We start from the raw sequence: 72089 nt of genomic DNA, 5'->3' as shown, positions 1-72089 counted from the left end.
CAAATGTTCTCTTTCCATTAATATTCTTTTTTGTTGTCTTCTTTGGGGATGATGCAAATCATTGAGATTTTTTTATTCTATTTCATGTTGACCCAAAAAGACATTTTTTATTCATCTAATGTGCTCTTCTTCTAGATTTTACTTGTAGTTCCACTACCTGTGGGGCATGAGGTCAATTCATATCAATCGTTATTGATATATATGATTTATATCATGAACATAATAACCCAAATAGTAGATCCCTTATGTTCTCTTTCATGTCTTATGACCATCACGTTCGATTTGTCAATGTTTGGGGAAATTTCATGGTGGTGACACACTTGTCTTTTGGATGCATATTTGCTACCTTGAAGCAATTTCTCCTGGTAAGGCATAAATAATTTGTTTAATGTGGAGGCATACACTCTAACATATGTTACACTTTTGTTAACAGACCATAAGTTTGGTTTGTACACTTTGACCACACACCTTAATATGCTCAATGCACATTGCAACACCCAATTCGTAATTGCATTTTTGGATTACCTAACGAATAGATATTTTATTTTTTAATCCTTCTGTTTTGTGAATGTCGCAACACCCATATCATTGTTTTTTTTCCTTTCATTACTATAAAATGGAGATTTTTCTTTGTAATCTTTTGCAAGAATCAGCTAGCATAACCCACCTCGCTAGACCTATTTGAATCTCTTCTCTTATGGCTCCTACTAAACATCTCTTACTATACCTAGATGTCATACCCTTTTTTTTTCTTTCATGCTCCATGTGTATGTGTAACCCATATTGATCCTATTGCTCCTTTTATCTTTATATTTTAGATAAATAAGATACTAATTCATGGGGTCTTGGTATTATCTTTTCTCATTGAAATTATTTTTATGCTATCCTATACTTTACAAGAGTATGAGTGTAAGGTCACACTCCCACTAAAGTAGGGGCTAAATGAAGTATCATATATTGTATCCCCATACAATTTCACACTCATTTTGGGCTCACTTTGTTTGTTGTCTCTCAAGCCCCTAAATTCTAACTGATTGTCCTCATTCCATTGCCAAATTTGGATGCCTAGCATAATGTTAAGCTCTTTGACCTCAATATGGGCTCAAAACTATAGGACTATGGAGCCTAGCACCTTATTCCTCTTAGACTGTGGTGCCTAGCACACTATTCCTATTAGACTGTGGTTCCTAGCACCTTATTCCAACCTTTTTGGGACCCAATTTGAACCTCTAATAGTTTACAAAATTAAGAGTGATAAATTTCTCCCCAATGTTATCCTTCTTTGAAATTTAAATATGAACATGTAAATTTATTTATAAATACAACTATGCCCCACCCCACCCCCCAAATTTATACAACCACGTCTCCTAATTTCAATTCACACTCCAATTGAGTACTTTCAATCTGGCATCTTGAAAGCAATAGGTAGGAGGTCTAAAGTCAACCATTTAAGCATTCAAGTTTAGTACTCTGAGCAATTTTGTGTGTTACTCCTTGAATGAAGGCATGCATTAACTCCTATCAAACAACATCAACCTTTTTATGAGGCTTCAAAGAAAAATATCAGAACAAAGGTATCATTTTTCAATTCATTATTTCATTTAAGGTTGTAAACCTCTTCACTACCAAGGGTAAGCTCTCTTTTCTAATAATCATTGTTGTAGTCGAGAGTAACTCCTACTATGGTTTGACATAAGCAAGCCCCTATACAACACAATAGTTTTCTCTCTTTTCTATGTGTAGTTTACAAATCTAACTACTAAAAGTTATAGTGTAGACTAAGACCTATATATATAGATCTTAGATAGGCACAAACTCATGTAATTTATATCAATTAGCACGCCTATTTGACACTTTTTGGTTGAATTTTAGAGAGCATGATCTACGAAGCATTTTGGTCAAGGATCCAAAGTATTAGGCTGCAGGTAACCTATTAGGACTAAGATGCCTATTACACTAGTCCACCACTTCTAGGCCCAAATTGTAGTGATCGGTTCCTTTTTATGTTTTTTTTCCAAATCTGCCCTTATGTGATGAATTTTAGTTATGTTGTTTTTTGTTTATGCTGAATATTATTAATTTCCTAGCAATTTACCTAGTTCCCACATCATTTCTTATCTTTATCATATCAAATCAAAATAAGAATAATCAACCAAGTTGTTGAGCTCTCCTAAGGGGTTAAATTTGGGAATGTTGTTTGTTCTCTAATGAATTTTAGGTAGGAAATGATTCCTAGTTTAAATTTTTAAATTAGCGAAACTCATTTTCCCAATAGATCACAACCATAAGAAAATTTTGATTCATAAGCTATCTAAAACTATATAATTTTAGTTACACTATTTCATTGAGTTTATTTTTTACATCATTTTCACGGCATGATTACAATCTTATACTCATCACCTAAAACTTGATTACTATAAAGATAAATATAGGCTTCTCCTCTCATCTTGAAGCTAGCCTTTGTATATTTTAAGCACAAACAAGTTGTTAGAAGAAAATTCAAGAACTAGTCGATTGAGTTTAGGAGTATGAAACCATAACTAATGAGGCCACACCATGTAGACTATTTTCTATTTTTTACCACTTGTCACAATGTACTAGAAAGTTGCCAAAAATTAAAGCTTCTACCTCATTAAAAAGTTTATAAACTCCTAAGAACTTCTTAATTACTTAGTTAATTGGGTCTTGTATGAATGCCTTATTAGTCCATCATTTTTATTGTTTATCATTTAAATTAGAGCTAAATCACATTTTTATGGAACTATTTAATTTTCATACATAAATTGTTCGATGTTGATATTACTTACACCACTTAGAAATTTTCCCTAGTGGTCTATAATTTATTTGATTTGTACGTAGAAAATTAATATAGTTACAACTACCATACAAATGTGAATTTCTCAACTAATAACTTTAAAAAAAAAATTGTTTGTTGTTGAAAAAAAAAGTAAATAACTTTAAGAAACAATAGATTATATTTATCACAAAAGTATAAGATAGGGAAAAACTAATTGGTAGAGGTAATTAATCAGTTATTAGATTGTTATTTCTTAAGACAAAAGACATAGAGATATCAAGTTCTTACTTTATTTTTTAGCTATAATTATTCTCCTTTCTAGTTGCATCATGGTACAACCAATATTTAAGGGCTTCTAACTCACATTTGCATGATTAATTCTAGAACATATCAAAATTCTACTTTCAAAGTATTTTCTAAATTATTCCTATTTTCCACATCTTTGTGATGTACATTTTTTAAGCGTTTCAATAGAGAATTTACTCATAATTATTTTTTAAAGTTTCTTATGAGGATACTCATGGGCTAACCTCTAGGTAACTTAAGATAGGTCTCTTGAAAACATTTCTAATATATTCAAGTGGCTAAATTTGTTTCAACTAGTTAGGATTTATGACCCTACCAAGGTAGGATTTCAACATTTGATACATTTTAGAGCTTTTAATAATTTTATAGTTAATTTTAATTACTTCCAATAGTTTATATCCCTTTTTGGGGATTATCATTTCTTAACATTTGTCACAAAAATGGGAGAATTAATAAATTTGTAGATTTCTTGAGTCAACCTTCAATTGTAGCCATAGCAATAGTATTAAGTGAGTCATGCAAACAATAGAGAATATATTGGCCTTAATTCTATGAAACTAATCTTGAATTTGTTGATACTGCTTGATATTTGTTTTCCTTGATTTTATTGTTATCATATTTAATTTTTTTACTATGCAGCATGGGTTGCATATGTTACTTTGAGTGTTACTTTGAGTGTTTATCAATGCTTTAGCTCCACTTATTTTATTGATAGTCATTTTGTTAATTGTCAATTATGCATTGGTTGACATATTTTATAAATGAGTTATTGTATGTATTTTATGGGTTATGTTTGATCAATCATAAGGTCAAAAATATTTTATCACTCCTCTATATGTTGATTCTTGGTTTGTTGTTTGCATTGAGGTATGCCTATGAAAGTGTGATAAGATTCTTGTGAGGACTTCAATATTTTATTATAAGTTGTTTATTGCATTGAAAAGTGAGAACTCCCATGCACAAATGTCATGCTTGGTATTAGGATCATATTGTATATTTGAGATACATATTTATATGTTTTTTATGACTAGCTTATCATAGTGTCAAGCAACCCATTACCATCTATTTAGTTATTTGGATTATTCATGTAATTATTTTAATGATTTCAACATCTTACATTTTACCTCTATATATACATGTTTACATAGATGGACATTTGTATCACTATTTGCATTCTATATAATTATTGCTTATCACATTTTCATGATTGGATGATTGTCCATTCTTTTGGATATTATGTATGGTGTAGGTATGCTTGATGTGTGACCTAAGAATGCAGGTACAAGGTTATTTCCCTAATTGATTTCCCCAATAATGGATATATCATAAATTTCACCTTGTGTTAGTGTTTTTCATAATCTCTACCACAATCAATTCAAGTGTGAAATGAGTCATGATGATCTCATTTGATTTTAAATCTAGATCAATGATGATTCAAGAATCCATGTGTTGTGAGAAACTCATAATTTTGTAATTTATATGATGATCAATCATTTCGATGTCTACATTTGAGACATATATCAATGGATAAATCCTTACATTATAAGCATATCTGACATTTGTAGGAAATCAAGAAATTGAGAAAGAAATAAAAAGATTTCTATTTAATTGTATTGGAAATTATATTCAAATTATTTTAAATAATATGATTTCCCTAAAAAATAATTCATCACTCAAAAAATCTAAATTTAAATATCTACTATTTTTAGAAATGAAAAAATTAATTGAACATCTTTAAGTTAATTTCCAAATAGTATTTAGTAAAAGAAAAAAATAAGAAAAAAAAAAAACATTGTGTCTTTATAATTTGTTTTTCCCAAAATGAAAACTTCTCAAACCCTCTCTTCAAAGAAATTCAAAATGAAAGAAATCCTTTTTTTTTTAAAGATTAATTTGCTTGAGAATTGTTTTGAAAAGGAGTGCACGGTTCCTATGATTAGATTGCATATTTATTGCCTCACCAAATTTAATGAACACGATTTATTGCACCATTTTGGGATTGTTTAAGTTTCAACAAGATTAATGAAATTGAAGTAGAAAAGTCTGAGGCGCCAAAATGGACCAGCATTGAGAATACAGATATTTTGTCCTCTAACAATCTGAGAAGACTTAAAAGGACCCAGTTTTCTTTATCAATTAGTCAACCAATGGTGAGTATTACTTTATGGGTGAGGTCCACACAGACCATGCGTGCAAGCATAAACGTTGACAGCAGTCTCTGTGTATAACATTAGTCAACAATGGAAAATAATACACTATTTCACTCCTCTCCTTATAAATAGGCAACGTTCAATTCCTTCCCAGTTCAAACGAGAATTCCCAATTCATAGGGCACAAAAAAAGAAGTGGGAAGGAATGGATTTTTCTAAGGAAGAGAGAAGTAGTCTCAAGAGAAAAGCCCAGTAGAATGAATCTATGCAAGTGAAAAAAAGTGGTAAAAATGATATACCATCTTCATCTTCTCTAGGTTATGGTTCTTATGAAGATGAACCAGAATCATTCATGGCTGCTCCATATTCAGAACCCATGAATTCTGCTCAAGAAGTGAGTCTGTACAATGAGAATGGCTCGGGAGAGAACTTCGTTTTGCATGGAGTTATAAAGAATTCAGCAATTGAAAGGTGTCGTGAGCCCATCAATGGTAAAGCTGAGATTTGGAGTGTGAGTAAGAAGAAAACACGAGTGCAAGGAGAGAAACATGACAGAGGATTAAGGAGAAGGCCATGGGGGAAATATGCAGCTGAAATCAGAGATCCAAGAAGAGGAGGAATGGGGATGTGGGTTGGAACATTTGACTGTGCAGAGGACGCAGCCATGGCTTATGACAGGGCTGCCCTCAGCATTAGAGGACCCAGAGCCATTCTCAACTTTCCCATATTCACTTCCTGTTTCAGTGAAGAGAACGAATCTATTAATGGGGGAAGTCATATTACAGAAGAAGAAAAAGAAGAAAGTACATGTGCAAACAATGAGAGAAATGTGATAGAATTGGAGGATATGGGTGTAGATTATTTGGAAGAGCTGATTCTCACTAGTGAGAGAATAACTGTTTCCTGGTTTTCTGGTTCTTTACAAGAGCGGCTAATTTCTTAGTCTTACAGTGTGTTTTATAATCACTGTTGATTCTGAACCAAACTTTCCAGTTTTACAACCATAAGACCTAAGTGTTTCGTAAATACCTGTCAGAATATAAAAGCTGTATGCATAATATTATTCTAATCTCTAAAGTCATTGGTCACTTTGTGAGAGTATTGGTATAGTTTAATGAAATCTGTTATTCAGCTCTTTGTTTCTATGTATCAATCTTGTTTCACTGTCATCTGAAAGTCTTTCAAATGTGGGATATCTTTTACGCGCTGAAAACATTTTATAGTAAACTATTCTTTGGGCTCAGCTTCATTCTGATGGGTGATGAAATATCAATGAAATATGAGCTAAAATAATGTAAAAATTACACAATCATATTTAGAAGATGTCAAACAATTTATATGAGAAATTTGATTTAATTTAATGAAATTAATTATTCAACTCTTTGTTTCTCAATGTAATTTCAGTGTTATCTGAAAGTTTTCTAGTGACAGAAGTTGTTTTTTAAGACCTCAATTCCTTTAACCACTGATATATTTCATTTGAAAATATCAATTTTAAAAAATTTGTAGTAATTTATTCTTTTTCTTTAGACCACTTCATTTTGATGAAGGATTATAGAATTGATCTAAAATGCTGATCAAAAAATGTTTATATATTCATATTCAAAAGTTCTCAAGAAATTCTTGTAAGAAATTTTGTTTATTTTAATGAAATTAGTTATTCAACTCTTTGTTTCTCTGTGTTAATCTAGTTTTATTTCAGGGAAAGTCTTGCAAAGGTGAGCTATTTTTTAAGGCCTTCAATTCCTTTGACCACTAATATAGTTCACTTAAAAACATCAATTTTTAATAATTTGTAGTAAATTATTTTCATCTTTGACTTACTTCATTCTGATGATGGATCATAAAATATGATCTGAAATGTTGATGGAAATATGTTTATACAATCATGTGCATAAGCTTTCAAAAAATTTATGTGAGAAAATTGGTTTAGTTAATGGTTTAGTTATTCAAGCCTTTGTTTCTCTGCATTAATCTAGTTTCTTTTTTATCCAAAAATCTTTCAAATATGAGTTGTTTTTAAAGGTCTTCAATGTCTTTGATCATTGATAAACTTTGCTTGAAGAGATCAGATTCTAAATAATTTATTGTAAATTATTGTCTTCTTTGACATCCTTCATTTGGATGATAGATCATAAAAATATGATAAAAATGTTGTAAAAATGTTAATATGATCACATATACAACAATCTTTCAAAAATTTAAAACAAAAAACTATAAACTATAAAAATCAAATATTGTAATATTAATTTTTATTTTGAAATAAAATGAATGTAATAGAAACATTGATTAAAGATTAAAAGAAAACTACAAAATTGTACTAAATAAAATGAATCTAAAATATTGTAGGACAAATCATTTAGTGAGACTGATAAGAGAAAAATATACTAGGTTGTGGTATTGCTTTTTAAAGCTTAATAGCGGAAACTTGATCAATTAATCAAAATTATTTAGATTTGACAGCATTAATATAATTAATTACAAGTATTTTTCTTGTACTTTGCAACATGCTGCATGTCCTCCCTTTCAATTTTGTTTCATCTATTTTCTTTCATATGCAACATTTATGTTTCATTCTACCACCTCTGGATTGCCTTATAACTTCGTGAATCAACCATCTATGAACACATTTAAAAAAAAGATAAGTTGGAAAGAATCTCTAACGTGGGAACAATTTAAGCCCAGCTTCTACCCTCTAGCGCACCAAGGACTCATTCTGTTGATTTATGAACATATTAAGGATAAGGCTAGGGCTACCAAGGATGATCCTTTGATCATCAATGCTCAGATATCTGAGAAATGCATAGACTCTGATTCGACTGGGGAGCCCAGCACCCCTACCCATAAAAAAAGGAAGGTTGAAACCAAGGAGGATGAAAAGGATGTGCATTTTGATGAAGAAGAGGGAAAGGATAAGGAAATTGATTCTGAAATGGAGCTTAAAAAGGAGGAGAACTATGGGGAAGGAGAGGAAGGGGGAAATTCTAAGAATCATCACCCCAACCCTAAGGGCTCAGAAAGTGAGAAAGAGGCTCTGAAGCCTAAGGAGGGTGAAAACCCTAATGCGGAGGAGACTGAATAGAGCAAGGACTCTGCGGATACCATTCTGGACACCGCCCACAACTGCACCCTTGAATTCTTCAATTTTCAGAAGCGGGTGGTTGAAAACATCACTAGCATGCAAGGTAAACAAAGGGACCTGGAAGTTAAGATCAACAAGCTGATTAAGATGTCTGACTCTGGGAAACAGAATGAGGAGACAGAAAATAGTGAAGCGGAGGAGGAAATGGAAATGGAAGACTGGCAGGAGAATGATAAAAGGCGACCTGAAACATTTGGAGGATGTCATTAAAATCATGAAGGAATAGGTGGAGGAGGACAAGGACAATGTCAACGCCCGGATTGCCCGAAACGAGAAAGCCTTGAAAAGCCTTATGAACCACAGCCTCCAGGTTCTTAAAGTCTCCTCCCAGAATATGAATGTGTTGGTGAATCATCTGGAAAAGAAAAACCAAGAGAAGAACCCGGTAATTATTGAAGATGCTCCTACTTCCAGCCTAACCCACTAGACCCCTAGGTGCAGAACCAGGCAGACTATGGCTGAGAAGGACACAAAAATGAAAGAGAGTCAGATTGCTTAGGAAAACACCGACTTGAGGGAAGCGGCCAAGGCAATGATGCTCTTGGTACAGAATGCAGAAGAAACCATGAAGATTTTTTAAATTTCTTGTTATGTTGGGCTTGGGGTCAATTTCTTGCTGGCCTCTTGCTATCCTTTTCTCTATTGTTGGTTTTCTTGATGGTCTTTTGCAGCTGTTGTGTTTTGTTTCTTTCCTGAATATCTTTCAAATGTAAATGGGTTTCAGGTCCCTTAAAACCTGTTTTTACTTAATCAAAAACATTATCATTAAGATAATATGAATGACCTGCAAAGAAATTATTGAGAAGATTGTCATGTTGACTGACTACAAAAATATCTTATGTAGCATATTGTGTGGACTTGGAATGAACTTATGTAAATCGTAAATAGTAAAAACTGTTTACTCCAACACCTCCCCTTAAGTGAAACTTATGGAGTAAAGAATTCAATATGAGATGCCTTATGGCTCCAAGAAACAAAGCCATATTAGGCACCTGTTGACATGTTTTTTATGACAGAGCCTAACATAGAATAAAGTTGTGTAACATTCACTTCACTCTCTCTTGATCAAAGTACGATTGTTTGCTAAGATTGCAGTGAGTTTAGATAATCAACTCCAAGATTCCTATGTGCAATAGATGTGACTCAATTGGCTTGATGTGATATGCTAGTAATCCAAGGGGACTTATGTTTGAATCATTCTTTCACTTCTTTATTGTGGTAGGAACTTTATCATTAGATATAGCATTCTATGATGTTCTACTTCGAAGGAACTGAACTGGATTGAACTGAAATTAAAGGAGAAAGGGTTAGAAGGATCTAAACCTACTCCTAAGGGTAGTGATACCAATAGATAATGCTCTAATGGACGAATTCCAGTTAAACCAAGTTTTGTTTCTCCAATATTAACTACAACTCCACAAGAACTGGTGCAATCTTCTATATTAACTACAACTCCACAAGAACTGGTGCAATCTTCTAAGGATGTTGAAATTTGAATACCCAAAACAACACAATCCAAATGACTATCCATGATCGAATTTAGCACAAATTTAGTGGCTCGGGCTAACTTGACACTGCAGCTTATAATCAACAAGATGTAAAAAGTATGAACCATGGAAATTCATCAAACACCATTACATTCTCCATTGAAATCAAAGCACCACTCTACTTCTACTCTAACTGAGGAATGTGAAACCATGCAAGTTTTGAAAAATAACTTAAGTGGACACCATCAGAGAACAATGTTTCACTGTTATTATTTCAAAAACTTATCGCAACAATTTCATAAAAATCCCCCTTCTTACAACTGAAGGGGTCACCCCCTTATATAGGCCTCAAGCCATGACTACATGAAAAATCCTAATTAGTTTTTACCTTAAAACATTCCCACACATGATTCAACAAGGTGGAATTCAACAATAAATTCCCATTATGCCTATATACAATTAATTCCAGCCCATTACAATTGGTATCCAAAAGCCATTAAATGCACCACTCTTCACTAAATTCACCCAACATGCATTGAATATTTCTCCATGTAAAAATCCCCCCATTGTGTCATAAATGCACCATCATCTCCGCATGTGACAACAACATGCAAGAGTCTGCCATGATGCCATAAATATGATGGCTACATGCAAAAAGATGCTCCATTAATTCAACATGCACTGACTCAACTGCCACTTGACGAGAAATCCTTGGAGAAAGAAAATTCATGGAGAGAAAATGTGTAGAGAGAAAATTTAATCCAGGAAGAATTTTTTTTAAATTTTGAATTTGCCTTGTTCCAGGGAAGCTGCTTCATCAATTTTGCACATTACCTATTTTTTAGGAACTTTTTCAAATTAGGGTTCCAGGGTCTAGGAGAGAGAAAATTCTCTCACAAAGACAAATCTATCATCATTTTTAAATCTGGATGATTTTTTGAATTTTATTTTTCAATCTATCATTGACTTTGTATTTTTATGTTGGAATGACCCCGTGGAGGAATTTTCTTTGGAAGGAAAATTCCATGGCGCCCTCCATTTGGCAGCCTCAACACCTGACGAGCGAAATTTTCATAGCATGGAATTGTGCCTAGGATGAAATTTCATCAACTTCTCTATTTGGCACCCTAAACTGGGTTTGGGTCCTAGAATGGCCTAGTGAAGGAAAACATTAGTGTGGAGGAAAATTCCTCCACACCCCAACTTGAGCACTCACGTTAACTCTTGGGCACTAAAAAACCCTTGTCAAAGAAAATCGGGGCATGAGGAAATTCCTCCACTACCCAATTTTGGTGCCCACTTCCATGCTTGGGAGCTATTGCCACAAGATGGAGGAGAACTGGTCATGGAGGAAATTCTGCCATGACCATGATCTGGTGCCTACCTCTTTGTGTCTTGCATTTTAATGCCTTTGGAGATTTTCAATCTAACTTGTGCCCATTTTTCAATCGTTTCGGGATTATCATGTCATTTCTAGAATTGAAGAGATTTTCTTGCCTTAGGAATTTTTTCAATGCTTTCCACTTCTAGAATGGGAATCCGCACTTAGCCATTTTTTCGCTCAAATGCCAGCTTTGTCAAAATTTTGGGATTTTCAGCAATGCTCGGTTTTCATTGTCGAGGCCCTTTCTTGTTGATGAACCTACTAAGAATAGACTTATTATAAATCGTAAGTATTTCAAAATGTTAGAATTAAGGAAAAATAGGACACAGAGACAGTAAAAATAGTAAGTTTGATTTTTAGAAAAATAAAGACAATCTGGGAGGTAGTGAAATTCTCTAAAAAATAGGAACTTTCTAAGAATTAGCTCAAATTTTACTGGTAGCTTCCTTGAAGGGTCCTAATTCCAATGCAATGTTTAGTTTTTTCAAAACCCTAAGGAAAAGATCTCAAATTTAAGTCGGAAGGGTGAAACCCTAAACTAGACAAAACAAGTTCTAGACTTAGCCAAATTCACTCAAATGACTTGCAGACTTGATCAAAATCCACCAAAACATTTACAGACTAGAGAGGCCGAAGGGATTGTTGCGAAAAGACCTAAATAACTAAAAACAAAAAACCAAGATGACCTAAAATGTAGGGGGTCCCCATTTACAATGTGGTGATGTATGAAAATCTCGCAATAGTACCCATGTACAACTATAATACAAATCATTCTCTTACAAATGGAGAAAAGGAGAAAAACCCTATGGGAGAAAACTCATTTCCAAAAAGAGAATATTGAAGGACTAAGAAACATCCAAAATAATAATGCCTCAAAACAAGAACATGAAGAACATCATTAAAGCACAAACAAGTTGTGGAAAACTATCGAAGACTGATATGGTGTTGTAACTAAATATCCTCCTCTAAAAAATATGATGATCATGATCATCAAGACAATAATTTGCATGAGTGTCTCAAACAATAGTACTTGAACAATGATAAAATAGAAACAATGGCATAACACCTATTATTCAAAAATACAGATAGCAAATGAATTTGCATGAGTGACCTTAACATCACTACACAACTGATGAAGTTGTCTTAGTGATACCATCATCACTACTCATCCAATGAAGTTGAAAATATAGGTGCAATAGTCTGAAGAACTATTATCAAGGAGGTTGCCTCCACTAAATAGGAAGGTAAGAGTATGTCGACTCTCTTCAAGTGAAACCAGGGAAGCACTAACATGAATAGTATGATACTCCCCAACCCCCATAATGCTAACTAGGGTGAAGCATGACAATTCACTGAAGTGACCAAGATAGTACCAACAACTGAACAAAGGGTGTGAACCAAACTACACACATGCATATGGCATGAATCCCATTGATTCATCTATTATCATGGATTTACACTCATTATTTTTGAGGTTCCTTAGTCCTTCAATATTCTTTTTTTGAAGAGGATTTTTCTCCTACAAGGTTTTTCTCCTTTTCTCCATTTGTAAGAGAATGGTTTGCATTATAGTTGTACATGGGTGTACCTAATATGGCTTTGTTTCTAGGACACATAAGGCATCTAAAATTTCATAATTTACACCCTAAGTTTCACTTAAGGGGAGGTGGTGGAGTAAATAGTTTCTACTATTTACTCAAACATATATATCTAGCAATTTTGTGTCTTAATTGTAAATAATCCACAACAACATAAAAATCATGTTTTCTAACAAATGTTAGCAATCTAAATATTATGTCATTCATATTAAATTATATAAACTCAAGAAATCATTCTTTGTCAAAGGTTAAATTGGTCATTCTAAATTATAAGTTTGATATGAACCGCAAACCATCTTTACAAAGTGGGGTAATAGCATCTTCAAATAGTCATTTTTATGGTTTCTAGTAATTTGAAAAAAAACAATTCAAAAGATAGGTACCATGTTGTTTATAGTAATGTGGTCATTACAAATTCAACATACCACATGGAGCTTGATTTTTTCTATTGTTAGGCCTCTAGACACACAAAAATTTAAAGAAAGAATTCATTTATAATAACAAGGATCTCATAGATTCACCCTTAGTTGAAGACTAAAAGAATATCAATAGAAAGAAACAAAAGATATTTTTTACATTAAAATAAGTTATAAAAGGAGTATAACAATAGCTATCAATGTGGGTCGGTCGGGTGTGGGGAATGGCTAGGAATCACTCTGGTCTGCTGGTTTCCATGTCGGTGCTCCCCTGGGCACCCAGACTAACCATAACATGGAAGCCAGTGCTACCCACATTGGGCTACACATGGCAAAAAGAGAGGAGTTTACTAAAGTGTGGCTAGAGTCTAACTCGCTAAACACTATCAACTACCTGAGTGGTCACAAGAATCCTAGCTAGACGATTGCCAGCCTGACCAAGGACTGTCAAAATATAATTAATGAACTGACAGATTTCAAAATTTGGCACATACACTGGGAAGGCAATAAGGCGGTGGATCTACTGGCCAATCTGGTAGTGGGATACGTGGCAACCAACTGGTGGAGTAGCAGGGATGCTTTCCCCAAAAATCTGTGCGATCTGGCATGTAACGATTACTGTGTTAATCAATGATCCCTCATCATCACATGACTGATTTGATAGGGAAATGACTCTTTCTTCCTTTCCCTAATCAAAAATCTAGAAACCTCATCGGTGACTGGATTTCCTATCTCATTGCGTGGTTTTTTTGCTGCTCTTTGGATATCCTTTGGACGTGGCCCTTTTTCTGTGACTGGTTGGCAATAGTGAGCCCCTTCTCCTATTATTTGGGGACTAGGAGCATAATGGGAGGGGATAAGAACAGACAAGAGCCCTCTACTTGCAAGAAGTGGAAAAAGAATAAAGATGTGTGGTAGGAAGTCATTGATGGTGCTCTCATCCCCTACCTAAACCAGCTTCATGGCCCCTCTCCTCAAATTATGGAGGCCTTTGTTAACAGATGGAAAAATAGAGTCGTAGGGCTTATGGTGTCGATTATCAAATTGATAAAACTTTGGTGGTGACGGTCACTGGTCTGGCTATGACTGGAAGAAGGTTTTACAAGAATAGAAAAGTCAGGGAGGAGAACTTGTTGAGTTTCTTTGACAAAGACAAGGAGCACTCCAGAGTCACCAAGATGGCCGATGGCAGCTATAATAGAAAAGACCTCATGGCCCTTTGGACTAACATGACAGATTTTATAATTGGGCGATGCTCTTTGTCCTAGGTTAACTTGACTTGAAAAAATGGCGAAGGACGAAGGGTTGAGAGATTCTATTCTAATCTTAAGAATGTAGGAAGTTGAGTGAATGATTAGATGGAATCCTACTGAGCGAGGTCTCGCCATCAAAACGAACAATTTGACACAAGCTCAGTGCAGTCTTCTAAGGACGTTTCAAATATTTTCAAACCATTACCACCAAACATTGATCACCATTCAAGTTAATGCATAAACAATGAGTGTAGGATGATTCGATGTTAGGCTCATATCAATCCAATTGACCACACAAGGCATGCTCACAATCAATAAGAGGCTAGTGGTATGGACTAAAGGATTCCACACTAGTACATTCAACAATTTTCCCCATTCAATTTAATTATCTACCATCTAATATGAATATCTAACAAGAAACCAAGCGTATTGCAAGAAACGACACATTTCACCATAACCTCAATGAAAAATGAAGTTTATTTACAATTTTAGGCAACAATCTCTTGCCTTCTCTTCCTACTCTACTCTAATTGCTATCTAAGCTTCTATTCTTCTATCCTATTCACAAACTATTCACTATTAACCTTTTACAAATGAATAGCCAGAGCTTTATATAGAGAGCTCTTTACAATTCAATGGCTCTGATTAATTTACAATCAATGGCTAGGATTTCAAGTTGAAAACCCTAGTTAGGGTTTGTTACAACAAAACCTTTTAGCCAATGAGAAAATTACATTCAATGAAGAGAAACAATAGGAAATAGGGGTAGGTACATCATATTTTGTTCCTTCATGCATGAGCCCATTTCACCGAATCTGGACATGCCGATGTGGACCTTCCCGATTGGAGGAATAGTGACTAGGATGCCACCTTGTCTAGTACTTGCCTTGGTCGATCCTTCATCATCCTTGATGTGCTTGAGGAATGATGTACCTTTCCTTGGATTCCTTGTGTTTTCCTATAAGATCCTCTTGAAGAGGTCTTCCTTTGACCTTGATGTGAAATATTCTTCTTGAGATCCTCATTCCAATCTCCCTCCAACCTAGTCTTTCTGATTTCATTCTTTTCTTGCTGCAAAACAACAAATGAATATCAAACACATGATATATAGGTTATACAATTTCTTAATTTGATATAATCTCTGATTTTATGTGATTTGCAGGTCTGATAGGTGCAGGTTTTGGAGAGATTGTCCTTTGCTTGAGAAAATTTGCTCTTACTTTGATGAATTCAGTCCTTCCTTTGTTGAATTTTGTTGTTGTTAGGATGTACTCTACGCCTTAAAGTGGCTGATCTCTATAAGACCTGAAATTTTCCTCCTCAATCACCAATCTGTCTAATGAAATCTTCTCCTCAAATTCACTCTTATTGAATTCAGTTGCTCCTCAAATTCGCTCTTGCTAAATTCAGCTTGTGAAGATTGTTGACAAATATGGAATTTTCTTCTTAGCTGCTGAAGGATTTCGCTTTTTGAAGAAGAAGATTTGAAATGAATGATGAATAATTAAAGAATCAACCTCCCTTATATAGGCACCTTTATGGGAGAATGCACTTCTTTGATGAAAGCTAACTTTGTTTGGATGAATAAATCAATTGTATTTCCCTTTAGCTGGCCAACTTCTATTTAAAAATTCGAATTTGCTTTTGCTGCCAAAGTGAGATTGGTTTATTAATGCATCAAATATTTCTAGGTTGACTTGCACTTAGCCTTCTCTTGATCTTTTCGGTTTTTTATCATAATGCAATTGCCTTTAATAGAATTTCGCCCTGGTACCTTAGAGAGGTACATGAACGAGCTAGGATATAAGTCAAATTTTCATCAATATTTGATGAAGCCAAGCTTAGTTTTCACAATTTGCATGAAGTTTAGGATGCTTGAACACTTGAAACCACCATGAAGAAGACTTACAACACACCATGATTAGCATATTACTCATCCTCAATGCATTTTGCTCCTCTACCTTTGGAAGGAACCTGAGCGAACTAAGGGTTGATCTTAGTTTTTTCACTCACATACTCAATTTTCATTATCATTAGAAGGTTCATGCTACAACAAAGGCTTAAATTACCTTCAAGAAGGCTTGTCTTGATATCTTGATTAACAAAACACTCTTCTTCAAGATATTTCGCTCTTGTACCTTTGGAAGGTACATGAATGAATTTCTTCCTCTTGACTCAATTCACGCTTCATTCCTATCACTTTGCCTTAGACTTGATTTTCCAAATTCTCTTCTCATCGTGCTCAAGTCAATCTCCTCCCAAATTTGATTCAAACAAGATCTTCTTAGTTTTTTAGGTGAGATAAGAGGACCTTCCAACAGGTTTTGCTTGTGTACCTTAGAGAGGTACGAGACCCTTAGGAAAATTCACTCTTGTACCTTTGGAAGGGTCAGGAGCGAAATTTGCTTGATAGCTCAAATCCTTAACCTTTTGTCATTCAACTTCATTTCAATGTACTTCAAAGGCATAAAAGAAACATCTCCCCTTCAATCAAGGCCTAAAACCAATAATTTGATCCAAATGAGAAAGAAGAGGGGAGGTCTAGTAAAATTGACTCCTGTACCTTTGGAAGGGTCAGGAGCGAATTTTATGCTTGTGCTCAAATTCTTAACTTCTTCTCCAAATTTCTAAGTTCAAGCTTGTTTAAATTCGTCCTCAGAGGTAAGTTCAATCAAAACTCTAAAGTGAGATTTCCATCCAAATTAGAAGCACAAACAGAGCCTAAAAAGAATTTTGCTCCTGTATCTTTGAAAGGGTCAAGAGCGAATTTGATGCTCTAGCTCAAATTCTCATCTCTTTCTTCAAATCTTCACGTCTAAACCTCATGACCTTGCTCCTCAAAGGGAAATGATGGGATTTTGTATCAAACAAAGCCTTAAAGTGAAGTCTTTGATCCAAATAGGGGGGCAAAGGGAGCCTAAAGAGAATTCGCTCCTATACCCTTGGAAGGGACATGAGTGAAATTTGATAATCTAGCCCAGGGTCTCTAATTTTCTCCAATTTTACATGCTCAAGCCTCGGGAAAACTGGTGATTTGTCCTCATTTGCACAAGAAATTGTGGTTAATGAAATTATCCTAGATTGTGTTGAATTCACTTCTCCCTTGTAAAATTCAGGATTCCTTTTCCCATAAATCCGTCACTTTCAGATTGATGAAATCCAACCCGAATCTAATATGGACTAGGTCTATAGAAATACCCCCAATCTGCTCTTCTTTATTCAAATTAAGATCCTTCTGCCTCAACCTTGAATTAAGCACAGAATTAGGCTTCAAACAAGTTGCTTTTGCTTCATCTCAAGCAGAAATTGACCTCAAATCAGGTCTGATTGTAAATTTAGTGTTGGATGATAATGATGGCTTGCATCTAATTAGGTCTGTTCCTTTTGAATCCTGCTTCCTGAATTCATTTAGGTCTGATCTGCTCTGATTTTCCTGAGTCTTTTATTTTTTCACTTGAAAGTGTAAAAAAAGACAATTTCTATTAAGAAGAATCAAACAAAACTTAACAACATTATTAGCTTTATCAATCTCGAAATGAATTATCTCTCGGTATTACTATCTTGAAATCTAATATTCTTCACCTTCCATCAAATTGGACTCTGAAAGATGACACTTGGTGAAATTCACATCAAAATGATTGAGATTACCTTCAAAATAAGCCTGATTCACCTTTCTCCCATGCTGGAAGTTAACTACCTTTATCTCTCCCTTGTTCAAATTGAGAGTTTTATGCTCTTCTTCTGTAGATCATATTCGGGCCTGCCTTGCTCTTCTTGTGATTTGATTTTGAGTTTACCCCCCCCCCCACAATGTTTTGTTTATGTGACACATCTTCCACTTCAGAGGCCAGCTTGTTTATATCCTAAGTGCCCCACCTTACATTGTGTTTCATCATGGCATGTGTTGGGGATATTAGGAGCCAAATAAAATGATGAGGTGGTTTCTTTCCTTATAAACAAATAAAAATAAAAAATGTCATAAAAACATTTTCCTTCACCTTAGAGTTTGGTGGGGCCCAATAAAGGCTACGGTGGTAAAGGAAGTCAAAGGAAATACTATGCCTTAAAACAAGCTTTTAAAATCTCCATTTCAGATTTTGTGGGGCCCAAGCAATATGTGGCATCGTAATTAAAAACACTTAAAATCCTCAGGTTAAAGCTCAGTGGGTCCCAGCAAGGAAGGTCTTAAAAAATCATATTTGATTCTCCATTTTTGAGTGTGTGGGGCCCAAAAGGATGACATGATACGGCAGAGAGAAATATGAGGGGGGAGTAGTAGGAAATGTTAAGGGTAGCTGCTACGTGGAGAAAGAGTGGGGAATGGGATGTTGGAGGAAAGGGGGACATAAGGGATATAAATGATGGAAGTAGGAGATACGTGGGGGAATGAGGTTTAGGATGTGGAAGGTAAAAGGGGTTGGAGTTAGGATATGTTGGGGGAAATAGTGGAGTGGGAGGTATAAGGGGGTCATGAAAGGGTAAAGGGTATGTAGGTTATAATGGGAGTTATAAGGGGCTAAGGAAAAAGGGTAAGGGGGTAGGGTGGTAGATAGGATAGGGATAGGATATGGGTAGGTTAGGATGGGGGTAGGTGATAAGATGGTAAGGGTAGGGTAATAGGTGTGGGGTAGAGGTAAGCTTAGGGAAATAAAGGAAGTAAGACTTATGGGATGTGGGTTAGAATAGGTGATTATAGGGGAATAAAGGGGTAGGTAGTGTGGATGGCAGGTTAAAGGGAGTGTGAGATAGAAGGTATGAGGTGAAGGGAGATGTTAGGATAGAATAGGGGTAGGGGTAAGGTGGAAAGGAAGTTAGTGGAGGGAGGTGAGGGTGTAAGATGGAAGGGTAGGTTTAAGTTAAGATGTGAAGGAGGTTAAGGCATGGGGTATGAAAGGTGGATGGAGGATGGAGGATAGAGGATAGGAAGGTAGGTGAGTTAGAAGGTATGGTAAATGGAAGTGAAGAGTGTTAGGGGAGGTGGTGTAGACACTTATTTTAATTATTTTTAAATTCCTAACATAATTAATTTATTAATTATACCAAGTTTTAATTCTCCTCAATATTAATTAATTATAATTAATATTGTCATTATAGTCTATGATTGATTTATTTAATAAATCAATCCCCTTTTATTCTTCTAAAAATCCTCAATATTAAATCTTCTCAAATTCCTCCTTTTAACTAATTAATTTCAATTAATTAGTTAACCTAAGTGATTCCTACAAATCACCTTTTCCTAATCCATCATTAACCTAATAAATTCTTCTAGAAACTCCCTAAGCTCACTTAGCATTATTCTTCTAATTTTTAATTCCCTCCACTCATTCTCTCTCCTAGTCAAATCCTCCTACAAATCTTATCCACCCTAATCCCACCTAATCTTTCCTCTAACCTCTCTCCCAATGATTTGATAGTGATTAGCCACAAAGTCAACTCCTTGTCCCTTCCATCCAACCACTCTCCTTAAATGCCCTTTTCCTCAAAATCTCACATTCCTCTAGGCATCTCATCTTCCAAGGAATTTTTAATTCCTCCTTATTCCTCCAATCCCCATGAGCATCCCTTTTGAAGAATTCTTAATTCTTCCTTTCCATCCCTCAAGAAATGTCCCATCCCTTGCTCTTCTCAAGGTACATTGGGAAGTCTTCCCAATGTACCTTGAGGAGTGTGGAGACAAGAAATACCTTTAAGACATATCTCTTGGTCTCCACACCTCCTCTTGGGCCTTGTGTGGGCTCACAAAGAATCCTAACCCTCCATCTTGGGTCAATCCTAGCCCTTCATTTCTCCTCCTCTCTCCCTATAAATTGAGGACTCCATCCCCTCACATTTAATCTCCAATTTTAGCAAGTTCATGCTACTAGTTTGTGCCTAAGAAACCATCTTTGCACCCTCATCATCCCAAAGCTATCTTTCATCCATACTTAGCCATATTATTCATCTCATCCTTCAAATCCATCACATCCATTTGTGCACAATGTTGGAGAGCCAACCACATCAAGCAATCTAGGAGAAAATCGACATCACGTTGAAGGCATTTGGGTGCACTTCGACTTCATCCAAACTCCATCCGAGGGAGAAGGTAAAAAGCATTTGTCTTCATGTTTTTATATGTTTTAGTGTTTTGATTTGTATGCTAGCCATTAAATCCACCTTCCTTCTTTTTCCCGTCTTAATTCTCGCATGCCCGATGGGACCCACGTCCCTAAAAACTAATATTTTTAGCTACATAGCTAAGAATTTGGATAATTTTTTATTTAGAAAAGATGTTTCCTAAATCCCTTTCACATTAAAATATTTAATTCTACCAATATCTAGGTTAGACCACTACCCGATATAGTTAGAACTCTTTGGTGATAAGAAACCCTTAAATTGTCCATTTAAGTTTGAAAAAATGTGGATGAGGGATCAAATTTTTTTTCAATTGGTCAAAAAATGGTGGAAAGAAGCAAGGTTTGAAGGATCCAAACTATTTTTTTTCATGTCTAAATTAAAGATCAAACAAAATCTCCTTATATGGAATAGAGAGCAATTTCTAAACATTTTTCAAGTCAAAATAAGAGTGGAAAACGGAATGGAGATACTAAACAAAGAGGTTATAGATCATGGGATGGATCAAAATAGTTTTTATTAAGGAGAAGGAGCTTCTCTAGGCCTATGAAGAAATTTTAGTGAATGAGGAAACCTTTTGGAGACAAAAATCTAGGGATGTTTGGCTCTCTGAGGGAGATACAAATTCAAATTTTTTCCATAATAGTACTAAACAAAGAAAAGAAATAAATAAAATCTCGAGGATTAAAAATGAGCAAGGAAATATGGTTGAAGATCTTTATGCTATCTTAGAAAAATGAGACATCCTTCTTTGCAGAAATCTTAAACAATTGGGATGGGTCAGATTTGGGTTCTCAAAATAAACTATTAATGAATATTCCAAGCATAATTTTGTGTAGATGATAATTTAATGCTCAATAATAAATTTTCTAAACAAGCAGTAGAAATTGCTCTCAATCAACTTCATCTAGACAAATCTCCAAGGCCACATGGATTCCCAACCCGTTTTTTTCAAAAATGTTGGCAAATCTTAGGGATTGAGTTAACTGAGGCCTTAGAGGCAACAAGTAACTCAGGAAATGTTATGAAAGAGTTCAATAAAATCTTCATTGTCTCAATTCCTAATAGAGAAATATCTTTTAAATTGGATCAATTTAGGCCCATTTCCTTTTGTAATATAGTTTATAAGATCTTTTCAAAAGTCTTAACTAATATATTGAAGTGAATTCTTCCATCTATAATCTTATAAAAAAAAACAAGATTTGTTCTGAGAAGATCCATATTGGATGGAGTGATCATTGCTCAAGAAGTCATTCATTCTATTCAAAACAATAAGAATCCAAGTATGCTCATCAAATTGGATATCAGTAAGGCATATGATAAAGTTGACTGGAGGTTTTTATGTAAATGTTTAGAGGCTTTTGGTTTCTCCAAAATGTGGATCAATTTTATTTTTTATTATATGTCAATTCCATGTTTTTCAGTTTTAATTAATAGATCTCCTCAAGGCTTATTTGATTCTTCTAGAGGTCTTCGATAGGGAGATCCTATTTATCCCTTCCTTTTCATCATCATGGTAGAATCTTTGGGCTGAACTTTCTATAAATATCAATAGGATGGCCTAATTAGAGGCATAAATATCAATAATTCAGTTGACTTTGTTACTCATCAACAATTTGCAAATGATACTATGTTATTTGGTCAAGTTGATAGAAGAGAAGCAACTAACTCAAGAAAATACTTAGAATATATGCTAAAGCTTTAGGTCAACAGGTAAACCAAGATAAATAAGAACTTTTCTTTTTTAATGTGAAGATGGGGATAGAGAATCAAATCTTAGATCAGTTGAGATTCAAGGAAGGGAAACTTCCATGTCCATATCTAGGTTTGCCCTTAGATAAGGATTTGAGAGCAACCAAAGCTTGGGATCTGATGGGAGAAGGGATGGATAAAAATGGATTCCTAGAAAACAAAATGGCTTTCTTGGGCAAGTAGAATTATAATTCTCATTTGCCTTATGTCTTGCCTATATCTTTTAATCAAAGAAAACACAAATTTAGTTAAGAAAATGAGATCTTTATTTTGGCAAGAAATGGCCAAAAAAAAAGAAAAAAGGTTTTGATATCTTGGGAAAAGATTTGCAAACCAAAATATTTGGGGTATGTTGGATTGAGGAATCAATTATGGAAAAAAAAAGCTCTAGGAGAAAAATTAATTTTGAAAATCTGTAAGGATTCCAATTGGAAATGTGTTAGAATTCTTAAAGGGAAATACTTGGAAGATATGAGTTTTGAAGGTATTTTTGGAGTCCAAAACCCTGCAAAAGGCTCTAGGGCGTGGAATTTCATTCTTAACTGTAGAAATCTCATCACAGATCATATCTCATGGAATGTGAAGGATGGAGGAAAAGATCTTTTCTGGTAAGATTCATAGGGTGGTTATTCGACTATAGAAAAATTGATGGGTTAGAATTATCTTAAGGCTATCATAGAAAGAAGGTGGGGCATTTTGTGAAAGACTACATTGAATTCGTAGATGTGAACCTCTTGATGGGTTGGAAATGGAAAAGCTTTGAGGATTTACTAGTTGATAGAATAGAAATTAAAACTCTAATGGACATACTACAGAATAGATCTTTAGTAATAAATGAAGGATCTGACTTGATCATTTGGACAAGGGCAAATTCAGGATGTTATATAACTCAAGGGATGGCTATAAATCAATAGTTGAGAGAACTGAACTTCTTGTTTCTCTTTGTTGGGATAAAACTTTGAGAGAACCGGACTTCTTGTTTCTCTTTGTTGGGATAAAAAGTGTCTTCCTAAAGCAGGCTATTTTCCTTGGGCTACATTATAGGGTAGAATATTAACTACAAGATGGTTTAAGAATATTAGCTATTCAGGCCCATCAATGTGTGTTCTATGTGAGAATGAAGAAGGATAAATAAATTACATTTTACTATCATGTCCCTTTGCTTCTGAATGTTGGCAATGGTTATGAACAAAAGTAGGTTGGATGTCAACTTTGTCAAATGACATCTTGAGCTTATTCAAAATTTGGCCTAATCCTTATTCATTAAGTCTCTTTAATTCATTATGGATTTCTTCTCCATTAGTTTTAATTTGGGAGATTTGGAAGGAAAGAAATAGAAGAATTTTTCAAGGGGAAAACTTTTCTTGGGAGACTTTTATGAATAAACTTGAAGCGGCCATTGTGGAAGTAGTTAATAGTAGACTCTCAACCTAGAAGCCAAAAAGATCTCAATTTTCTAGCTGGGATAGAAAAATGAAGGGACTTTAATTTAGCTTGAAAAATCCTCCCTTTGCTGGGATAGGGGTGAAGAATCATTAAAACAATCTTGAGATTTGTCAACTTGCATTCCATCAAAAGAAGGATGGTATAAAAAGAATTTTGATGGGGCTTCCCAAGGAAATCCTAGAGCCTCTAGAGATGAATGTATAATTCATTCTTCAAATGGAGTGATTGAAGCCAAAAAAGCCAAAGTTTTAGCAGATGATACTAATAATGCTGCATTTTTTCAAGATGCTATTGAAGGTCTAGCTATCTGTAGGGAACTTGGTCTTAAGAAAGTGAAAATTGAGGGAGACTCGGCTATAATTATCAATGCTACAAGGACATGAAAAAACACAAATTTGAGACTCAACTCCTTTTTAAGCAAAGCCATTGATTTTCTCATAAATTTTGAAGCTTTTACCATTAATCATATTTTTAGATAAGATAATGGTATGATAGATCATTTAGTAAATAGGGGAGTAGATGGATTCAATGAGAAAAACATTATAGTTCCATGACCTTTGGAGATTTTAGATTCAGGAGTACAGTGATTCAACTTACTTTTTTTTCCAAAATTTTGAATTTTTGGCTCAACGAATTGATTTAGAAGTAGTTGTTTAGTTTAGATTAATTTCTTAGGAATGAAGAATTAAACATTGGAGAGAATTATTTTCAATTTTCTGAGTTCTATTTGATGTGAAGTTAAGTATTGCAGATCCCAACAGTTGAATTTTTTGGGTGATGGGACAGATGCTTGGAAAATCTAAGGCCTCAATTTCAAAAATGATTGTCACCCTCTTGGGTTGGGGTATTTAATGAAAAATTGGTCAAGTGGATTAAGTTAGAAAATATTTCTTTTATCTTTGATAGCAGTTTATTAGTGGTGGATCGATCTTCAAGAAATGGAAATTTTTTTTTGGGGATGGAGATTTAAATGATTTTTGTCAAAGGATGGATCTAGACAATATTTACCTATGTAATAGTCATTGATCCTTGCTAGTTTTGTGGGGGTGGCTTAAGACTTAAATACCTTTTTCATAGAAGGTCTCTAAAAATGGAAAACAAAATTTGGTGGTTGAGTTTAAAAAGAGCTTATTAAGTTAGGCACTTCCATTAAGTTTGGCAATTACATGCATGGAATGAGAATTTATTAGAAAGGATGCAACTAATCCATTTGCATCAGGTGCTATCATTCTTTGTGGATTTTGCTAAGTTTGAGCGTCATTTTGTTTCTCCATCAAGCTTCCACCATTTTCATTCTTCTTCTTTGTCCTTCCGAATTCAAAGATAGATTTTTTTCTCCTAAAGCTTCTATTGTAGTAGGATTGGGTTTATGTTGTAGAGATCATGGACTCCGCCATCAAATTAATTTCATCCAAGAGACAAATGCCATTATTTGGCAAAATAAAAGATAAATGTTTGAAGGAGGTACTAGATGAGTATCATTATGTCATTCTTAGGGAAATTAAATACATCTTGGGTGAAGATTTCTTTGAGATGACCACAAGTATGGGGTGAATATGGAGATTCCAATATATGTTTATAGCAATCCTTCTGCATTTTGGACTTCCAAAAACCAAAGCTGAAGCATTTTGTAGGAGCGTTTTTAAATTGGTTTTAGTGGGAGATTTGAGCAATGTTTTGAGAAATGTAGATGAAAATATCACTATCCCTTTTCCACGAGGGATTCACTTAGTGAACCTAGGTTATAGCACGTACGTTCATGTAGCATACTAAAGAATCCCCCTATTTAAAAAAATATTGCCCTAAGCTCCTTTTTTGTCACCCCCTCCCAATACATAGGCTGGATTAAAAGTCCCCTTATTTTTGCCAAATATTGCACTTTTTCATAGCCTGAATTAAAAAACCCCCTATTTTCCCTGATAGGCAATATATTGTACCCTAATTTTTAGGATATTAAACCCTCCCAATATGAATGCATGTTCGATAATATTATCTAGCTAGTGAAGCCCCGCATGCCCTCTGCCTAAGGTTTATATGGTCACGATCAAAGGCGAAAAACCTCCTCGTAGATTTGACATTTTGTATATTGAAGACAAGAAGCCTTCCAGTGTTAGGAAATTTGATATCAGGGAGATTGTCTTACCATATGCTTTCTATCAAACTTTTTGGTTGTCTGATTAAACTGTGTACTTTTTAGGACTATCATTTTCAACCTAGATGGTTGTTTTGGCTTGTTTGGACATGGTTTAGATGGCTTTTGGCTTTCTATGTCATGGTTTATATTTTGAATGGTCAATTATCAGACATGTTTAAACCATATTATTATTTATATGGTACTTTTATTTAATATATTTGACTTCAACCGTTGGTTGATAAAAAAAAAATTGCATTAGATGTATCTTATGCAATTTAGAACTAACCCTATCATTTTTATATTTTTTTTTTTAATAAAAATTGTTATAACTATCTAGTTAATGAGTACTAGCTCTCCTTAATCAATCTAAGTTAATTTATACTTTGATTCATTTCATTTACGTAAAAATTCTAACTTAACCATTTTATTAAATATTATTTTTCTTTAGAAGAATACATAATCAAATTATGAATTCTTAGGCTCAATAAATTATCAATATATGTATTGTTGATGTTGTAGCTATGGTCGGATCCTTATAGGGACCAACATAGCTTACATAATTGTCTAATTGGCCTAATCGGTCTTGGACAATTATAGGTCCAAGATATGGATCCTTATATTTACCTATGTAATAAGTTGCTTTTGTAAGTTTCAAATCTCATATAGGGTCGACCATATATGTCTGCCCCCTTTGAGGAATATCATATTATTATTATTGTCTTCTTTAGTGAGCCGACTCATGATATGAGGTTGGCTAAGGCATATATATACAAGGTTCATTCATTCATCATTCACTTAATGAAGCATTTAGCGAACTATTTCTTTTAGCAGAGCATAATTAGTTCAATGAATAATATCTCCTCATCAGTGAATCATAACATGATCAGAGAATCACCTCATTGAGAAATGAAATCCACATTCAGCACTACGAATTTATTCACAACATATTGAAGACATATTCCAGCATGTGTGAATCAGTTTTAGGATTGGTTGATGCCCTATTACAACTCAGCTTCATGAACAATAGTTCATATTGCTTCAAGAGGTGAAGCAAACTTGTAAAGTCATACTTATTCTGATCTAATATAATATGAGATTGTTTGCTAGGTTTTTCACCTTCAGGAGGAAGGTTTTCCCATGGTATTCTTGTGTTCTCTATGTTCATTATGTTCATTTGTTTAATTTCTATCATCAGCGGGGAAGGTTGACTGGAACGTGTATCAGGAGCAACTTTACATACATTAAAATTGTTGATTATTCAAACTAATATAAAGAGATAAGTAGTCCATGTTTGATTAATGTTCATAAATTTCATATGTAGTTATTAATTCATGCAATTACATTATGCATTTTATTTGTGAAACAACATTGTCTGCAGATGTCCACATACGACAAGCTGCATTTGAATGTCTTGCTTCAATTTCTTCAACTTACTATGAGATATTTTCCATGCTTTGGATGAATAGGTTCTTCCTTATTGTGATGGTATTATGACACAACTTTGGGATGACCTATCATTCATGTTTTGGAGATATTGCTCTTTCTATTCATGCTCATCTAGGCAGTCTTTCAATATAAAGAGATTTCATTCAAGGGAGAAAGAGCCTACTGCTTGCAGTTATAAAAGTGAGTTGATGATTGAAAGCATTTCTCATATTTTCTCTACGATGTATACCTTCAAGGAAGGAGGAAATAACATTTCATCTTCAAAGGGAGCCTAACATTTCAGCTTCAGAGGGAGCTTGAAATTTCAGCTTTAGAGGGAGCCTAACATATTTGGATGAGGAGGTCAGTAGGTTTATATCAAGTTTAGAGGGAGCCACATCATCATGAATATTTGGTTAATGCATTCTTCTCTGTGAGAGAAGTTTGAGGTGCAAGCCCTTGTTAATGCATTCTTCTCTGTGAGAGAATTTTGAGGTGCAAGCCCTTGTTAATGCATTCTTATTTGTGAGAGAATTTTGAGGTACAAACTCTTGTTAGTGCATTCTTTTTTGCAAGAGAAGTTTGAGGTACAAACTCTTGTTAGTGCATTCTTTTCTGTGAGAGAAGTTTCAGTTGAAAGCCCTTGTTCCACCCTCTGGGAGTAGCCATGGTGGATCCACCCTCTAGGAGTAGCTATGGTGGATTTCATGTGAGAGACTCCATGAATTAGTACTTGCGCTCATTCACCCTCTGGGAGTAGCCATGGTGAACGTCATGATGAGATGACGAAATCATGTTGAGGATTTTATGATGGGCACTTGTGTTCATTTGCATTTCCATACATAGGAGTAGCCATGATGGACCCACCCTCTGGGAGTATCCATGGTGGATTTCACTATGTAACTCAGAAGGATTCCTACCTAGCTAAGAGGGAGTGTTGATGTTGTAGCTATGGTCACATCCTTCTAGTGGGCAACATAGCTTACATAATTGTCTAATTTTCCTAATCGGCCTTAGACAATTATAGGTCTAAGATGTGGACCCTTATATTTACCTATGTAATAAGTTTCTTTTATAAATTGCAAATCTCATATAGGGTCGACCCTATATGTTTGCTCCCTTTGAGGAATATCGTATTATTATTATTGTCTTCTCTAGTGAGTTGACTCATGATATGAGTTTGGCTAAGGCATATATATGCAAGGTTCATTCATTCAACATTCACTCAATGAAGCATTCAAAAAACTATTTCTTTCAGTAGAGCATAATCAGATCAACGAATGATATCTCCTCGTCAGCGAATCATAACATGATCAACAAATTACTTCCTAGGGTAGTGAATTACCTCATTGAGTAGCGAATTCCACATTCAACACTGTGAATCCATTCACAGCATATTGAAGACATATTCTAGCATGTGCGAATCAATTTGAGGATTGGTTGATGTCCTATTACAACTCGGGTTCATGAACAACAGTTCATATTGCTTCAAGAGTTGAAGCAAACTTGTAAAGTCATACTTATTCTGATCTAATATAATATGAGATTGTTTGCTGGTTTTTTCACCTTCAGGAGGAAGGTTTTCCTAGGGTATTCTTGTGTTCTTTGTGTTCATTCTATTCATTTGTTTAATTGATATCTTTCTAATCTAAAACTAACATTTATAACAAAAAGGCTTAGACTATTTTGATTTAAAATTTAAAATATTTAACAAAAAAAATTCTAATTAACTCAATTTGAAAAGTTAAACATTTAAGTATTAAAATCCCTTTCCATACAAAATATTATCTGACATTCAAAATACACATTTGACCCTATTTATTAATTAATTGAAATTCAAAGTATAACATAATTTTAAATTTTGATTTTGATTTAAAATTTGAAATATTTAACAAAAAAAATTCTAATTAACTCAATTTCAAAAGTTAAACATTTAAAATCCCTTTCCATACAAAATATTATCTGACATTCAAAATACACATTTGACCCTATTTATTAATTAATTTAAATTCAAAGTATAACATAATTTTAAATTTCAAGTCAAAGATACAATATAAACACTACCCCATGCCACCTCATCAAATCTCAAAATCACATAGAAAATATATCTCATCAAATTTAAAACTAACACCATCTCTTTTTATACCTTTTAAAAAATAATTTTTATAACTATCTAATTTATGAGTCCTAACTCTCATAAATTAATCTAGATTAATTTATACTTTCATTAAAATATGTAAAATGTTCTAATTTCAAATTGAACTATTGATATCAACATTTTTTCTAATTGACTAGATTCTCAAACTTAAATATTAAATGTTAAAATCTCTTTTAATATCAATTATTGTCAATCTAACACTCAAAATACATATTTGACCTTATTTATTAATTAGTTAATTAAATTTTAACATGACATTTTTTTATGGAGGTCATCCACAAATGTTTTTTCTATCCAATAAAAAAGCACAAGAACCTCTTTGACTTAGAACCAAGGACTTAAAGATATCCATTCCCCTAAATTCACAATTTTAATTTTCAAGTCAAATACATATTTAATTCTATTTATTAATCAATTGATATCCAAAATATAACACAATTTTAAATTTTTGAATCAAATACATATTTAATTTTATTTATTAATTAATTGAAATCCAAAATATAACATAAATTTAAATTTTCTCAAATGTAGAATGCCCCATGCCACCTCATCAAATCTAGAATGCCCCATGCCACCTCATCAAATCTAAAGATTGTAAGAGTCAAATCAACTATTGGCAATGACCTCACGTAATATTACTTACTTCACGAGTACTTCTAAAAATCGTCAAAACGAAAACGACCGTTGGGCCACCCATGTGCAATAAACTTTGAAATCTGAACTAACCTCCAAAACCCTAAGGTGCCAAAGTGGACCAACATGGGAGATGTGACGACATTATACTGTCTTCCATATGTTTTTTATCATTATTTCCTAAAGAATATTCAAAGCACACGACATTTTTGTCATTTTTTTAATTTGTCCAACTCTAGACCAATCCCTAATTTAACAAAGAAAATTTTGCAATCGGGTCTTTCGGCCGGCAAAAGTTGACGAGGCCTCTCCTTAACACACGAGTCAAACGTTTTTTAATTCACTGGTTTGTGTATAAAAGGAAAAATTCTAATGCTCAACCAATTCAATTGGGAATCCTCATCTGCCAATCAAAGGAAAAGCAATGACCACCTCCAAGGTACAGATCAAGAGAGGAGGAGAATACAATGGACCCATTCTTATCAAGAAAGTTAGAGTAAATGAAATACCACTAAGTTCTCGTGGAGATAGAGATGAGATCGGGCATGAAAGGAAGCAAGTTGGGGGAGAAAAGCATTACAGAGGTGTGAGAAAAAGGCCATGGGGGAAATATGCTGCTGAGATTAGAGACTCAAACAGAAAAGGGATTAGAATATGGCTTGGGACATTCAATAATGCAGAGGAAGCAGCCATGGCTTATGACAGAGCTGCCATCAGCATTAGAGGCCCAAGAGCTATCATCAACTTTCCTATAATAAACTCTCATTTGATGAGTCCACAAGCATTCAAGGAGGAGAAAGAGAGTCTTCACAGTGGAGATCATATTATAAAAGAAGAAAAAGAAGAAGAAACAACAGGTGAGGGCAGTCAAAGATCTGTGATAGAGTTGGAAGATATGGGTGTGGACTATTTGGAAGACCTTCTTCTCACTAGTGAAATAATAACTGCTTCGTGGTGCTCTGCTTCATTACAGGACAGGCAAATTTCTTAGTCCCACGGTGTGTTTTATAATCACTGTTGATTCTGAACCAAACTTGCTAATTTTATATAAAACTTCAAAACTATATTATACCCAATATTTTCCTAATCATTGGGCATTCTGTGAGACATTTAGTTTAGTTTAACTGGCTTTTTCCAGGTTCATAGTTGATCTGCTTGTTTGTTATTTACACTTGTTTAAACTGTCTTGTCTCTTTATTATCTAATTTTCGCGATGGATTGTGCAGTATGATCTGAAATGTCAATTTTTGTAAATAACTTAATACAGTTTTATCTTAAAAACTATTTAAAATCATTATGAACTATAGAAACATCATTATTCTAAATAGTGAAATTAGTTATTCAACTCTGAAATGTCAATTTTTGTAAATAACTTAATACAGTTTTATCTTAAAAACTATTTAAAATCATTATGAACTATAGAAACATCATTATTCTAAATAGTGAAATTAGTTATTCAACTCTTTGTTTATCTGCGTCAATCTAGTTTCACTTTCATTCAAAAGTCTCCCAAATGTGAGTTGTTGTTTTAGCCCTTCAATTCCTTTGATCAGTGATATAGTTCAGTTGAAAACATCAATTTTAAATTATTTGATGTAAATTATTATCTTCTTTGGCTCATGTTATTTTGATGATAGATCATGGAATATGATCTGAAATATTGATGGGAAAATATTTGCACAATCATATCCAGAAGCTTTCAAGATAATTGTGTGAGAAAGTTGATTTAGTTTATTAGAATTAGCTATTGAACTCTTTGTTTCTGTGCATCAATCTAGTTTCATCGTCATTTGAAAGTCCTCCAAACATGAGCTCAGTTTTTTAAGGCCTTTAATTCCTTTGACCACAGATATAATTCACTTAGAAACATCAATTCTAAATAATTTGTAGTAAACTATTCTCTTTTTTGGCTTGCTCCATTCTCATTATGGATCATGGAATATGATTTGAAATGTTGATGGAAAAAAATTTACACAATCATATCCAGAAGATTTCAAGAAATTTCTATGAGAAGTTTGGTTTAGTTTAATAGAATTAGCTATTCAACTCTTCGTTTCTGTGTGTCAGCTTAGTTTCACTTTTAGAAAATATCAAATTCTAAATAATTTGTAGTAAATTATTCTCTTCTTTGATTCACTTAATTTTGATAATAGATCATAGAAATATTATATGAAATGTTAATGAAAAATGTTTTAAACAATCATATTTAGAAGCTTCCAAGAAATTTAATATTAAAAATAAAAAAATTAAATTTTATCAATAATTATAATTATTTAATTTATAAAGAAAACTGTAAGATAGAATTAAATAAAACGGATGCATTACAAAACATTCAGTGAAAGACTGATCTGAAACAAATCTACAAGATTGTGGTATTATTTTTTTGAGCTTAATAGTGTACATAAGATCAAACTAATTATAACTAAAATATCGATACTTGTTCATTAAAATTGACAAGTTAGATTCAACATGAATGTAATAGGACTTTTTATCTAATATATAGGAAGCATTGACTTGCAACATGGTGAATGACCTCCCTTCCAGTTATGTTTCATCTATTTACTTTCCTATTTATCATTTCTATCAATAAGACATAATCATCTAAGAAGCTCCAGGAAAAGGTAAATGCAATCCATCTTGCCAACTCTGGTTACTGATGGTGGACTACCTTTTGATTTCATGAAACTGCTATCTATGACTACATTTTTAAAGAAACGGGTTTGAAAGAATCTATCAAGTGGGAACCATTTGACATTATCATAAACATAACATAAATGCCCTGGAAACAAATCTTTTGAGAACATTGTCATATTGAGTGACTATCAAAACATCTTGTGTAGCAGAATGTTGATTTAGAATGCCATCAAGAGGATATTAGTGAGGGATGGATAATAACTTCAGCCTGCAAGGTGAAGTTCATAAACTTTTCTCATTCTTAATTGTATTTCAATAGTTTTTTGTTTTGATTGTATCTTATTTATGGTTCTTCTCAACACACAAGTCAAACGTTTTTTAATTCACTGGTTTGTGTATAAAAGTGAACATTCTAAAGCTCAAATGCTCATCAAAGGAAAAGCAATGAACACCTTCAAGGTAGAAAAGAGAGGAGGAGAGCACAGTGAACCCATTCTAGTGAACCCATTCTTATCAAGAAAGTTAGAGTAAATGATATGCCATCAAATTCTCATGGAGATAGAGATAAGATTGGGCATGAAAGGAAGAAGAAATCAGAAGTGGGTGGAGAAAAGCATTACAGAGGGGTGAGGAAAAGGCCATGGGGGAAATATGCTACTGGGATTAGAGACTCAAACAGAAAGGGGATTAGAATATGGCTTGGGACATTCAATAGTGCAGAGGAAGCGGCCATGGCTTACGGCAGTTCTGCCCTAAGCATTAGAGGCCCAAGAGCTATCCTCAACTTTCCTATAATAAACTCTCATTTCATGAGTTCACAAGCATTCAAGGAGGAGGAGAGTCTTGGAAGTGGAGATCATATTGCAAAAGAAGAAGAAGAAGAAGAAGGAGGGAAGAACATGTGAGGCAGTGAGAGATCTGTGATGGAGTTGGAGGATATGGGTGTGGATTATTTGGAAGAGCTTCTTCTCACTAGTGAAATAATAACTGCTTCGTGGTGCTCTTCTCTCTACAGGACACGCTAATTTCTTAGTCCCACAGTGAGTTTTACATTCGTTGTTGATTCTGGACCAAACTTTCCAATTTTATACAAAACTTCAAAACTATATAATACACAATATTTTCCTAATCTAAATTGTCATTGGGCTTTCTGTGAGACATTTGCTTTACTATAGTTGGCTTTTTATCGTTGGTCTGCTTGTTTGGTGAAGTCTAGTGTCTTTCTAATATTATGATTTAATTTTGATAAAGGAATGTGTTGTATGATCTGAAATGTCATTTTGTTTAATAACTTCACAGAGTTTTATCTTACTGAATAATGCAATTAGTTATTCAACTCGTTGTTTATCTGCATCAATCTAATTTCACTATCATTCAGAAGTCTTCCAAATGTAAGCTATTGTTTTAGTCTTCCAAATGTAAGCTTGCAAAGAAGAACAATAGTGCATAACACACAGATTTACGTGAAAAAATCTGTTAAAAATATACAAGTAAAAAACCACGGGAAAATTTGTCTTTCGTATTGATTCGCAGGAATTACAAAGTCACAACAATCTCAAAGCCTTTTAGATCTTTGGCTCTTAAAGGAAGAAGAGCTACTCTATATATACACAAATTTGAGAAAGAAAATGCAATAATTAAGTTTTCAAATTTGCCACCTCTAACTCTTAGAATGCCACAACTATAGTCATATTATTGAATAAGCCTATATGTGGCACTCAATCATCTACAAGGTTGACACATATAGAGTCCAACACGATTATACTATGAATCACTTAATAATTTATCAAGTCAATACAACCGAGTTGTAGAGTCCTAGTTGGAGACAACTTACTAAATATAGTAAGTACTACTCACACAATTACATGTATGACACATACGGACCAGAGTCCTAATTGATGACAATTTGTATGACACATACGGAAGACGAGTCCTAATTGATGACAATTTGTATGACACATACGGAAGACGAGTCCTAATTGACTTCACATTCCAACATTCTCCCACTTGAAGTCAAATTTTAAAGTCTTGAATAATTCCTCTACAGAAAGACCATTGCCAATGTTGTCTATCATCACATAATCTGTAAACCAAGAGAAGTTCTACACCAAATGACCATGTACCTATTGACAACTCCCACTGTTTGTGCAATGTCTGGTCTGGTGCACACCATGGTCAACATAAGACTTCCTACTATTGATGAGTATGGTACATGAGACATTTGTTTCTTCTATGCTTTTGTGCTAGGGCACTATTCAGAAGACAATTTAATATGAACAGGAAATGGAGTACTAACTGGTTGTGTTTTCTGCATATTGAAGCAATGTAGAACCTTCTCCACATAATTTTTCTATGACAACCATAATTTCTTGTTGTTTCTCTCTATGTATCCTCATTCCAAGAGTCTAATTTGCACTGCCTAAGTCCTTCATCTCAAACTCCCTAGCAAGCTGAGTTTTCAAATGGTTGATTTTATACATGTTGGGACCTGCTACCAACATGTCATCAACATACAGTAGTAGAATAATAAAAATACTATCATCATACCTTTGAAAATAGGCACAATTATTAGCCTCACATCTACTAAAACCCAAACTCAACATGAAGGAATCAAACCACTTGTACCAACACCTTGGCAGCTATTTCAAACCATACAGCGATTTTCTCAACCTACAAACAGGATTCTCATTGCCTCTTTCCTCAAAACCTTCTGGTTGTTACATATAAATCTCCTCAGAGAGATAACCATGCAGGAAGGTTGTTTTTACATCTAACTATTCTAACTCCAAATCAAGATTAGCAACAAGAGCTAAACCAACTCTAATAGTACTTACCGTACAATAGGTGAAAAAAATTCATCAAAATCAATACTAGATTTCTGTGCATACCCCTTGGCCACCAACCAATATTTATATCTCTCCAAATTATCATTTAAATCTCTCTTAATCTTGAAGACCCACTTGTTCCCAATAGCTTTTCTCCCCTTAGGCAATGGCACAAACTCCCATGTTTTGTTCTTATGCAGAGCTTTCATCTCCTCTTCTATAGCAAATGTCCATTTGCTTGTACATTCAACTTCACAAGCCTCCTAATATGAACTAGGTTCACCAACATCAGTAAGTAATGCATAAGAAGAATTACAAGTAGGAGAAACCTTACAAGTGGTTTGATTACTCTACTGGATCTTCTTAAAATAGATGATAATCCACCCCATGGCTCAACTAGTTGTTGTTCTTTTGGTTGATCTTCATCTAGTTGCTTTGCATCTGGTTGTTCTTCATCAAGCACATCTAGATGAACATCACATCTTTTAACCTCTACTGGAATAACTTACATACCTTGTTGTTATTTACCTCTTTGCATTGAATTTTTATTAAAATACACATCTCAACTAATAATAATCTTGTGGGCAACAGTATCCCACAATCTATACCCCTTTGTACCTTCTACATAGACAATAAAAATACATTTTGTGTTTTTGTCTAGCTTAATTCTATTCTCTTTAGGAATGTGTACATAAGCATTGCAACCAAAAATACAAAGGAATGAGTAATCAACTGGTTTACCTTTCCATATTTCTTCTGGAATTCTTTTATCAAGAGCAGTAGTGGGAGATCTATTGATCAGGAAACAAGTTTTATTTAAAGTCTCGCCCCTAAATTTATGCTCCAAACCAGCAGTATTCAACATGCATCTGGCTTGCTCCATGATTGTACGGTTCGTGCGTTCAACAACACCATTTTATTGTGGTGTCCTAGCAACTATCAACTGCCTTGCAATTCCATGCTCATTCCAAAATTGATTAAATTCTCGTGAACAAAACTCACCTCCATTATCAGTTCTAAAACATTTTATTGTCTTACCTTTCTGATTCTCTACCAAAGCTCTAAACCTTTTAAAATAAGAAAACACTTCAGATTTCTTCTTGAGAAGATAATTCCACACCTTACAGGAATAATCATCTATAAATGAAACAAAATATGATGAACCTCCAATAGATGTTACAGGAGCTTCCCAAGTATCTGAATGAATTAGATTTAATACATCTTTGCTTTTGGTAGTACTTCTAGAAAAAACTAAGTCTATTTTGTTTTCCAAACAAATAATGTTCACAAAAACTTAAATATTTAGATTTTGCACCTGGGAGAAGATTTCTATCTAGCAGTACCATGAGACCTCGTTCACTCATATGACCTAGTCTTTGATGCCAAGTTGATAATGAGTCCATCTCTACATCAGATACCACAGCGGCCTCTCTAATGTTAATTTGTCCAACTAACCTATAGAGATTGCCAACCTTCTCTCCCTTTAGCACAACCAAATCTCCCTGTGTTACCTTGAGACAACTATTTTCATCACTAAATCTATAACCTTGTTCATCAAACACTCCAAGTGAAAGTTTTTTTTTCTTTAAACTAGGTACATGCCTAACATGTTGAATACTTCTAACTAGTCCATCAAACATCTTGATTCTTACCTCTCCTTCACCAATAGCTTCACATGGGTTCTCATTTCCCATGTAGACCATACCACCATCACAAAACCAATAAGAAGTAAACCAGTCTCTATGTGGTGTCATATGAAAGGAAGCACCACAATCAAGAATCCAAACATGAAGTAAAGAACTTCTCAAATTAGCAGTTAATACCTCTCCATCTTTCAATGGTGTATGACTTCAACAATGTTTTCCTTAGATGCGGGTGTACTAGGATTCTCCTTGGTTGCTTTTGGCAGCCTGCAATCCTTCTTGACATGTCCATTCTTGCCACAGTTCTAGCATTTCACCCTTTTTCACCCCTTTGATTTGGATCGGGTTTGTCCACACTCAGTATTGGCCCTTTCGTGAGTCTTGCCTCTTGTGACAAGGGCTTCATTAGAAGAAGATCCTTGAGATGTCTTTCACCTTGAATCTTCAGAGATTAAAGCAGCCACCACATCCTCAAAGACTAGCTTCTCACTCGGTGCAGAATTATTATCTTCTTTGGTTCATGTCATTTTGATTATAGATCATGGAATATGATCTGAAATATTGATGGAAAAATGTTTCTGCAATTATATCTAGAAGCTTTCAAATATTTTCTGTGAGAGATTTGGTTTAATTCAATTGAATTAGCTATTCAACTCTGTGTTTCTGTGTGTCATTCTAGTTTCACTGTCATTCATTCAAAAGTCTTCCAAATGTGAGCTATTTTTTAGGCCTTCAATTCCTTTGAGCACTGATATAATTTATTTGTAAATATCAAATTTAAATAATTTGTAATAAATTATTCTTTTTTTGGCTCATTTTATTCTAATGATGGATCATGGAATATGATCTGAAATGTTGATAGAAAAATGTTTACACAACCATATCCAGAAGCTTTCAACAAATTTCTATGAAAAGTTCTGTTTAGTTTAATATAATTAGCTACTCAACTCTTTGTTTATGTGTGTTAATTTAGTTTCATTCTCATCTGAAAGTTTTCCAAACATGAATTGTTTTTTGAAGCCTTGCCTTTGAACACTGATATATTTCACTTGAAAATATCAATTCTAAATAATTTTTAGTAATTTTATTTCTTTTGACTCATTTCATTTTGATAATAGATCATGGAATTTTTTCTCAAATGTTGATGAAAAAATGTTTACACAATCATATCAAAAACATTCAAGAAATTTATGTGCTGCTTAAATCTAGTTTACTGTCATCCAAAATATTTCAAATGTGAGCTGTTTTTTAAGACTTTTAATTATGAAAATTGGAATGATCTCTGACTAAGATTTTTCGTCAATTTTTTTGGATTTTAACAGCATTGCAGAAACGAATATGGTAAATGCAATCCATCTTGTCGCATTTGTTTACTAATGGATGATCGCCTTTTAATTTTATGAAACTGCAGTTTATAAATACATTTTTAAAAAGACGAGTTTGAAAGAATCGCTAAAGTGGTAACCGTATGCCATCATCATAAACCTAACATGAATGCCCTGAGGAGAAATTTATTGACATTGTCATATTAGGTGCCAAAAAAACCTATGTAGCATATTGTGTGGATTTGAAGTGCCAACAAGAGAATATTAGCGAAGCATGGATAATAACTTCAGTCTGAAAGGTGGAGTTCGAAAACATTTCTCATTCTTAATTGTATTTCAATAGTTCTTTTATTACATTTGAATTTTGATTGTATTTCATGTGAGAAAAATAATAAGTGCAGAAAGTTTGCAAAGAAGAACAATAGCACATAACACACAAATTTACGTGAAAAAATCTGTTAAAAATATACAAGTAAAAAACCACGGGCAAATTTGTCTTTCGTATTGATTCGCAGGAATTACAAAGTCACAACAATCTGAAAGCCTTTTAGATCTTTGGCTCTTAAAGGAAGAAGAGCTACTCTATATATACATAAATTTGAGAAACTTAATGCAATAATTAAGTTTTCAAATTTGCCACCTCTAACTCTTAGAATGCCACAACTATAGTCATATTATTGAATAAGCCTATATGTGGCACTCAATCATCTACAAGGTTGACACATATAGAGTCCAACACGATTATACTATGAATCACTTAATAATTTATTAAGTCAATACAACCGAGTTGTAGAGTCCTAGTTGGAGACAACTTACTAAATATAGTAAGTACGACTCACACAATTACATGTATGACACATACGGACCAGAGTCCTAATTGATGACAATTTGTATGACACATATGGAAGACAAGTCTTAATTGCCTTCACATTCCAACATTCTCCCACTTGAAGTCAAATTTTAAACTCTTGAATAATTCCTCTACAGAAAGACCATTGCCAATGTTGTCTATCATCACATAATCTGTAGACTAAGAGAAGTTCTGCACCAAATGACCATGTACCTACTGACAACTCCCACTGCTTGTGCAATGTCTGGTTTGGTGCACACCATGGTGAACATAAGACTTCCTACTGTTGATGAGTATGGTACATGAGACATTTGTTTCTTCTATGCTTCTGTGCTAGGGCACTGTTCAGAAGACAATTTAATATGAACAGGAAATAGAGTACTAACTGGTTGTGCTTTCTGCATATTGAAGCAGTGCAGAACCTTCTCCACATAAATTTTCTATGAAAACCATAATTTCTTGTTGTTTCTCTCTATGTATCCTCATTCCAAGAATCTAATTTGCACTGCCTAAGTCCTTCATCTCAAACTCCCTAGCAAGCTGAGTTTTCAAATGGTTGATTTTATACATGTTGGGACTTGCTACCAACATATCATCAACATATAGTAGTAGAATAATAAAAATACTATCATCATACCTTTGAAAATAGGCACAATTATCAGCCTCACATCTACTAAAACCCAAACTCAACATGAAGGAATCAAACCACTTGTACCAACACCTTGGCGCCTGTTTCAAACTATACAGCGATTTTCTCAACCTACAAACAAGATTCTCATTGCCTCTTTCCTCAAAACCTTCTGGTTGTTGCATATAAATCTCCTCAGAGAGATAACCATGCAAGAAGGTTGTTTTTACATCTAACTATTCTAACTCCAAATCAAGATTAGCAACAAGAGCTAAACCAACTCTAACAGTACTTACCATACAATAGGTGAAAAAAATTCATCAAAATCAATACTAGATTTCTATGAATACCCCTTGGCCACCAACCAATATTTATATCTCTCCAAATTATCATTTAAATCTCTCTTAAACTTGAAGACCCACTTGCTCCCAATAGCTTTTCTCCCCTTAGGCAATGGCACAAACTCCCATGTTTTGTTCTTATGCAGAGCTTTCATCTCCTCTTCTATAGAAAATGTCCATTTGCTTGTACATTCAACTTCACAAGCCTCCTGATATGAACTAGGCTCACCAACATCAGTAAGTTATGCATAAGAAGAATTACAAGTAGGAGAATACCTTACGGGTGGTTTGATTACTCTACTGGATCTTCTTAAAACAAATGATAATCCACCCCGTGGCTCAACTGGTTGTTGTTCTTTTGGTTGATCTTCATCTAGTTGCTTTGCATCTGGTTGTTCTTCATCAAGCACATCTAGATGAACATCACATATTTTAACCTCTACTGGAATAACTTACATACCTTGTTGTTATTTACCTCTTTGCATTGAATTTTTATTAAAATACACATCTTAACTAATAATAATCTTGTGGGCAACAGTATCCCACAATCTATACCCCTTTGTACCTTCTACATAGACAATAAAAATACATTTTGTTTTTTTGTCTAGCTTATTTCTATTCTCTTTAGGAATGTGTACATAAGCATTGCAACCAAAAATACAAAGGAATGAGTAATCAATTGGTTTACCTTTCCATATTTCTTCTAGAATTCTATTATCAAGAATAGTAGTGGGAGATCTATTGATCAGGAAACAAGTTTTATTTAAAGCCTCGCCCCTAAATTTCTGCTCCAAACTAGCAGTACTCAACATGCATCTGGCTTGTTCCATGATTGTATGGTTCATGCGTTCAACAACACCATTTTATTGTGGTGTCCTAGCAACTATCAACTGCCTTACAATTCCATGCTCACTCCAAAATTGATTAAATTCTCGTGAACAAAACTCACCTCCATTATCAGTTCTAAAACATTTTATTGTCTTACCTTTCTGATTCTCTACCAAAGCTCTAAACCTTTTAAAATAAGAAAACACTTCAGATTTCTTCTTGAGAAGATAATTCCACACCTTACAGGAATAATCATCTATAAATGAAACAAAATATGATGAACCTCCAATAGATGTTACAGGAGCTTCCCAAGTATCTGAATGAATTAGATTTAATACATCTTTGCTTTTGGTAGTACTTCTAGAAAAAACTAAGTCTATTTTGTTTTCCAAACAAATAATGTTCACAAAAACTTAAATATTTAGATTTTGCACCTGGGAGAAGATTTCTATCTAGCAGTACCATGAGACCTCATTCACTCATATGACCTAGTCTTTGATGCCAAGTTGATAATGAGTCCATCTCTACATCAGATACCACAGCGGCCTCTCCAATGTTAGTTTGTCCAACTAACCTATAGAGATTGCCAAACTTCTCTCCCTTTAGCACAACCAAATCTCCCTTTGTTACCTTGAGACAACTATTTTCACCACTAAATCTATAACCTTGTTCATCAAACACTCCAAGTGAAAGTTTTTTTTTCTTTAAACTAGGTACATGCCTAACATGTTGAATACTTTTAACTAATCCATCAAACATCTTGATTCTTACCTCTCCTTCACCAACAGCTTCACATGGGTTCTCATTTCCCATGAAGACCATACCACCATCACAAGACCAATAAGAAGTAAACCAGTCTCTATGTGGTGTCATATGAAAGGAAGCACCACAATCAAGAATCCAAACATGAAGTAAAGAACTTCTCAAATTAGCAGTTAATACCTCTCCATCTTTCAATGGTGTCTGACTTCAACAATGTTTTCCTTAGATGCGGGTGTACTAGGATTCTCCTTGGTTGCTTTTGGCAGCCTGCAATCCTTCTTGACATGTCCATTCTTGCCACGGTTCTAGCATTTCACCCTTTTTCACCCCTTTGATTTGGATCGGGTTTGTCCACTCTCAGTATTGGCCCTTTCGTGAGTTCTGCCTCTTGCAACAAGGGCTTCGTTAGAAGAAGATCCTTGAGATGTTTTTCACCTTGAATCTTCAGAGATTAAAGAAGCCACCACATCCTCAAAGACTAGCTTCCCACTCGGTGCAGAATTACTGAGAGCCATTACCAACTGATCCCAACTATTTGGCAAGGAGACAAGTAATATTGTTTTCTTATCTTCTTCATTGATTTTCACACCCATTGAAGCCAATTTTCTTGTCAGTGTGTTGAAATCGTTCAAATGATCTATGATAGATGAATTATCACGCATCCTCAAATTATACAACTGTCTCCTTAGAAGAATTTTGTTTGTTAATGACTTCGTCTCATACAGCTTTACAAGCTTATTCCACAAGTCATGAGAATATTTCTCCTCTGCAACATTGAACAAAACTGAATCTGCTAGAGATAACTAGATTTTTGCCCTCATCATGCTATCTGTGGTATTCCAATCTCCACTACTCATATTTGCAGGTTTTGATGATACTCCTTTAAGAGCTCTGTCACATCCATCCTTTACCAACAAAGCTTGAATCTTAAGCTTCCATAGAGCAAAATCCAAACCATCAAACTTATGTACCTCAAATCTGGTAACACTATTTCCAGCCATTTCTCTTTTGTAAAAACAAAAAACTTCTACACAAATAACCTAAGCTCTGATAACAATTGTGAGAAAAATAAGAAGTGCAGAAAATTTGCAAAGAAGAACAATAGTACATAATACACAAATTTACGTGGAAAAACCTGGTAAAAATAAACTAGTAAAAAACCACAAGAAAATTTTATCTTTCGTATTGATTCTCGAGAATTACAGAGTTACAACAATCTCAAAGCCTTTTAGGCCTTTGGCTATTAAAGGAGGAAGTTGGCTACTCTATATATATACAAATTTGAGAAACTTAAGGCAATAATTAAGTTCTCAAATTTGCCACCTCTAACTCTTTGAATGCCACCACTATAGTCATATTATTGAATAAGCCTATATGTGGCACTCAATCATTTACAAGGTCGACACATATAGAGTCCAACATGATTATACTATGAATCACTTAATAATTTACTAAGTCAATACAACCCAGTTGTAGAGTCCTAGTTGGAGATAACTTACTAAATATAGTAAGTTCGACTCACACAATTACATGTATGACACATACGGGACCAGAGTCCTAATTGACTTCACATTCCAACATTTCATTTATGGTTCTGGAATTCACATTGTTAAGTAGATTGTTCAACACGTCAAATTAGTATTTTGATTTGAGCACTTAAACTAGCAAAATTAAGGTTCTAATTCTCTATATAAAACTAAACATGTCAATTCATAAATAAATACCCAATTGTCTCATCCATCACTGGTGCTCTGCAAACCTATTGAGGCGGACATAGATTGTCTTGAGCTTTCTGAGGTCCACTGAGGCCAACAGGGCAGAGTTGTTTTCTTTCCTTTATGTGTTGTTTATTGTTTGTTCTTGGCACCAATTTTTTTGGTTTCATTTCTTGTCATTTGCAGTGGAAGGAAAAAGAGGGGACAATATTAGACGTGAGTTATGTCGAACGATACCAGTAGCACTACAAGCAACCAACAGGCCGAGAACAAGTCTTAGAAAACACAAGCTTCTACTTTGCTTTTCTAGATGTCATCCAAAACACTAACAATCTACAATTGGTTAGGAAAGGATTAATGGAGTACTACTTGTTTGATGTATAATGTCAAGCAAAGAAGATTTGTGCCAAGCTTGAGGAAGGATATGATGGAGATAATGAATGTAAGGTAGAAAGCCTACACAAGTGCCTTCGTCTCATTGTAGAGCTCATCTCTAAGCTTCTCTTTGTCCTTGAAAGGGTATGCTGTTGAAATCATTTGTTGTTGTGTCAAAATATTGAACTCTCAATATTCGATACAAATTTCAAATTTAATCCGACCCATGAGAAGTGGTTAAGCCATGTTATGAGAAACTTGAACTATCAACACTTGATACAAATGCCAGATTTCACCAGACCCACAAGAAGTAGTTAAGACATTTCACAAGGCCCCAAGGAGGTGCTAACCACCAACTCAACATATGTATGTCCAAATAAATAATAAATTTCTTTTTGAGGAATACATTTTTTTTGTTTTTTATTTCTAGTGGCATCATTTTTACACCCAAGTTGCTTCTCTCAGATGTTCAACTCTCCAAAGGGCCTAACTATTCCACATGGAAAATGAAGATGTGCATGTCCTCCACATTAAAGAGCTATGGAGAATCATTATTGGTGCAATACAAAGTCCAATTAGCATGGATGAGGGAAAGAAGATTGACAAGATTGATACCAAATTCTTGATATTGATCACAATTAGTATCTCCAATGAAGTTCAACCACATGTATGGGGTGTGACAACATTAAAGGAGGCTTGGGATACTCTATCAGCCATATACGAGACAAAAATCATAAAAGGATCCTCCATCCTTAGTCCAAGTTTCATTAACTTAATATGAAAGAAAAATCAAAGCATAGTTAGGGCATGAAAGGCTAGAGCACAAAAGTGAGGCCTACATGAGGAAAGAATTTAGGGATACAATTTACAATGCTATAGGAAACATGGTTGAGTCATAAGCCTTCATTGAGACATCTTAAATTTTTTGGTTGTGAGGCATATGCACATGTAATAAAAGAGAAGTGAACAAAGTTGGAGAACAAGGCTATGAAATGTATCTTCATTGGATATAGTTATGGTGTGAAAGGATACAATCTTTGGGACCCTATTTCATACAAGGTAATACATAGTAGAAGTGTTATTTTTAGGGAAACTAAGACTCCTATTACATTGCAGTCGGAACAGACTAAACATGAAGATGTGATTCAATTTCCTTTTATGCTCAAAAGAGTTGAATCAATGCCCCTAGATAGGCAGCAAGTTGAGGAGAGCTCATCTAGCTTTGAATCTTCAGATTAGGAGGAAGAACCTCCAACTAATTTTTTTTGAAGGTTTACAAGACATAAAAAACCATCTGAAAGGTATTCACCTGGTTCTTGGAGTTCTATTTTTGTTTTGAATACTAATGTGGATAAACCTAGATATGTAGAAGAGGCATTGATGGATGAGTTTGAATTGGAAATTTTGGATTGTGATGGAGGAGTAGCATTATGATAAGTGGGTGGAGCTTGAGAATAGCAAGGTGGGAACATTATGATATTTGGGTATGAGATGGTTGGGAAACAAATGGAAGGCTAACAGAAGGAGGTATGTAGAAGTATTGATTCATAGGATTTCCCCCATGAATAACATGTCTAAAATTAATGTTTTGTGTAGAGGTAGCTATGATAGAAGATATGTATGCAAGTATGTTAGGTGAAGATGTAGGAATAGATTGCTCATCATGATTTGTATGATTTGAAAAAAAGAGGGCTTTAATAGAACGTTTCATTGGAATATAATTAGTGTCCAAAATATGAGCAATAATATGTAACACATTCACACCTTGTGCATCACTTTAAATCATTCTCTACAAACCCTCAATCAAGGGGACTACCTCACTATTCAAGTGTTCTTAATGCATCCATTGTTAAAGACTATCTAATTCATGGTAAGGCTTCCCCAATTGGTCAATACTTACTTAAGTTAAAGATTCATATTTGTCATGAGAATGATAAAGGGAATGGTTCTCCACAATGTTAGGTATGTCTTGTGTAGGAATAGTTGATTCACCCAAGTTCCCATGGAATAGGTTTGTCAACATAGCCTCAATACCCTTTTGGGAACCCATAACACTATAACTTATTATCATAGAGATGTTGGATGTGGGACAAAGGGAAATAAAACTCATACACAAAGAGGGAAAACTAATGAAATGGGGTTAGGGATAGACTAGCCTAGTCTATGCTCTTGGATCCTTTCCTTGGATCACCTGGTGTCCTCAAAACACCCTAGGGTCTCTAGGTCTTCCCTTTGCTTGAGGAATCCCCTGACCATGCCCAATCCACCCACCAATGAGTTGAAATGCTGCTCCTAAGGTCTCACCTACTCATGAGACTCAAACCCCTTACTATGGCTAATAAGGGCTAATCTTGTTCCACACCTTCCATGGTCTTACCAAGGTTGTTTCAGGTCTATTTCAAGGTTTTTCCACCCATTCATGAGCCCCCAAGAGGTTTCAAGATTCTAACCCCTTACCGATATCACAAATTTGGGTTTTTGCCTTCAAAAAGGGCTACAAGGATTAGGACCAATTAGGCCTCCTAACCGGTCTTCTAGGGGTCCCTCTCACAAACGATGCACAAACAACACAATCTCCCAAAAAGGACTGCCATTCATTTGGCGAGGAATCAAGCATTTTCTAGGTTTTAGGCCTCCAAGTGTCTGTACACTATCCTAGGTGGATTTTAAGGTTTTCAAGGGTTTTTGTGAGGGTTTTTACAGTCTGCCTGGGTCACAGTGAAGGTTTAGTATTCTAGCCACCTTTTTTGGATTGGTGGAGGCTCCTCCTTCACACCAATGATGCTTCACACACTCCTCCACACTTCATCCAAAGGATGCACTCTCCACTAATCAACCTTGCTCTCCAAGACCTCTGCACCAGCAACCATTCCTAACCGGGCACTGTCCAATCTCGCCTAGGAATGGGTCTTTGCTTGGCCTCCTTGCATTTTCAAGGGCCCTAATTTCTTGGGACTATAGTACAGGGTCTTCACATCTATTCCCCATGGTTTCATGGTGGTTCCACAATGGAGAATGGAGTTAGGACTTCATTTACTCAAACCGGTCCAAAACTGGACAGTAAGACTGCAATTTACAAACTATTTACAAACACACTCAACTGGTAAACAAAAAGCTAATATAATCACTCACAATGAAGATATATACACTAAATAAGACATTTCATAGAGGTTTTCTTACAAATCAATCCATTTGTTTGCTTGGTAACTTCATTCAAACAAACTAGTAACTCAAACACACTCACAGTCAATTCAGTTTGCTTGAGTCATACAATCTCTGACAACCAACCCTTTAACTTAGGGTTTCTAACATCTTATACTACCTATACCTCAATCAGTGTGCCACATTTAGGGTTGTCCATGCCAACCTAAGTATTTTGACATCATGGTGGAAAAGTTGCTTGACAACTTTTAAAAGTTGTCATGCAACTTTTGAGCAACTTTCCTAATGTTGCTCTTCATGACTCCTAGACCCACAATGGGCCAACCTAAGAACACCACCATGATATGAAGGACCCCTAAACTCCCCCAGGACACGCATACCCTCCATTTTCAAGAAAATCACCATCTTGACTTATGACCCCTAAGATCTCCTCTAGGACCCTACCTAGGACCTGTGAGCACATGGCTCATTATTTTATGTACAATGGCTTCTAAAGAAGCATAACACCAACAAGACAAAGAAAGAGAAAGAGTCCAGAGGGGTGCTCCTGCACCATACTCCCCCTCTGCACACAACTAAGAAATAGAAGAAGAGATGAGAGTCAGGTCTATTCCAAGTGTCTTGAACCTGCTCTCCTCCACCCATGTAGCTTTAGATACTGGTTGATCTACCCATTTCACTAAGTGCTCCATTTAGACCTGGTGTCTAGTAAAATTCTTCACCTTTGATTCCAAGATCTCCTCTACTTTAGGCTTCTTCACTTGAGGTAAGGTGTTTACATCCAAATCTTGTAACACCTTGGCCTGGTTCTCAGTCTGCTCTGCTATCTCTCCCTTGTACATTACCAGATCAGCAACATTGAAGATTGGTGAAATGGCTAAGTCTGAAGGTAAGTCAACCTTGTAGGCATTCTCACCATATTTTGCCAGAATTTGACAAGGTCCTACCCTCTTCATCTGCAGTTTGGTAGGCTTACCACTTTGCATCCTAGCTTTGCTCAAATGGACCATCACATAGTCACCCACCTTGAACTGAACTTCTCTCCTTTTCTCATCCACTTTATCTTTTATTTTTTGAGTGGCTTCAAGGATGGCCTTCTTAACTTTCTCTTGAACTTCCTTGATGGTTTAAGTGAATTCCTCTACTTGCCCACTCTTCATCTCCAAAGTACCAAGGTCTCTTAACTCGCATACTCCCCTTGGATGTCTGCCATATACAACCTCAAAAGGACTTTTACCAGTGGTCCTATTCACACTGTCATTATATGCATACTTTTCTTGAGGAATGATAAGGTCCCATGTCTGACCATACTCCTTAGTTAGACACCTCAACAAATTGCCTAACACTCTATTGATGACTTCGGTTTGACCATCTGTTTGTGGATGGTAAGTTGAGATAAATGACAAGTTAGTTCCTAGTCTCCTCCATATTGTCTACCAAAAATGACCCATGAACTTGTTGTCCCTATCTGAAACAATGCTTAAAGGGAGTCCATGAATCCTAACAATCTCTTTGAAGAAAAGATGTGCAACATAGCTTGCATCATGTGTAGTCTTACATGGGATAAAATGGCTCATCTTGGAAAATTGATCTACTACCACATAGATGTTGTCCATACCTATTTTTGTCTTGGGAAGTCCTCCTACAAAGTCCATGCTTATGCATTCCCAAGGTCTGTTAGGGACCAGTAATGGTTGATATAAACCGGCATTGCTTGATCCACCTTTGGCTCTTTGGCATACACCACACTTCTCTACATACCTTTTCACATCTCTCGGCAACTTTGGCCAATAGTAGTACCTCTGTACTAAGTCCAAGGTTTTATTAATCCCAAAGTGTCCACTCAAACTGCCATTATGCTTCTCTTGGATGAGGTTCTCCCTCATAGATCCTCTAGGTACACACAACTGGTTACCCTTGAACAAGAGACCATTCTGGAGAGTGAAGAAGGAACCCTAGTAGAACAACATCCAACGTCATGGCGAGGGTCCCCAGCAGCCACTAATGCCCAAGAGGGACTAGCATCCTTGACCGATCAGCGGGGCAATCACTGGCATGGGGCATGCACGACAAACGAGCATCGAGAGAACCAGGCGCGGGTCATTTCAAACACTCCAGTGTGCGTGCAAAAAAATAACCTTGTAGGCAATGTGTTGGTCTTTACCCAACGATGAGCATTTATAGTTACACAAAGAATGGTTAACAAATAATTGATAAGTAGTATGTTAACATAGAATGAAATCCATTTGATGAGTTTTTTTAAACAATTAACAATTATTTACCACTTTTACAATTGTTTTGGATGATTGTTCAAGAATTTAGAAAATACTAATAGTAATAATTTTATAAAAAAAATTAATAATTCACAATGAGATATAATAATAGTAATTATAATTTTGTTTACTAATAATTTGAAAATATGTAATAATAATAATACAATAATATAACATAATATAAAAAATTGATTATTATTTTTATTATTATATTATCTTAATTATTAAATGAATAGTATTATTTTATCATCAAATTTTTATATTATTAAATTGCATGAACATAACCCTAACTTAAATAACCATAGATAACCCGATAAAGAGGGGATTTTGCATCCCCAATGGATGCTACTTATGCCCCAATGATGAGGAATCCGTGAACCATATCTTTATTCACTATCCTTTTGTCTAACCTATCTAGTCAATGCTTTTCTAGCTTTGGGGTTTAAATTGGGTGTTTGAGGAGATTCAAGATTGTTTCAGGAGCTGGTCTTGCAGAACAAATATTACGACTATAAGGAATTTGTGGGAGTTTTCCTTTCCACATATTCTATGGGGCATTTGGAAAGAAAGGAATAACAGAATTTTCAGGAATGCCATTAACTCCTCTGAAGTGGTGTGGGCTAAGATAAAACACAATCTTCTTGAGAATGTGATGGCTATTGGATCTCATTATTGCAATAGTAAGAAATAGTATGATGTTTTAAGGAGCTGGAATATCTCAGCCTACATGGACAATAACACCAATCGACTTAAAAGAAGGATGTGTTGCTGGTCTTCTCCTCCCAATGATTGGATTAAGGCTAACTTCAATGGGACTGCTAAAGGGAACCTAGGGTCAACTAACTGTGGTGGAATTATCCGGAATAGTTTTGGTTTTTGCATGGGGGCGATGGCCTTCCCCTTGGGGAACCAAACAAATCATCTAGCTGAAGCCATGGCTGCCCCCCAAGCTATTAAATTAGCGCATCAACTCGGAGCCAAATATTTATGGCTCAAGGGGAATTCTAAAAATATAATCAATTGCCTCCTTGGTAAGAAACAACCGTCATGGACGATTAGATATATTATCGACATGAGGAGGGAGTTGCTTGAGGGATTCAACTAGTATGACATTTTTCATTATTATAGGGAGTCCAACAAGAGTTTTGATTGGCCTGCCAATGAGGCAGTACGGAGTGGGCAAATAAAGATTTGGTATGGAGAGAAGGAGCTCCCTCAAGTGGCACGTGACATTTTAAATTATGAAATATATCATGGAAAACAAGGCAGGATTTGATATCATTTATCAAAATGGTAGGGGTGGTCGTGGCATCATGAAATGGTATCGTAATCAACTAAGAGGGAGGTACATTATTAATTGCCATAACATCTTGTACACTTTGTGGGTGCTTCTTTCCATTTGGAGCAGAAGGTTAAGAAATTCCTATTTGCTTCTAGAGGCTTCTTCCTTGCTTAAAAGAAAGTTTGTAGAGAAGATCGGTATTTGTTGGAATTTACATTTTTCTAATATCGATAAGAAGATGGGGGTAAATCATAAGCACACAGAGGTTACAAAAATTGATAAGCGGCAGGATGGTCCTCAGGTTTAGGTTGTGCTGCAAGAAGCAAAAATGTCGAATTACATGGAAAGAATGCAAGAAAGAAGGCCTGAAATCACTAGGATTTTCAAAAAGGGGTGGAATAAGGGAACCCTGACCATTGGCAGTAGGAAGGTTAAGGTTAATGAAACCATGATCGCTGAGGCTACTGGTCTTCCAATGGATGGTATCAAATTCTACAGGGACTGGAAGCTGTTGGATGCTGTTGTGAAGAAATTCCCCAAGGACGACGTGCAGAAAGTGAAACTGGTGAAGGGAAGCCACACTTAGTACTCCCCTAAGGTAATCAAGTTGATCTGGCGAAAGGTTTTGTTTTCTATCATGGAATTCATAACTTTAGATGGTAGATATACCAGAGTTTATAGCTACCACTTTGTTATTCTTAATCATTTTCAGTACAAGGAAAAAATTTCCCTCTCCTACTACTTGTTATGTGTCCTAAATTTCAGGATTATGGATGCTATCTCTAATCCCAAGACCAATCCAACTATACATGAGGGTCTTATGGTGGTTCTTTACAACCATATCAAGAATACTACTCTTCAACAAGCTATATCTGAGGTTTCCAAGTCAGAAGAGAATTTGGGTGATTTGGATGCCGAAGATGATGATGGTTACAACACAAAGACGGATGTCAAGGTAGACCTCCATATCATCAGGTCGAGCAAGCATAAAAGGAAAATCAGGCAGGAGGAACAAGGCAAAGGGTCGATCAGTCGTAAATAGAAGGGGGAGGATGATGATAGTTGGTATGAGGAAGAAGAGGAGAGTGAAGATGACATGGAGACAAATATTGAAGAGATTCAAATTATCTCTAGCCAAAAGAAAAAGCGAAAGATGCTGAGATGTGAGGAGTTGGGAGCTAAGAACCGTTTGCCCCTTCCTACTAGCTCCAACGATCACAGTAAGGACTTGGCTGGGGAGAACACTCCCATGAAGGAGATTAAGACAGCAGAGTGGAAGGAGGTGGGTCTGGAGGTGAACTTGGACCCTTTGGGAGACGAGGCTCAGGATGGTTCCCCTCTGGACTTCGACCTCTTTATCAAAAATAGTATGGAATGCTTCAATAAGGTTTTCCTTTGGGTTCAGAAGGAAATAAAAATCATAAAAGTCAAACAGGTCCAGGAAGCTAGCAAACTTGAAGCTCTGGAAGCTATTGGCACCGGTAAATTCATCTCTCTACTTGACTGCTTAAGTGAGCTAACTAAATCTATCAATAATGCGAAGAAAATCATAAATGCCCAATGCAATAGCTTTCAAACCCTGGAAGATAGAGCTGGGGCTACTAAAAAGAGGTTGGAAAGGATTGAGAAGACTCTCAAAAAGATTGGGAAGTAGAGTTACAAGATTTTAAAAGCCGCCTCTAATAGTATCAAGGTCCTTATCAGCAAACTCAAACATGTCCAGGGGGAAAAGGCCCTCTGGGACACTATTGAGGAGAAGGATGGTACCCCTGAAGATAAGGAGGCGAGTCTTGGAAAAAGAACACGCACAAGTACCAAAAAGAAGCAAAACCAAATCAGGGACATTGAAGATATCAAGCGGACTACTGAGACCATGGAGCAACTAGAGTTAGAAGTTGTCGAGTTGCTAAAGAACTTCACCTAAGCTTGGTTGTTCTTCTCTGCTTTATTGTTGTCTAGTGTTTAGTTTCTTTGTGTTGTGTCTTTATGCTGCTGGCTTTTTATTTTTCGGCCAACTGTCTTTTCTACGATTGTTGTCTTTTGCTTTTCTGGTGTTCTCTAATGTCTATCTTTTGAATATATGATGTAAAGGGTTTCAGGAGCCCTTCAAAACCTGTTTTCCCCTTATCAAAAACCCTAACTTAAAAAAAATAATATTATTAAGTATGAATTTTATATGCATATATATTAATCATTTTAAATGATTTAGATTCAATTAAATCATGAAAATATATTAAAATCTTAAGATATATTTGACAAAGAGATGATTGTTATATTTTTTCAATAATTTAATTTTTTACAACCTATGAAAATTAAATATATAAAAAGAATTTTGTTTTGAAAGATTAGTAATGAGACAATAAGTTTTTAATAAAAATCAACGTAAAAAGTTTGCATCGGCGATTATTGAAAGCATATCTAAATGTGATGTATTATCAAAATATATAATTCAAAAGCTTAGATCATATTTCAAGTCCTTTTTACAAAGAGAATGCGGTCTCCCTCAATTGCCACTGGTGCATTGAACGTAGTAAACATCGAAGATTGCAAATTGTTTGCCCCCCCACGTGTAAAAGATCAAAAGGAGTTAAAAAGTCTGAGGCGCCGAAATGGACCAGCGTTAAACATACAGATATCTTGTCCTCTCACAATGTGAAAAGACATAAAAAGATCAAGTCTTCTTTATCAATCAGTCAAGCACTCGCAAGAATTAGTTTATGGGTGAGGTCCACAAAGACCATGCGTGCAAGTATAAACGTTGACACCAGTCTCCTATGCATAAGAGCAGTCAACAATGAAAAATAATATCTTATTTCACTCGCATCCTTATAAATACCCAATATTCTATTTCTTCCTAGTTCAAACGAACATTCCCAATTCATAGGGCACAAGAAAAAGAAGTGGGAAGGAATGGATTCCTCTAAGGAAGAGAGAAGTAGTCTGAAGAGAGAAGCACAGTACAATGAATCTATGCAAGTGAAGAAAAGTGGTAAAAATGATATACCATCTTCATCTTCTCTAGGTTATGGTTCTTATGAAGATGAACCAGAATCATTCATGGCTGCTGCATATTCAGAAACCATGAATTCTGCTCAAGAAGTGAGTCTGTGCAATGAGAATAGCTCAGGGGAGAACTTGGTTTTGCATGGAGTTATGAAGAATGCAGCCATTGAAGGGTGTCATGAGCCCATGAATGGTAAAGCTGAGATTGGTAGTGTGAGTGAGAAGAAATCAAGGGTGGATGGGAAAAAACATTATAGAGGAGTAAGGAGAAGGCCATGGGGGAAATATGTTGATAAGTGATGCTGCTCTAGCATGCAGCTCCATGCAACTCCAGTTTGGACATGAAGCTATCCATTCATCACCATACATAAGCTATTTTTAGTTAATAGTTTTTTTTTGTTTATTCATGCAAATAAAGCATGTACTCCAGCATGCATGAATCCTTAGGACTATTTTTAGTTTTGCTTTTTGCATGAGTTTGTTTTTAGTAAATAAAGCATGTTGTGCATGCACTTATTGTATTCTTAATTTAAGGAGTAGTTTGCTTTTTTTAGTTTGAGAGCCTTAGTAGCTTTCCATGCAAAGCTAGGAATATATTTAGAATTGCAGTTATTATTTATTCTTCTAGACTGCAAATTCTTTATATATACAGCCTCTATGTAATTTTTTAATTAAGCTTCAAACAATAAAGATATTGGTGTTTTCTTCTTTTTGTTGTTATTGTTTGCTAATCAGTTGATTCAAAGAGGATAGGTCAGGTTCAAAATTCTACAAGTGGTATCAGAGCAGGTAAAATTGTTTTGGGTTAAAGTTTTATTGTTGGAATTTCGCCAAAGTTAATCATGTCGAATTCTAACCATATGCCCGTTCCAGAATTTGATGGGAATGATTATGATTATTGGTGCATTAAGATGCTGACCTTTTTGATTGGAAAAGATTTGTGGGAGATTATTGAATCAGGTTATGAAGAGCCAACTGATTGGAATGCCCTTACAGCCAATGAAAGAACAACAAGAAAGGAAGCAAGGAAAAAGAATGCTCAAGCTTTGTTTCACATTCAGATAGCTCTTGATAAGAGCTTATTTCCAAGAATATCAGGAGCAACAACTGCCAAAGATGCCTGGAAGACTCTACAAGAAGCTTACCAGGGTAGTGATCAAGTTAAAGTGGTTAAGTTTCAGACATTGAAGCGAGAGTTCGAGAATTTGAAGATGCAAGAAGCTGAAAGTATAAGTGATTATTGTGTCAAAGTCAAAGATGTGGTCAATAAAATGGCTACACTTGGAGAAATTGTAAGCAATGAAGTTTTGATTAAAAAGGTGTTGAGATCTTTGACACCCAGATGGAATCATGTAGCAATAATCATAGAAGAAAGCAAGGATTTGACAAAACTACAGTTTGATCAACTGGTTGGATCCCTGATGTCTCATAAAGAAAGATTGAAAGATTCTTTTGAAGGTGTAGAGAAAGCATTTTCCTCTAAATTGCTAATCACAAAAAATGAAGATGCAAGCAGCAGTAGTGCCAAAATCAATCAAGGCCAAGGTAAAGGGCAAAGCCAAAATTCTTCAAGAGGCAGAGGAAGAGGTGGCTCAAGAGGAAGAGGTGGTTTCAGAGGAAGAGGTAGAGGCAGATTTGATAAGAGAAATGTTCAATGTTACCACTGTAATAGGTATGGCCACTTTGAAAGAGAATGTAGATTGAAAGTAGGTAAAAGTGCTAACTATGCTTAAGAAAGTAGTGACAATCCTCCTGATCACTTATTTTTATCTTATGCCAAGGGTGAAAATACTAGTAAAGATGTTTGGTACCTAGATTCTGGATGCTCTAAACATATGACAGGGAATGAGAAGTTGTTCTCAACAAAGGATGGAAGTTTCAAATCCAAGATCCAGCTTGGTGATGATAAATCATTGGAGGTTGCTGCCAAAGGAGCTATGGAGGTCCAAACAAAAGAAGGTATAAAGAGCATTCATGATATTTATTATACTCCACAATTGAAACACAATTTGTTAAGTGTTCGGCAGCTATGTGAGAAAAATTATAAAGTAGTCTTTGAGAATAAGACTTGTACTATCTATGATAAGAATAAGGATAATAGGGTGATCACTGTTGTTCCTATGACAAGAAATAGGATGTTCCCCTTGAGGTTTGGTGAACATAACAACAGTTTGGCAAATATGGCTTATGAGGATTCAAGTTGGTTATGGCATCTCAGGTATGGGCATTTAAATTTTCATAGTTTGAAGTTTCTAACCTCACATGCATTAGTTTCTGGTTTGCCCAAGGTTGAGGAACACAAGGAGGTTTGTGAAGGTTGTGCTAAAGGAAAGCATGCAAGAGAAAAGTTTCCAAAGGGCAATGCATGGAGGGCTCATCACCCACTTCAGCTTGTTCATTCAGATATATGTGGTTCTATGCAGACTAAGAGTTTGGGTAAGTCATCATATTTCATCACTTTTATTGATGATTACTCACGAAATTGTTGGGTATATTTTTTGAAGGCCAAAGATGAAGCCTTGGATACATTCAAGAAGTTTAAAGCCCTTGTAGAAAATGAGAAAGGGTGCAAGATCAAATGTTTAAGGACTGATCGTGGAGGAGAATTTTGCTCAAAGATTTTCCAAAATTATTGTGATTTTAATGGCATCAAGAGGCAACTTACTACTGCATACACACCTCAACAGAATGGAGTAGCTGAAAGGAAGAATCGTACTATGGTTGAAACGATGAGGTGCATGTTACAAACCAAGGGATTGAGCAATTCTTATTGGGGAGATGGAGTTGCTACAGCAGTGTACATCCTCAACCGTAGCCCCACCAGTACACTAGAAAAGATGACTTCTTATGAAGCTTGGTATGGTAAAAGGCCTAATGTTAATCATTTCAAAGTTTTTGGTTGTTTGGCTTATGTGCATGTACCGGATCAGAATAGACAGAAATTAGATGCAAAGAGTGAGTCATGTATTTTTATTGGGTATAGTGAGAAAAGCAAGGCTTATAGATTGTATAATCCCCTCACTAACAAGCTTATTGTCTCAAGAGATGTGATTTTTGATGAAGGGGGAGTTTATGGTCATAAAAAAGGCCATGTTGAGAAGCCAAAATCTATTTTGAATGATGATATAATTGCTGATATTGATCATGAGCAGCCAACTAATGTTTCTATATCCAGTGGTTTAACTCCACCAAGCAACCCTTCATCAAGTTCTTTAGTACCAAGTTCAAGTCCAGCTTCTTCTCCAAGTTCTATAAGGAAAGTAAGGAGATTGAGTGATATCTACCAGAGGAGTGGAAATCAAGTACATGAAGAAAACCCAGTAGGTGAAACAGTGAATTTTGCTTTATTAGCCAAGGCTGATTTTGAACCATCATGTTTTGAAGATGCATGTACTAATGAGGTTTGGGTGAAAGCCATGGAAAAAGAGATGGATTCCATTCACAGGAATGACACTTGGGAGTTAACAGAACTTCCACATGACAAAAAAAGGATTGGCACCAAATGGGTCTACAAGACCAAGTTTAACAGTGATGGGAGTGTTGAAAGACACAAGGCAAGATTAGTTGCTAAAGGTTTCACACAAAAGTATGGAATTGATTATGAAGAGACATTTGCACCAGTAGCAAGACAAGAGACCATAAGAATGCTGATTTCATTAGCAGCTCGAAAGAAGTGGAGCATAGATCATATGGACGTGAAAAGTGCCTTCTTGAATGGGTACTTAGAAGAGGAAGTGTATGTGGAGCAGCCACAAGGTTTTGAAGTGGAAGGAAAAAATAATTATGTCTACAAGTTGAAGAAGGCTTTGTATGGCCTCAAGCAAGCACCAAGAGCGTGGTATGCCAGGATTGATGGATATTTTCAGGAGAATGGCTTCCAGAGAAGTAAGAGTGATCCTACCCTTTACTACAAACAAGAAGGTACTGATATTCTCATCATAAGTTTGTATGTTGATGATCTTTTGTATATGGGTAGTAGTTCTAAGATGAAATATGAATTCAAAGCTGCTATGATGAAAGAATTTGAGATGAAAGATCTTGGTCTAATGAAATATTTTCTAGGAATGGAGGTTTATCAAAGTAAGGATGATATTTTCATTTGTCAAACAAAGTATGCACAGGATATGCAGAAGAAATTTAATATGACTGATTGTAACCCTGCCTCCACTCCAAGTGCTCATGGAGATTTGTTATGTAGAGATGATGGTGCTGATTTAGTTGATGAGACAACTTACAGAAGTATTGTGGGGAGCTTGATGTTTCTAATCCACACGAGGCCTGATATTGCCTATTCAGTTTCACTTGTTTCAACGTATATGACAAATCCATCTGAAATACATATGAAGGCAGCCAAGAGGATTTTGAGGTATGTGAAAGGGAATTTAAGTTTTAGTATTCATTACTACTCTTCTGAAAAGTTCAATCTTGTAGGTTTTAGTGATTCAGATTGGGGAGGTAGTATGGATGACCGTAAATCTACATCTGGAAATTGTTTTTCTTTTGGTTCTGGTTTAATTACTTGGAGCTCAAAAAAGAAAATTATTGTTTCCCTCTCATCTACAGAAGCGGAGTATGTTGCAATTACCTCAGCAGGTACACAAGCTCTTTGGCTCAGAAAATTTTTGGAAGAAATTGGAGAAAAACAAATTCAGCCTACAGTAATTTATTGTGACAATGTGAGTGCCATCAAGTTAGCTAAGAATCCGGTTCATCACAACAGAACTAAGCATTTTGATTTGAAATATCACTTCATACGAGATTTGGTGCAAAAGAAGGATGTCGAATTGAAGCACATCAACACCCAGGATCAGCTCGCAGATATATTCACCAAAGCGGTTGCGAAAGCTTAGTTTATAGCACTACGAGATAAGATTGTCAGCCCTCTCAGCATCAAGGGGGAGTATGTTGATAACTGATGCTGCTCTAGCATGCAGCTCCATGCAACTCCAGTTTGGACATGAAGCTATCCATTCATCACCATGCATAAGCTATTTTTAGTTAATAGTTATTTTTTGTTTATTCATGCAAATAAAGCATGTACTCCAGCATGCATGAATCCTTAGGACTATTTTTAGTTTTGCTTTTTGCATGAGTTGTTTTTAGTAAATAAAGCATGTTGTGCATGCACTTATTGTATTCTTAATTTAGGGAGTAGTTTGCTTTTTTTAGTTTGAGAGCCTTAGTAGCTTTCCATGCAAAGCTAGGAATATATTTAGAACTGCAGTTATTATTTATTCTTCTAGACTGCAAATTCTTTATATATACAGCCTCTATGTAATTTTTTAATTAAGCTTCAATAAAGATATTGGTGTTTTCTTCTTTTTGTTGTTATTGTTTGCTAATCAGTTGATTCAAAGAGGATAGGTCAGGTTCAAAATTCTACAAAATATGCAGCTAAAATTAGAGATTCAAGAAGAGGAAGGAGGATGTGGCTTGGAACATTTGACAGTGCAGAGGATGCAGCTATGGCTTATGACAGGGCTGCCCTCAACATTAGAGGCCCAAGAGCAATCCTCAACTTTCCCATATTCACCTCATGTTTCATGATGCCAGATGAATCCAGTGAAGAGAAAGAACCTCTTGATGGAGGATGTCAGATTACAGAAGAAGATAAAGAAGAAAGTACATGTGCAGACAGTGAGAGATTTGTGATAGAATTGGAGGATATGGGTGTAGATTATTTAGAAGAGATTCTTCTCACTAGTGAAAGAACAACTGCTTCCTGGTTCTCTGCTTCTTTAGAGGAGCGGCTGATTTCTTAGTCCCACAGCTTGTTTTATAATCATTGTTGATTCTGAACCGAACTTTCCAGTTCTTTACACATAAGACCAAAGTATTTTGTAATCACCTGCCAGAACATATATACTGTATGTACAATATTATTCTGATCTAAAATGTCATTGGGCATTCTTTGAGAGATTTGGTTTAGTTAGTGAAATGAATTATTCAACTCTTTGTTTCTCTGCATCAATTTATTTTTACTGTCATCTGAAAGTCTTTCAAATCTGAGCAGTTTTTTAACTTTCAATTTAATTGGAAAACATAAGTTTAAATTAAAATATGTTTCAAAATGGTGGAAAAATGTTTACACAATCATATCTAGAAGGCTATTAAACACTTTCTATAAGAAATTTGACTTGGGTTATTGAAATTAATTAATCAACTCTTTGTTTCTCTGCATCAATCTAGTTTCAATTATTCTTTTGGCTCATTTCATTTTAATGTTGGGTCATGGAATATAATTCAGAATGATGGAAAAATGTTTACACAATTATATCTAGAAGCTGTCAAACAATTTCTGTGAGAAATTTGATTTAGTTTAATGAAATTAGTTATTCAACTATTTGTTTCTCTGCATCAATCTAGTCGCATTGTCATCTTTCTTCTTTGACCCACTTCATTCTGATGATAGAGTATGGAATATGATCCAAAATACTAACGGAAAAATGTTTACACAATCATATTCATAAGGCCTTCAATTTCTTTGACCATTAATATAACTAGTTCACTTCAAAACATCAATTCTAAATAATTCATAGCTGATTGAGAAATTTTATTTACTTTAATGAAATTACTTATTCATGTCTTTGTTTCTCTACATCAATCTAGTCTCATTGTCATTCAAAAATCTTTGAACTGTGAGTTTTAAGACCTTCAACTTTTTTGACCATTGATATGACTAGTTCACCTTTTTTGATCATTGATATGACTAATTCACTTGAAAACATCAATTCTAAATAATTCATAGCGAATTATTCTCTTCTTTGACTCATTTCATTCTAATGATAGATATCTAAAATGTTATACAAATATTAGCACAAACATAACCAGAAACTTTTTTTAAAAAAATCAAAATTATAAACTATAAATATTAAATACTATAATTTATTCATTTTTTATTTTGAAATAAAATGAATCTACTAGAAAAATTAGTTAAATATTAAAAAAAAATTACAAGATTGTAATAATAAAACGAATCTAAAAAATTTGCAGTACAAAACGGTTAATCAAAGACTGATCTCAAACAAATCTAGAAGGTACTGGTATTATGCTTTTAAGTGTGATAGTGGAAACCAGATCAAACTATGCCTAAAATATCAATATTTGTTTATCAAAATTGACAATTTATATTTGAAACATGAATTTAGTAAGTACTTCCTATCTATTAATTTGCAAAATGGTGCATGGCCTCCCTCCCAGTTCTGTTTCATCTATTTTCTTCCCTTCGTAACATTTCTCTTTCATCTTACCACCTCTGGTTACTGCTGGTTGACTACCTTTTATCTTTATGAAACAGCCATCTACGAACACATTTTAAGAAAAAGACAAGTTTGAAAGAATCTCTAATGTGGGAACCATTTAACGTTATCATAAACACAACATGAATGGCCCGCAAAGAAATATATTGTGAACATTGTCATATTGACTGACTGCCAAAACATCTTATCTAGCATACTGTGTGGACTTGGAATACCAACAATGAGGGGTTGACAATAACTTCAGCCTTGAAAGGTGGAGTTCAAAAACATTTCTCATTCTTAATTAAATTTTAATACATTTGTAAATTTTTATTTTTCTACATTTGTATTTTGATTGTATTTTTATTTGTATTCTGGTTTCTATTGTATTTGTATTTTGTTTATGATTCTCATTTTTACATTATTAATAGTGTGTTCAACACATCTAAAGTACCTAAAGGGGTGAAGGGGTAAAATTAAGGATCCAGCTTTCCAAGGTAATTAATTTTTTATGAATTTATGATGATTATAAAGATTATAAATACAGTCCAATCATAATATCTCTAACAATTTTGTGTCAATTACAACTAGTCCATAACAACGTGATGATCATGTTCTCCAACAAATGTTGATTGTCAAGAAAGGATATACCATTGTCTCTGTGGATGCTACCCCTTCTAAGGAGATTTCTTCCTTGAGGGGGCTCTTTTTTTGGAGGAGCTGAGTATTCTCAATCAGGAGTGGCAAGTGGTGAAGAGCCCTAACGTTTGAGAATCAACTTTTAGTTTCTGTGGTTCTTTTTCGTTATTTCCTATTTTTTAGTTTATTTTTGTCTGGTTGTTGATCTTTTTGTTGTGCCTAATCCTTAATGTTTGATTGTCTCACTACTCATGAGATCCCTACAATATCAAAGTTATGAATGTTTTATTGACTAACAAGCTTCATTTGAAAGGGAATTCCTAGATTATTATTAATGCAATTAAATCTAAGTCTATTCCTAACTGCAAATTGAATAAAATGGTTTAAAAAATTCTCCAATCTTTGTCATCTATTGAATGTTCAAAAGTTCCCACACGCTGAGAGAAGGGAATACAAAGGCTAATAGACTGGCAAACTAGGCAACCTACAGTAATAATGGTGAGATGAAGCATATTGAAGTTTTAAGTGATATCCATGTCTCAGAAGGAAGAAAGGAGGTTTAATTCATTAAGACTAATAAACATGATGTGTGTAATGGATGTGAGAAAAATTGGTGAGGATTGCAATTACTCAATTGTCCACCATAACAGGAAGAATGGAAGAACCATTTCTGTCCAGCCTAAAACAAGCGGCCAACAAACATTCTAAGGTGGCTTTTCGAAGGAAAATTTTGGCGAGATCTTCATATGCTTCACGGTGAAAACCATTCAACATGGATAGTAGAGGATAAGTAGAACGCCCTCAAAATCGGAACTTAACAAATCTGAAGTCTTTCTCAATATTGCGATCTGTTGTTTGGAGATGTTGCCGAAGAAATAAATCGTGACTTATGAGAAATAACGGAAACAATGGGAGAAGATAGATGGCCCATGTCTGATAGCACGAAAAATGATGAGGAGAATCGAATGGCTCGAAATTAATAGCAGAAATAACTGCAGATTGAATGGGAATTTTAAAAGAAAATCAGATAGCAACAGGGACGGAAGCTCTATAGACTGCTAGAATGCAGATAAATTAGGCAGAATTTTGACTAGAGTGAAGGAGGTGGATGGATTGGATCACATATAGAAACATAAAAACAATATATAAACAAATAAATTCAATCGATTCTTCCATGTGCTACGGCACATTTTCATTAATAATTTGAATCTATTAGATCCAACTCACTTGATACTAAAACTTGATACTAAAACCATTACATCTGCCTTCTTAAATAGAGGTCTTTCGACAATTCTACAAACATTCTGAAAACATCTTAGATCTTTAGGCCCACCTTACAAAACATTTTAAATTTTGTCTTTTTAACCTAATCTAGAACATTCTATTGCAATGATCACCAGGATGGTAGAAATTACATATCCCAACATAGAGAGGTTTTGAAAGTTTTGATTTTTGACTGGATCAAATTTTGTGGTTACTAAGTTAATAGTTTAGATGGAATTTCTAGTCCCTTATGGTTTAAGTAGCAAATATTTGAAGAATATAATGTATCTTTAGATGTTGTACTATTTATCTTACTCTGGAAAGTAATAGCTAGAACCTTGTAAGTATGTAATTATTGATGATATAATAAAATGGGAATAGGCCCTATCCTGTATTTCACCAATCAAAAATAATATGTATCTATATCAATAGAAGAAACTAAACTATTTGTTTACATTCATGGAGCACATTCTCTTGCAATGAAACAAGTTATGGAAGGAGTGTAAAATTCACTAGCTATCAATTTAGAGGAAAACCCTTCAACACAAAATTTCACTCACTTTGTCCATCCTACATATCATGGTATTTTTGTAGATGTGGAGTTATAAATCACTAAATTTATGAGTAATGATCTAATTAAAATTTTCAAGATAAATTTATAATTATTGGTATAGTGTATCAAAAACATTTACTCCTTTAAAAAAAAATTCAAGATAAAGCTCCCTCCTTTTCATCTCTACTCAAGACCCTAATCCTTAACTCATTTATGTATTGGGACTAATTTAAGACTTATGAGGCATTTCCCTTTCCATTTACCACCATCCTCAAAGACTCCTATGAGATCCTTCCAAATTCCCTAAAAGTAAACACAAGAATTATCCTCCATCTAAAGCCCCTTTATGGTACTATCTTCCCACCAAAATTGGGTATATTACCAAGAAAGAAGGATATGCACAAAATCATCTTCATTTGATGTATATAGTAGCATGAAATAGAAGGCGAATATAAGAAAGTTGAGCATGGCATTGGGGCCTCTAATGTTAAGGGCAGCCCTATCACAAGTAATGGTTGTGTCTTCTACACAATCAAATGTTCCAAGACAAATCCTAATATCTCTTCTTGAATCTTTGATGCCAGAAGTATATTCCATCCATGACCTTCTCCTTGCTCTTATGTAGCATTTCTCTCCATCCAACCATGCTTTTGTCGTAGTCACACTACTATTCATGGGCTCATGATAGCCTTCAATGGTTGCATTCTTCATGACTCTATATAATTTTTGAGTCTTATTGAACACATTATCAAAAATAAAATAAAACATTTCATTAAAATAAATATAAAACTAAATAAAAATTAATATAACTATGTAAATGTCACCATTCTGATTAAACCTTAAAACAACAACTAATCTTGAATTATACTTTCATAACTAAAATAAAATAAAAATATTTACCCAAATACTTGGTTTGAATCAAATTTATTTATATAAAAAAACAAAACAAACAAACGAGTACTACTGCAATTTTTTTAATTTTTTTTAAAAATATAGACATTTACATTAAATATATAAAAAAATACACCATTCAAAAAAAAGGAGGAATAAATCACTACTGCAATTTTAAATTCTACTTCTGAAAGCATATCTAAATGTATCAGCAAATCATATAATTCGAAAGCTTAGATACTACTTCAAGTCCTTTTACAAAGGGAATGCGGTCCCTCAATTGCCAGTTACCCAACTTCGATCAATACCAGAAAAGTGCAACCCTAATTCTGTCATCTCACGACACACTATAATTAATAACCAGTGCTCATTTGAATGTAAGGAAAAGGGAAGACTGCAAATTGCAGTTTGGCCACCAACTTGTAATAAGATTAAAAAAATTGAAGTAAAAGGGTGCGAGGTGTCAAAATGGACTAGAATTTAAAATACAGAATGTGAAAAGGCTTAAAAAGATCAGTCAAGCACTCGTGAGTATCAGTGAATGAGGTCCCCACAGGCCATTCGTGCAAGCATTTACAAATTTAATATCCAAAAACGTTGACAGTAGGCTCCTCTGCATCGCTGTAGTCAACAATGAAAAATAATATATATTTCACTCTCCTGCTTATGAATAGACAACATTCTACTCCTTTGTAGTTCAAAACGAACATTCCCAATTCATAGGCCGGCACAAGTAGATTAAGAGGGACGGAATGAATTACTCATAGAAGGAAGGGAGAAGTGGTCTCAAGAGAAAAGCCCAATACAATGAATCCATGCAATTGAAGGAAAGTGGTATTAATGATATACCTTCCCGTTCTTCTCTAAGTTATGGTACTTATAAAGCTGAACCATGGCTGCTGCATATTCAGGCAAATATGCGGCTGAAATCAGAGATTCAAGAAGAAGAGGAATGAGGATGTGGATTGGACACAGCCATGGCTTATGACAGGGCTGCCCTCAGCATTAGAGGGCCCAGAGCCATCCTCGACTTTCCTATATTCACCTCATGTTTCATGATATCAGATGAACTCAGTGAAGAGAAAGAGTCTCCTGATGGAGGATGTCAGATTACAAAAGAAGAAAATGAAGAAAGTACATGTGCATGCAGTGAGAGATTTGTGACAGAATTTGAGGATATGGGTTTAGACTATTTGGTCTTAAACTATACACATTAAGCAACAAATTAAGTCTAGAGGATGTTAGTCAATTCTGAGTGTTTAACACTTTTAAATATAGAAGTGTATTCTTAATGTGATCACATACATTAAGCAACATATTAAATGTAGAAATTGTCAATCAATTCTGAATATTTAACACTTTTAAATCTAAATGTATAAGCTTAATATATATGATTTAAGTTGTTCCAATTGAAAAAACTCCTCACTAATGAAAGATAACTGTTTCCTTCCTGGTTCTCTGGTTCTCTACAGGAGTGGCTAACCAAACTTTCCAGTTTCATACACACATATGACCTAATTGTTCTCTGGTTCTCTACAGGAGTGGCTAACCAAACTTTCCAGTTTCATACACACATATGACCTAATTGTTTCGTAAATACATGTCAGAACTTAAAATAGTAAGTGCAATATTATTCTAATCTAAAAAATCATTGGGCATTCTGTGAGAGTATTTGATTTATTAATGTAGAGCATCCACGTTCAGAAGTAATTTTGCATCACCAAGTTTTTTTTATTTTATTTTTGTGTCTTAAGTTTTTTTATTTTTTGTAAATATCCATCTTAAGGACATATTTTAGAGTTCTAGAGATAAAAAAATTGTTTTATCAAGATTTGGCTTCTATTTAAAAAAATCAAAGACAAATAAGATAATTGATGTAGTTTTAAGAGAATTAAATTGTACAAATTCAAAACTTCAAGAGTTGAATGGATCCATTAGTATATTATAGAATTGAAATTTAATTATTTTTTCAATTTGGATGCCTATGGAAATGTGCATAAGTCAAGTGGTCATTGGGATTCCATTCTTGTTTTATTCTTTCATTTCAAATACCTAAATCAAGGGAAAAGCTAGTGATTATTGAGAAAATAATTAAAGACTATTCAATTTTCCAAAGAGCATGAATTGGTTCTTGTTTTTATTCATTTTTGAAAGGCATTTACAACAACAAGCATTGGGTACAATTTAACAAGCTTGGGTGTCATATTTGGAAGCATTTAATGAAGAATTTCAAGGATATACATAAGAATTTAAAAAGACTATTGGAGGGAAATGAAAAAGTATATTTGGGTGCCTCTTTGTGATGCCTCAAAAGGGTTCTAATATTTATGAAATGCAGCCTTTGATGATGTTAAAGGGCAGCAATCAACAACAGAAAGGTTGGAGAAAGAAGTTGCAAGTTGCTCCGGGGAATTGTTTAAGCAAGAGTGTAGGCAATTAAAGTTTGGCAAGAGGAGAAAGAATAGTTTTTTAGGTGTATTAGAGGTGTTAAAGGCAGCCCTGAGAGCTGTAGGATGAAGATAAATATCAAACTTCAAATAAGGAGTGGATCCAAGAAGGTGTGAAGGCTTGTTGCTTTGAAGATTTGTAGGCATGAAGTACATAGAATCGTTGTAAAATTTCTAAATTTTATCTCTTTTTGAATGAATGTATGTATGAAGGTTGAAATAAAAATAATTTTTAGATTTTGTTTTCATATAGTGTTTTGGATGGAATTTTAAGGTTGCAAGCTTGGGAAGTTTGATAAGAGCCCCTGATCTTCTCTGCATCATTTAGTTTAGTGAAATATGTTTTTTAGCGAAATATGTTTTTTAGCTTGATGCAAGATCATCCCTATGAATCTTATTTCATATTATATCAACACCCAAATTTGTCCTACATATTGTAATGAGAACAAAATGGTGATGCTACTACAACATACTCAAGTAGTAATAGCTAGGGACTTGTTTTTTTGCAATATCTCTTCACTAGAAGTTCATCTTGTTAAGCAACTTGCACCCAGTTCTTTGGGAGGTAGCGTGTGGAACTTTGTACCTTGTGGATTCATCACAACTCATCACACAATAGCTTTGGGTTAGGAAAACCCCCAGACAAAGCCACAACAATCTAGATTAACCCTTCAATCTCCATCATCAACTTTGGGTTGACATACATGTTTCATTGGGCATTTAGCTTGGGGCTTAAATTTGTCGATTCATATCATTTCTAAGACTTGGAGCTAGTATTTAATTTCTTCCAAATTCAATAGAAGTTAGTGATAAAGTTAGAAGATAGGGAGTTACGATTAGGAGCTAGTTTTGCATGTGACTTGGTAATAAGCCTTTGGTGGCTTGTGAGCCTATAATTGTGGTAGTGAGCCTCTCAATGAAGAGAATGTAAGAGGGTGTATGGGAATGTCATATTCCTACTTGGATCAATAAATTTGCATTTTCTTTCAATAACTTCCATTTGCAAGGCTAGATTATACATTTCTAGACCCTCCATCCTTGACTGCATCACAACTCTTTGTTTCTATGCATCAATATAGTTTCACAATCATCTGAAAGTCTTTCAAATTTGAGCTACTTTTTACATCTTCAATTTCTTTGACCAACATTATGATTCAGTTGAAAATATCAATTTTAAATAGTTATAGTAAATTATTCTTTTGGCTCACTTCATTCTAATGATGGGTCAAGAATATGATTTGATATAATGAAAAAATGTTAACACAATCATATTTAGAAGTTGTCAAACAATTTCTATGATAAATTTGATTTAGTATAAATAAATCAATTATGCAACACTTTGTTTCTCTGCATCAATGTAATATCACTATCATTTGAGAGTTTTGTCTTTTAAGTCTTCAATTCCTTTTACTACTGATATAATTCACTTGAAAACATCAATTTTAAATAATTTGAGTAATTTATTCTTTTATTTAGCCAACTTCATTCTGATGACAAATCATGGAATTGATTTCAAACACTGATGGAAAAATATTTACAAAATCATATCCAAAAGTTTCCAAGAAATTTTTGAGAAAAATTTGATTTATTTTAATGAAGTTAGTTATTTAGTTCTATTTGTTTCTCTGTGTCAATAGAGCTTCACTATCATGTGAGAGTCATCCAAATGTGAGTAGTTTTTAAAGGATTTCAATTCCTTTGACCACTAATATATTTTAATTGAAAACATCAATTTTAAATAATTTCTAGTAAATTATTTTCATATTTGACATTTCTGATGATGGATAATAGAATATGATCCAAAATTTTGATGGAAAAATGTTCTCACAATAATATGCATAATATTTCAAGAAATTTGGTTTAGTTTAAGGAAATTAGTCATTCAAGTCTTTGTTTCTCTACACCAATCTAGTTTTGGTGTTATTCAAAAATATTTCAATAATGAATTGTTTTTAACATCTTCAATTTCTTTGCCTATTGATAAAGTTCACTTGAAAATATTAATTTTAAATACTTTGTTGTAAATTATTATCTTCTTTGATTGACTTCATTTTAATGATAGATCACGAAGTATGATCTAAAATATTGTAAAAATATTTAATAAAATCATATTCAAAATCTATTAAAAAATAGTTAGAGATCAAAAACGTATCTAAAACTTGTAGCGGAGTTGGCTGGGGCTTGGGGTTTGCATCCCTCAAGGTCACAGATTCGACTCCACTTCGTAGTGGGAGAAGGCATGGGCTCAGTTATATTGTGTGTCAGTTCCTACTTCGCTGACCCGGGGTATAGGAATGGACTTTACCGCTAACATTTAAGACGCCACTTGTAGCAGAGTTGAATGGGGCTTGGGGTTTGCATTCGTTGAGGTCACAGGTTCGACTCCGCTTCATAGTGGGAAAAGGCATGGGGTCAGTTATAAGGTGTGCCAGTTCCTGCTCCACTGACCCGGGGTATAGGAATGGACTTTACCGCTAACATTTTAGCCGCCACTTGTAGTGGAGTTGGTTGGGGCTTGGGGTTTGCATCCCTCAAGGTCACAAGTTCGACTCTATTTCGTAGTGGGAGAAGGCATGGGCTCAGTTATATTGTGTGCCAGTTCCTGCTCCGCTGACCCGGGGTATAAGAATGAACTTTACCACTAACAATTTTTAGCCGCCACTTGTAGCGGAGTTGGCTGGGGCTTGGGGTTTGCATCCCTCGAGGTCATAGGTTCGACTCCACTTCATAGTGGGAAAAGGCATGGGGTTAGTTATATTGTGTGTCAGTTCCTGCTCCGCTGACCCGGGGTATAGGAATGAACTTTACCGCTAACATTTTTTCTTTCGTATGTGACATTGATGAGGGTATTGTCGGCCTTATGAGAACTCCCTTGTTAATGGCATATTTGGTAAGTATATCTGCATGGAACAAGGAGGATGTGGGGACTGCAATCGTGTGCCTATTGGCTTGGCATGTGCTATATTTTCTCTTTATAAGTCTATTGTGGTCTACATCTCATGTTTAATACCTTGTTTTCCTGATCATGTAAGTAGTTTGAGTACTCGGGTTTGTTTAGTGAATTATCTAGGAAGTATTCATTGCATGTTAGTTTTGTTGTACTACGAGGGCATATTCCTTTCATCATTTCTTGCTATTGGTTTTGTGTGTTAATCATGCTATGACATGTTGGGAAGGTTGTCTTGGGTATCATTGCTCGAGTGTGCTTTCTGCGTGCGTTCCCCTTGTTCGGTCATTAACTGATGATTACTTTAAGGTGATGGATTGCTTCATGTTTGGGTTTTTAGTGGGAGTTGTGGTTTCATGGCATTCTCGTACCTCATTATACTTGGGTAATTCCATGCTACCAGCCTGGTGCTCTCTTTCTCCATATGATTATAAGGAATGATCTTTAGTCATCATATTTCAGTGATGAGCTTTGCACATTTGAGGAGGTTTCGCACATGAAATTGGTATTTCATAATGCTTCCTTTGTGGCAATGATATATATGGAGGCTTTGTGGTTGGTCTTCTTATGTCTCTTTCTTCTATGCCATTGTTTATTACCTGATAAGATGCTTTGTTTTATCTGGAAGATTTTGGTTCAGTTTGGTGGCTGGTGGTTGTCCTTGAGCTCTTGGAATCTGCAGATTAATTGGTATCTGAGATGGCTCATCTTGTTGTTTTTTTCTTGGCTTCTTCTGTGGACATTTCTGTGGTTTGGTTTTATTTTGGCTCCTTGAGGTCTTCAGCATCCTCTCCTTCTCCTCATTTGGGTTATGTTATGCTTGATCACAATGTTTATTTTGACAGGGTCTCTTATTATGGTTTCCTTTCTGCTATGTGGTATCATTCTAACCAGTGGTTTGGAGAATTGTGTTTCATAGACATGGGTGGTTCAGATTGGAGTTTTTGGCAGCAATGGCTATACATCTTCCTGAGATCATACTTTAATTTTCCTTCTGTATGCTTCCTCTAGCAGCTTCCTTTATATCTAATGCAGCTTATGTAATTGGGATGGGTTTTTTGGATGTACTATGCCAATGGGCATTTTGTAATGGGTAGATAGGCTTGTGTTACTTGAGTAATACTTTAGTGTTCTTTGAACCAGACACTATAAAAAATAACATTTAAAAATTAATATAGTTCAGTGGTGTTATCCACTTTTATCAAAAAATTAAAAAAAAGAATGATTGGAAACAAATATAAAAGATAGTGCTATGATATTTTTGAGCTTAATAGTTGAAACCTAATCAAATTAATCAAAATCATTTAGATTTGACAACATGAATGTAATTACTAGTACTTTGCAACATGGTGCATGTCCTCCCTTCCAATTTCATTTCATCTATTTTCTTTCATACTGCTGGTGGACGACCTTTTAACCTTATGAAACTGCCATCTATGAACACATTTTTAAAAAATACAAGTTTCAAAGAATGTCTAAGGTGGGAAAAATTTAACATTATCATAAACATAGATATGAGTGAGGGATGGACTATAACTTCAGTCTTGAAAGAGTTTTTTAAATTATATTTCAATAATTTTTATTACATTTGTATTTTGATTGTATTTTCATTTTATTATGGTTTTGATTTTGATTGTATTTGTATTTTATTTACTATTTTTAAATTCACATAATTAAGTCCAGTGTTCAATATATCTAGAGTACTTGAAGAAATAAAATCAAAGATCTAGTTTTCAAGGTAATTAAACTTTTATAAATTCATGATAATTATGAAGATTCTAAAGACAGACTAATCGTCATATATCTAACATTTTTGTGTCTTAATTAAAAATAATCAATAACATAATATAATATGATTCATTTTGTACAACCTGAGTTGGCCTAGTGGTGGAGAACTTATGCTCTTGAATTAGAAGTCACAAGTTCAAATCTCACAAAGGGGGTAGGGTACGTACACCTCATCGACTTCGCCCCATTACCTATATATATATATATATGATTCATTTTAAATGGTATAAGTTTTGTCCAAGGGGATGAGCTTAATTGGTTAAAACAGTGGGTTCTCATTGTGGAGATCCAAGTTCAATTCCCCATAGGGACATCTAAAGTGGAATTCTAAATTGTGACTCTTTCTCTTCCATAGGATGTGTTTTCTTAATCAAACTGGTTTTCTAAGTAGTGACTCTTGGTCTTCCATAGGTGATTTCTAAATTGTTTTCTTGTAAGGAGCTTGTATTGTTCTAATGTTGATGCTCATATGAAAAAAAAAATTG

The 72089-nt window shown here is 34.7% G+C and overlaps 5 protein-coding genes across 5 annotated transcripts; all 5 read left to right on the top strand.

Annotated features, from left to right (window-relative positions):
* Window positions 1–5518: 5518 nt before the first annotated feature.
* Window positions 5519–6196, top strand: LOC131046779 (ethylene-response factor C3-like). The gene has a single exon (XM_057980569.2). The coding sequence runs from the start codon at window positions 5519–5521 to the stop codon at window positions 6194–6196; it is 678 nt and encodes a 225-aa protein (XP_057836552.2).
* A 24402-nt stretch (window positions 6197–30598) lies between these two features.
* Window positions 30599–31282, top strand: LOC131046821 (ethylene-responsive transcription factor ERF095-like). The gene has a single exon (XM_057980607.2). It carries the CDS (start codon window positions 30617–30619, stop codon window positions 31181–31183), a length of 567 nt encoding a protein of 188 aa, XP_057836590.1. The 5' UTR covers window positions 30599–30616; the 3' UTR covers window positions 31184–31282.
* Window positions 31283–33362: 2080 nt separating this feature from the next.
* LOC131046762 (ethylene-response factor C3-like) lies at window positions 33363–33731 on the top strand. Its single transcript, XM_057980552.2, has one exon. It carries the CDS (start codon window positions 33363–33365, stop codon window positions 33729–33731), a length of 369 nt encoding a protein of 122 aa, XP_057836535.2.
* Window positions 33732–53745: 20014 nt separating this feature from the next.
* On the top strand, window positions 53746–54138 carry LOC131046770 (ethylene-responsive transcription factor 1B-like). The gene has a single exon (XM_057980560.1). It carries the CDS (start codon window positions 53746–53748, stop codon window positions 54136–54138), a length of 393 nt encoding a protein of 130 aa, XP_057836543.1.
* Window positions 54139–59264: 5126 nt separating this feature from the next.
* LOC131046771 (ethylene-response factor C3-like) lies at window positions 59265–59600 on the top strand. The gene has a single exon (XM_057980561.1). The coding sequence runs from the start codon at window positions 59265–59267 to the stop codon at window positions 59598–59600; it is 336 nt and encodes a 111-aa protein (XP_057836544.1).
* Window positions 59601–72089: the final 12489 nt, after the last annotated feature.

The sequence above is a fragment of the Cryptomeria japonica genome, chromosome 8, assembly GCF_030272615.1.
Source record: "Cryptomeria japonica chromosome 8, Sugi_1.0, whole genome shotgun sequence".
Lineage (NCBI taxonomy): Eukaryota > Viridiplantae > Streptophyta > Pinopsida > Cupressales > Cupressaceae > Cryptomeria > Cryptomeria japonica.
This window is presented reverse-complemented; position numbering and strand designations above follow the sequence as displayed.

Coding starts and splice junctions, on each gene's coding strand:
- LOC131046779 (XM_057980569.2), top strand. CDS start 5,519: ATGCAAGTGAAAAAAAGTGGTAAAAATGATATACCATCTTCATCTTCT.
- LOC131046821 (XM_057980607.2), top strand. CDS start 30,617: ATGACCACCTCCAAGGTACAGATCAAGAGAGGAGGAGAATACAATGGA.
- LOC131046762 (XM_057980552.2), top strand. CDS start 33,363: ATGCCATCAAATTCTCATGGAGATAGAGATAAGATTGGGCATGAAAGG.
- LOC131046770 (XM_057980560.1), top strand. CDS start 53,746: ATGGATTCCTCTAAGGAAGAGAGAAGTAGTCTGAAGAGAGAAGCACAG.
- LOC131046771 (XM_057980561.1), top strand. CDS start 59,265: ATGTGGCTTGGAACATTTGACAGTGCAGAGGATGCAGCTATGGCTTAT.